The 66,510-nt window shown below is 54.8% G+C and overlaps 5 protein-coding genes across 29 annotated transcripts; 3 read left to right on the top strand and 2 right to left on the bottom strand.

Moving 5' to 3' along the window:
- Window positions 1-12,203: 12,203 nt before the first annotated feature.
- On the top strand, window positions 12,204-27,114 carry SLC12A9 (solute carrier family 12 member 9). 8 transcript variants are annotated; one of them, XM_003895807.5, is made up of 14 exons: window positions 12,214-12,335; window positions 13,654-13,876; window positions 14,118-14,252; window positions 15,498-15,629; window positions 16,671-16,979; window positions 18,653-18,760; window positions 18,869-18,980; window positions 19,719-19,876; window positions 19,984-20,066; window positions 20,917-21,041; window positions 21,191-21,383; window positions 21,540-21,714; window positions 22,805-22,951; window positions 25,817-27,114. In XM_003895807.5, the coding sequence occupies exons 2-14, from the start codon at window positions 13,696-13,698 to the stop codon at window positions 26,701-26,703; spliced, it is 2,745 nt and encodes a 914-aa protein (XP_003895856.2). In that variant the 5' UTR covers window positions 12,214-12,335; window positions 13,654-13,695; the 3' UTR covers window positions 26,704-27,114. The 8 variants fall into 8 exon arrangements, with proteins under 8 accessions (XP_009200982.2, XP_031521400.1, XP_009200985.2 ...); XM_009202722.3 differs by having other exon boundaries at window positions 12,214-12,339; XM_031665539.1 differs by having other exon boundaries at window positions 12,215-12,335; window positions 13,694-13,876.
- Window positions 27,115-27,212: 98 nt separating this feature from the next.
- TRIP6 (thyroid hormone receptor interactor 6) lies at window positions 27,213-33,445 on the top strand. Of its 2 annotated transcripts, XM_003919581.4 has the most exons (9): window positions 27,213-27,715; window positions 27,965-28,092; window positions 28,212-28,337; window positions 28,595-28,966; window positions 30,369-30,462; window positions 30,573-30,742; window positions 31,538-31,716; window positions 32,611-32,731; window positions 33,163-33,445. In XM_003919581.4, the coding sequence occupies exons 1-9, from the start codon at window positions 27,607-27,609 to the stop codon at window positions 33,292-33,294; spliced, it is 1,431 nt and encodes a 476-aa protein (XP_003919630.2). In that variant the 5' UTR covers window positions 27,213-27,606; the 3' UTR covers window positions 33,295-33,445. The 2 variants fall into 2 exon arrangements, with proteins under 2 accessions (XP_003919630.2, XP_021791392.1); XM_021935700.2 differs by lacking the exon at window positions 32,611-32,731.
- Window positions 33,446-35,258: 1,813 nt separating this feature from the next.
- On the top strand, window positions 35,259-49,728 carry SRRT (serrate, RNA effector molecule). Of its 10 annotated transcripts, none has more exons than XM_009202730.4 (20): window positions 35,259-35,616; window positions 35,861-36,000; window positions 42,328-42,456; window positions 42,701-42,847; window positions 43,099-43,287; window positions 45,117-45,286; window positions 45,405-45,589; window positions 45,765-45,863; window positions 45,948-46,065; window positions 46,239-46,393; window positions 46,724-46,785; window positions 46,886-46,964; window positions 47,273-47,461; window positions 47,823-47,996; window positions 48,075-48,228; window positions 48,347-48,540; window positions 48,738-48,894; window positions 49,085-49,174; window positions 49,288-49,414; window positions 49,540-49,728. In XM_009202730.4, the coding sequence occupies exons 2-20, from the start codon at window positions 35,879-35,881 to the stop codon at window positions 49,613-49,615; spliced, it is 2,616 nt and encodes an 871-aa protein (XP_009200994.1). In that variant the 5' UTR covers window positions 35,259-35,616; window positions 35,861-35,878; the 3' UTR covers window positions 49,616-49,728. The 10 variants fall into 10 exon arrangements, with proteins under 10 accessions (XP_009200994.1, XP_003895857.1, XP_009200991.1 ...); XM_003895808.5 differs by having other exon boundaries at window positions 46,236-46,393; XM_009202727.4 differs by having other exon boundaries at window positions 46,236-46,393; window positions 49,073-49,174.
- A 58-nt stretch (window positions 49,729-49,786) lies between these two features.
- Window positions 49,787-50,793, bottom strand: UFSP1 (UFM1 specific peptidase 1 (inactive)). Its single transcript, XM_009202732.3, has one exon. It carries the CDS (start codon window positions 50,333-50,335, stop codon window positions 49,907-49,909), a length of 429 nt encoding a protein of 142 aa, XP_009200996.1. The 5' UTR covers window positions 50,336-50,793; the 3' UTR covers window positions 49,787-49,906.
- Window positions 50,794-51,050: 257 nt separating this feature from the next.
- ACHE (acetylcholinesterase (Cartwright blood group)) lies at window positions 51,051-58,078 on the bottom strand. 8 transcript variants are annotated; one of them, XM_031665536.1, is made up of 5 exons: window positions 57,641-58,078; window positions 54,247-55,337; window positions 53,423-53,907; window positions 52,226-52,395; window positions 51,051-51,393 (listed from the first exon to the last, which is right to left on the bottom strand). In XM_031665536.1, the coding sequence occupies exons 1-5, from the start codon at window positions 57,816-57,818 to the stop codon at window positions 51,272-51,274; spliced, it is 2,046 nt and encodes a 681-aa protein (XP_031521396.1). In that variant the 5' UTR covers window positions 57,819-58,078; the 3' UTR covers window positions 51,051-51,271. The 8 variants fall into 8 exon arrangements, with proteins under 8 accessions (XP_031521396.1, XP_031521397.1, XP_009201001.1 ...); XM_031665537.1 differs by having other exon boundaries at window positions 54,247-55,334; XM_009202737.2 differs by lacking the exon at window positions 57,641-58,078 and adding an exon at window positions 56,876-57,050 and having other exon boundaries at window positions 51,051-52,145.
- Between the last annotated feature and the right edge of the window lie 8,432 nt (window positions 58,079-66,510).

Here is a 66,510-nt window from a genome sequence, read left to right as displayed (position 1 = left end):
CCAGCCTGGGCAACATGATGAATCCTCATCTCTACAAAAATTAGCTGGGTGTGGTGGAGCGTGCTATTCGGGAGGCTGAGAAGAGAGGATCACCTGAGCTCAGGAGGCAGAGGTTGTAGTGAGATTACACCACTGCACTCCAGCCTGGGCAACAAAGCAAAACCCTGTCTCAAAAATAAAAATAATAGGCTGGGCATGGTGGCTCACACCTGTAATCCCAATTCTACAGGAGGCTGAGACAGGAGGATTGCTTGAGCCCAGGAGGTGGAGGCTGCAGTGAGCTGCCATGATTGCACCACTGCACTCCAGCCTGGGCAACAGAGTGAGACCCTGTTTCAAAACAAACAAAAAAAATTAAACAAAAGAGTGTGATTGGCCGGGCACGGTGGCTCACGCCTGTAATCCCAGCACTTTGGGAGGCCAAGGCAAGTGGATCACCTGAGGTCAGGAGTTTGAGACCAGACTGGCCAATATGGTGAAACCCCAGTCTCTACTAAAAATACAAAAATTAGTTGAGCATCGCCAGGCGTGGTGGCTCACGCTTGTAATCCCAGCACTTTGGGAGGCCGAGGTGGGTGGATCACCTGAGGTCAGAAGTTCAAGACCAGCCTGGTCAACATGGTGAAACCCCGTCTCTACTAAATATACAAAAATTAGCCGGGCATGGTGGCGGGCGACTGTAATCCCAGCTACTCAGGAGGCTGAGGCAGGAGAATCACTTGAACCTGGGAGGCAGAGGTTGCAGTGAGCCGAGATCGCGCCATTGCGCTCCAGCCTGGGCAACAAGAGCAAAACTTCGTTCCCCCCAGAAAAAAAAAAAAAATTAGCTGGGCATGGTGGCAGGTGCCTGTAATCCCAGCTACTTGGGAGGCTGAGGCAGGAGAATCGCTTGAACTCGGGAAGCAGAGGTTGCAGTGAGCTGAGATGGTTCCACTGCACTCCAGCCCGGGCAACAGAGCGAGGCTCCAAAAAAAAAAAAAAAAAAAAAAGGCGGGGGACACGGTGGCTCACCCCTGTGATCCCAGCACTTTGGTAGGCCAAGGCAGGCAGATCCCGAGGTCAAGAGATCGAGACCATTCTTGCCAACATAGCAAAACCCTGTCTGTACTAAAAATACAAAAATTAGTTGAGTGTAGTGGTGCACACCTGTAGTTCCAGCTACTTGGGAGACTGAGGCAGGAGAATTGCTTGAACCAGGGAGGCAGAGGTTGCAGTGAGCCGAGATTGCACCACTGCACTCCAGCCTGGGTGACAGAGCGACATTCTGTCTCAAACACACACACACACACACACACACACACACACACACACAAAAGGGTGTGATTGACCCTTTAACATTTCATGCAGACTTTCCCATCCTGCTCCCCGCCTCAGTGCTGGGGATAGAGGAAGGGCTCTTGAGTGCTGTTGGAATAGCAAGAGGCTGAGAGAAATAGCTAGAAATGGCAGTGAGCATCAGTGAGCTGATAGGAATGAGAGGAGAAGGGCAGAGCTTCAGCAGAGGCCAGGGATGCCAGAGGGCATGGAGGTGGAGGAGAGAGAGGCTAAGGGGCTAGGGCCAGAGCTAAGAACGGCTGTTCAGGGAGGGGAGTGGAAAGGTAGGCGGGAGTGGGAGGGTTAGGGAGAGGTAGTGGGAGGCTCATTGTCCCAGTAGGGGGAAGTCTTTTGTTTCCTCTCTTCCCCTGACAGCCTGGCAGGATATGAGGCCAAGCCCCCCCATGCCAGCATCCCTGCACCCACTAGACTACACTGTGGCCCTTCCCTGACTATTGTGTCCTGGCTGGGAATGGGGGCAGGGGGAGGCAGGAGGCTGGCTCTAGGAGGGAAAGTAAGAAGGACTATTTGTGGCTGGAGGCTAGGATACCGGGGTCCGGAAGGGACAAGAAGCTCTTGGGCTGGTTAGGGGAGCTTGGCACAGAAAGGTCTGTGTGGGGAGGAGCAGGAAGCCAGGCCGGGTGGGGCCAGCACCGAGGGTAGCAGGTCGGGCCAGGGGAAGGTAGGCCGAGCCCCAGAGGAGATGACGCAGGGCCTCAGGCCTCTCCCAGCCCCCACTCTTCCAGCCTGGGGACTAGAGAGCTCACCTGAACCTCAGAGAACCCACCCCCCCTCCATTCCCTAAGGCTGACATCACCCCATGCGCCACAGCCCGCCACAGCCCGGCAACCTGTTTGGCCAGAGCCTTCCACATCCAGCTGCTGCCCGGATACCCTCCCTCCCCAGGATCCAGGGGTCCGGCCTCGCACTGCTGCCCTCTAGGAACCCTGGAATTTCATCCCTCCCCTCGGCTCACTCCTGGGCCGTTTTGCCCCATCAGCTGTTCTTGCAGGAAGGGCGCCCAGCTCAGCTCGCCTCTCTTCCCGAGAGTCTTTTGTTTGCTGGGTCTGCAGGAAATTGGAGGGGCGGTGGCCAAGGGCTCATCTGCCCCTGGGACCTGGGGGAGGGGGGCCCAGATTCACCAGACTTAATCCTGGGGAGTTTACAGCAGGAATGGGGTGGGGGAGGGTGGGGGTGAAGTGGGCGGATCTCCAGGAAATTAGCATTTAAGGCCTAACTCTGAGAGTGCCATTGGATCTCCTTGTCCCCTCAGAGCAGATGGGGCATGTGTGTGTTCCACGATCGGGGATCCCTATAAGTGAGGGCTGGGGGGCCACTCTGAGGTCACCTAATAGGTTGACAGGGGCGTTGACACCAAGGGAGAGAATCTCTGATACTGAATCCCACAATCTCCTCTATTTCTATACACGATTTTTAAAAATAGAGATACGGGCTCGCTATGTTGCCCAGGCTGGTCTCGAACCTCTGGGCTCAAGCGATACTCTCGCCGTGGCCCCGCAAAGCGCTGGGATTACAGGCATGAGTCACTGCGCCCAGTCCCACAATCCGTCTTTTACACGCCTGGGATCCTGGGGATGAAAAGAGGTGGGGAGGCAGGTCGGACCAAACCGTCTTTGAGAATTATTATTTTTTCCATTAAAAAACGGTGGAGAGGACGACCCGCACGCAGCCCCACAATTCGCGCCTTCCCAGGACGCAACCGTAGAAAAGGCGGCGGCGTGGACGCTCTGGCGGGCCGGCGTCCTCTCGTTGGTTGCCCTCTCTCTGAAGCCATCTTGGGCGCCGCCATCCTTCCTTCCCGGCCGTCAGTCACGAGAGCAGCACGCCCCAGGCCTCCGACTGCTGGCGTGCAGTGGGGCGGATTCTGGAGAGTTGCAGCAGCCACCGTGAATGTTTGGTTTTTCCAGGCGCAGGGCAGTAGCGAAGAAAACTGAAGCTCCTGTTTCGTAGAGCTTAACTTCCTTTCGTTTTTGAGACAGGATCTCTCTCTGTTACCTACGCTGAGTGCATGGGCACGATCATAGCTCATTGCAGCCTCGAACTCCTGACCTCAAGTGATTCTCCATCCTTGGCCTCCCAAAGTGTTGGGATTATAGGCCTGAGCCACCGAGCTCGTCCTGAGCTTAACTTTCTATTGGGAGTAGGCAATCAATGAACAAGATACATAAACAATATATATCAGTTAGATGGTGTTAAGTGCTATGGAGGAAAAAAATAGGAAAAAGGGAGGTACGATGGTTTAATTTTATTTTTATGTATTTATTTTTGAGACGGAGTCTCACTTTGTTACCCAGGCTGGAGTGCAGTGGTGCAATCGCGGCTCACTGCAACGTCCACCTCCCAAGTTCAATCAATTCTCCTGCCTCAGCCTCAAGAGTAACTGGGATTACAGGTGTGTGCCACCACGCCCGCCCAGCTAATTTTTGTTTTTAGTAGAGACGGGTTTCACCATGTTGGGCAGGCTGGTCTTGAATTCTCAACCTCAGGTGATCAAGCCTGCCCTGCATTGATCCCAAGTGCTGGGATTGGTAGGGACCCCTACATGTAATTTTATTTCATCTATTAATTTTTTTTTTTTTTTTGAAGCGGAGTCACGCTCTGTAAACCAGGCTGGCAGATTACCCCATCTCCAGCTCACTGCAAGCTCCTCGGGTTGCAGCCATTCTGCTCCAGCAACTCAGAGACCCAGCGGCATCTCCACCCTCGCCAGTAAGTTTTCATATTTTTTAATGAGGCGAGGGGGGTTTCACGTGTCCTTCAGATGGTCTCGATCCCTGACCTCGTCGTCGCCGACAACCTCCCAAAGTCTGGGATTGCTGAGCCACCGGCCGACATCCAATTTTTTAAAGATTTGTTAGGCCGGTAGCGGTGGCTCAAGCCTGTAATCCCAGCACTGGGAGGCAGGCGGGTGGATGCAGGGTCAGGAGATCGAGACCGTACCTGTGAACCCAGTGAAACCCCGTCTCTACTGAAATACAAAAACTAGCGAGGCAGTCCCAGCTCCTCGGGAGGCTGAGGCAAGAGAATGGCGTAAACCCGGGAGGCGGAGCTTGCAGTGAGCTGAGATCCGGCCACTGCACTCCAGCCTGGGCGACAGAGCGAGACTCCACCTCAAAAAAAAATAAAAATAAAAATAATAAAAAAAATTTATTTCAATTTTTAAATTTTTTTGTGGAGACAGTCTTGTTATGTTGCCCAGGCTGGTCTCACACTCCTGGGCTCAAGTGATCCTCTTGCTTCCACCTCCCAAAGCTTTGGGATTGTAGCGCCCAGCCATGTGGTTCAATTTTTTTTATTTATTTATTTATTTATTTGAGACGGAGTCTCACTCTGTTGCCCAGGCTGGAGTGCAGTGGCTGGATCTCAGCTCACTGCAAGCTCCGCCTCCAGGGTTTACGCCATTCTCCTGCCTCAGCCTCCTGAGTAGCTGGGACTACAGGCGCCTGCCACCTCGCCCAGCTAGTTTTTTGTATTTTTAGTAGAGACGGGGTTTCACTGTGTTAGCCAGGATGGTCTCGATCTCCTGACCTCATGATCCGCCTGTCTCAGCCTCCCAAAGTGCTGGGATTACAGGCTTGAGCCACCGCGCCCGGCCTGTGGTTCAATTTTAAATGGGATTGGCAGGGAAGATTTCACTAGGAAGATAATATTTGAGTCCAGAAGATCTAAAAGAGGTTCCGGGGTTGTCTGAGGAACAGCCCAGAGGCCCTAGTGGGGCACGCGCAGGAGGTGAGAAGAGAGATGTGGGAATGGAGGGGCCGCATTACAGGCATGGACCACCATGCCTAGCATTCTGGAACACTTCTGAGCAAAGGAGATACTATTATTTATTTATTTATTTATTTACGTATGTATGTATGTATTTTGAGATGGAGTCTCACTCTGTCACCAAGGCTGGAGTACAGGGACGCGATCTCTGTTCACTGCGACCTGGCCTCCCAGGCTCAAGCGATCCTCCCACCTCACCATCCCCAGTACCTAGGATTACAGGCGTGCGGCACCATGCCAGCTAATTTTTTTGCATTTTTAGTAGAAATACAATGTTGGCCAGGCTGGTCTTAAACGCCTGACCTCAAGTGATCCGTCCGCCGTGGCCTCCCAAAATGGGGGAATTACAGGTGTGAGCCACTGCACCCAGCCGAGAGATGCTGTTAATATTGAAGTCAAGGCATCAGGCATACAGCAGGACTGTAGTTGGTAAGTCAGGCCATCCTCCTTACAGATGCAGCCTTTGGCTTTAACTTTGAGGAGAAAGGCATGTCATTGGAGAATTATGAAAGGTGGCAACCATCAGGAATGGATAGTTACTTAAACAGCATCCCTCTAGCTGCTCAGTTGAGAATAGACTTTGGGACAAGTGCAGAAGTGGGAAAACCAGTTAGGAGGCTATTGTGAAAACGCGGAAGAAGTGATGGTGGCTTGGACTGGGTGGTAAAATGTGGTTGCAGACTGGTTATAACTTGAAAGTGGAGGCCAGAGGAATTGTCTATGGTGTGGATGTTGGGTGTGAGAGTATTCCGGTGTAACCTCAGGTTTCCGGCCTGAGTGGCGGGAGAGATGAGAGGACCACAGGAGGAGTAGGTGGTGGGAGTTTGAATATTTGGTATTGGACATACCAAGTTTGAGTTGTCCATTTGATGTCCAAGCAGAGATGGTGGTAGAGCTGGGTGCCATGGCTCACGCCTGTAATCCCAACACTTTGGGAGGCCGAGGTGGGTGGATCACGTGAGGTCAGAAGTTTGAGACCAGCCTGGCCAACTCGGTGAAACCCCATCTCTACTAAAAATACAAAAATTAGCCAGGCGTGGTGGCATGCACCTGTAATCCCAGCTACTCGGGAGGCTGAGGCAGGAGAATCACTTGAACCCGGGAGGAGGAGGTTGCAGTGAGCAGAGGTCTCACCACTGCACTCCAGCCTGGGTGACAGAGTGACTCCATCCCCAAAAAATAAAATAAAAAAATAAATAAATAAAAAAAAAAAGATGGTAGTAGATTGTTAGTTATACAGTCTGAAGTTCAGAGTAGAGGTCTGGGCTAAAGGTACACCCTTGGAGGCACTATTATATAGAAGGAATTAAAACAGATTGGGCCGGATGCGGTGGCTTTCCAGCATTTTGGGAGGCTGAGGTGGGAGGATTACTTGAGCCCATCAGTTCAAGACCAGCCTGGGCAACATAGTGAGAACCTGTCTCTACAAAAAATAAAAAATAGCTCAGCATGGGTGCATGTGCCTGTCAGGAGGCTGAGGCAGGAAGATTGCTTGAGCCTGGGAGATAGAGGTTGCTGCGAGCTATGATGGTGCCAGTGTACTCCAGCCTAGGCGACAGAGTGAGACCAAGTCTCAAAAATAAATAAATAATAAATAAATACAGAAAAAAATAGAACTATGAGACTGGATGAGATTGTGAAGGGAGTGGGTATAAATGTTGAAAAGAGGTCGGGCGCAGTGGCTCACACCTGTAATCTCGGCACTTTGTGAGGCCGAGGCGGGTGGATCACGAGGTCAGGTGTTCGAGACCAACCTGGCCAATATGGTGAAACCCACCTCTACTAAAAATACAAAAATTAGCCAGGCATGGTGGCAGGCACCTTAGTCCCAGCTACCTGGGAGGCTGAGGCAGGAGAATCGCTTGAACCCGGGAGGCAGAGGTTGCAGTGAGCTGAGATCGTGCCACTGCACTCCAGCCTGGGCAACAGAGCGAGACTCCGCTAAAAAAAAAAAAAAAAAAAATTGTTGAAAAGAGTCTGAAGACTGAGCTTCAGTCCTTAGTGGAGCTGCTGTTCCACCATGGTCCCCCGGCTGTTCCTACAACACCTAAGGGTGCTCCAAGGTTAAGATGTGAGATGAGGAAGAACCAGCAGAGCCGACGGAGAGAAAGGAATTTGGGATCCCAGAGGCCAAGTGAGCAAAGTGTTCTAAGGAGAGGGTAATGAGCACGCCTGTCAAATAATGCTGGTTGTTTAGTAAAATGAGGACTGAACAGAGGTCATTGCCTCGACCAAGTGGAAAGCATGGGTGACTTGCTGAGCACTTTCCATTTTGCAGAAGGGCAAAAGCCCAAAGTGTAGTGGGTTTAAGAAAAAGTGAGAGTTATCAATTTTGGAGGCCAGTTAATTGAAAAAGAAAGAAAGGGCTGGGCGTGCTGGCTCACGCCTGTAATCCTAGCACTTTGGGAGGCCGAGGCGGGTGGATCACCTGAGGTCAGGAGTTCGAGAACAGCCTGACCAATATGATGAAACCCTGTCTCTACTAAAAATACAAAAATTAGCCGGGTGTGGTGGTGGGCACCTGTAATCCCAGCTACTTGGGAGGCTGAGACAGAAGAATTGCTTGAACCTGGAAGGGGGAGGTTGCAGTGAGCTGAGATTGTGCCACTGCACTCCAGCCTAGGTGACAGAGCAATACTCTGCCTCAAAAAAAAAAAAAAAAAAAAAAAAAAAAAAAAAGGTAAAAGAAAGAAGTGAGAGGAAGGGATTAAAAAGAGCCAGGATAGGCTGGGGGTGGTGGCACATGCCTGTAATCCCAGCACTTTGGGAGCCCAAGGTGGGCAGATGACGAGGTCAAGAGATTGAGACCATCCTGGCCAACATGGTGAAACCCTGTCTCTATTAAAAATACAAAAATTAGCCGGGCGTGGTGGTGTGTGCCTGTAGTCTCAGCTACTTGGGAGGCTGAGGCAGAAGAATTGCTTGAATCCAGGAGGCAGAGGTTGTAGTGAGCCGAGATTGTGCCACTGCACTCCAGCCCTGGGTGACAGTGAGACTCCGTTTAAATAAAATAAAAAAAAAAAGGCCGGTGCAGTGGCTCATGCCTATAATCCCAGCACTTTGGGAGGCCAAGGCGGGTAGATCACGAGGTCAGGAGATTGAGACCATCCTGGCTAACACGGTAAAACCCCGTCTCTACTAAAAATACAAAAAATTAGCTGGGCGTGGTGGCGGGTGCCTGTAGTCCCAGCTACTTGGGAGGCTGAGGCAGGAGAATCACTTGAACCCGGGAGGCAGAGCCTGCAGTGAGCCGAGATCGTGCCACTGCACTCCAGCCTGGGCAACAGAGCGCGACTCCATCAAGAAAGAAAGAAAGAAGGAAAGAAAGAGAAAGAAAGGAAGGAAGGAGAAAAAAGAGAGTGAGCTAGGATAGACAACTAATATAAGGAGAGTGTTTGGTTAGTTTTTTTTTTTTTTTTTTTTTGAGATGGACCCTTGCTCTGTCGCCTTGGTGGGAGTGCCTCAACTTCCCGAGTAGCTGGGATTACAGGCGTGCACCACCAGGCCCAGCTAATTTTTGTAGTTGTAGTAGAGACGGGATTTCACCATGATGGCCAGGCTGGTCTTGAACTCCTGACTTCAAGTGATCCTCCTGCTTCGGCCTCCCAAAGTGCTGGGATTACAGGCGTGAGCCACCGGGCCCGGCCTTCACTTCCCTTCTTACCTAGCTTAAATGTCTTTTAAATTTTTTTTAGTGGGGTCTTGCTCTGTCATCCAGGTTGGAGTGCAGTGGTGTGATCACAGCTCACTGCAGCCTCAACCTCCCAGATTCACTCTAAACTGGGCTAGGCAGACCTGGCAAGGCAGTATGTGGAGGGAGTGGAGGGATGTGGAGGGAGTGGAACACAACATTGAGAGACCCAGTCAAGAGGACCCAGGCCCGGCTCAGTGGCTCACGCCTGTAATCCCAGCACTTTGGGAGGCCGAGGTGGGTGGATCAACTGAGGTCAGGAGTTTGAGACCAGCCTGGAGAACATGGTGAAATGCCATCTCTGCTAAAAATACAAAAACTAACCAGGCATGGTGGCAGACACCTGTAGTCCCAGCTACTCCAAGGCTGAGGCAGGAGAAACAATTGAACCTGGGATGGGGAGGTTGCAGTGAGCCAAGATCACGCCACCACACTACAGCCTTGGGCAACAGAGGGAGACTCTGTCTCAAAAAAAAAAAAAAAAAAAAAAAGATGACCTAGAGGAGACTGACTAAAATTTTCATCCATCTTACCCTCTTTCTACTGTGTCCCTTCTCTCCCTCCCCAACATCTTCCCTTCCCTTTTTTTTTTTTTTGCAACAGAGTCTTGCTTTGTCACCCAGGCTGGAGTGCAATAGTGTGATCTCAGCTCACTGCAACCTCTGCACCCCAGGTTCAAGTGATTCTCCCATGTCAGCCTCCCGAGTAGCTGGGACTACAGAAGCCTGCCACCATGCTGGCTAATTTTTGTATTTTTAGTAGAGACAGGGTTTCCCCATGTTGGTCAGGCTGGTCTTGAACTCCTGACCTTAAGTGATCCGCCTGCCTTGGCCTCCCAAAGTGCTGGGATTACAGGCATGAACCACAACTCCCAGCCTCCTTATTTTCCCTCCCTCCCTCCCTCCTTCTTTCCCTCCCTCCCTCCCTTCTTTCCTTCCTTCATTCCTTCCTTCCTTTTCTTTCTTTTTATTGAGGTAAGGTCTTGCTGTATCGCCCAGATGGGTGTGCAGTCATAGGATCATAGCTCATCGCAGCCTCCATCCTCCTACCTCAGCCTCCCGAGTAGCTGGGACTACAGGTGTGTGCCACCACGCCCAGCTGATTAAAAAAAAAAATTAGAGATAGTGTCTTCTGTGTTGCCCACACTGGTCTCGAACTCCTGGCCTCAAATGACCCTTCTGCCTCAGCCTCCCAAAGTGCTGGGATTACAGGTGCAAGCCACTACACCTTGCCACAGTCTTTTTTGTTTGTTTGAGACAGGGTCTCACTCTGTCACCCAGACTCGAGTGCAGTGGCACTATCATAGCTCACTCAACCTCCTGGGCTCAAGGGATCTTCCAGTTTCAGCCTCCTGAGGAGCTGGGACAACAGGCGTGCACCACCACGCCTGGCTAATTGTTTTCTTTTCTTCTTTTTTTTTTTTTTTTAATTTTTTTGAGATGGAGTTTTGCTCTTGTTGCCCAGGCTGGAGTGCAGTGGTGCGATCTCAGCTCACCACAACCTCTGCCTCCTGTGTTAAAGCGATTCTCCTGCCTCAGCCTCCCCAGTAGCTGGGATTACAGGTGCGTGCCACCATGCCCAGCTAATTTTTGTATTTTTAGTAGAGACGGGGTTTCACCATGTTGGCCAGGATGGTCACAATCTCCTGACCTCGTGATCCGCCCACCTCGGCCTCTGAAAGTGCTGGGATTACAGGTGTGAGCCACCGCACCTGGCCCAATTTTTTAAAAAAAATTTTGTAGAGATGAGGTCCCACTATATTGCCCAGGCTGGTCTGGAGCTCTTGGGCTCAAGTGATCCTCCTGCCTCAGTCTTCCAAAGTGCTGAGATTACAGGCGTGAGCCACCACACCCAGCTCCTTGCCACCATCTTGGTGCCAATCAAAATAGTCCTGAATAAATCTGACTTACTGTTTTAACAAGAGTCAGATTTTTTTCTTTAATAAGCGCAGTAGAAGAGGTGAACTGAAGAGGAGGGGCTGCAGTCATTGATGAAGACAAGGTCCAAGGCAAAACCACAGAGTAACAGGGTAAGGTGGAGGTTGAGATTTACAGAAACAGAGTTCAGTGACGGACAGGCCAGGGTATGCAAGGGAGTGCTTATAACTGACCCTGAAAACGTTTTTTTTTTTTTTTTTTGAGACAGAGTCTCTTTCTGTCGCCCTGGCTGGAGTGCAGTGGTGCAATCTCAGCTCACTGCAACCTCTGCCTCCCAGGTTCAAGCGAACCTCCTGCCTCAGCCTCCTGAGTAGCTGGGACTGCAGGCGCACGCTTCAGTTCAGAAGTTCCAGAGAAGCCTGGGCAACATGGCAAAACCCGGTCTCTACAAAGTATTTAAAAATTAGCCAGGCGTGGTGGTGTGTGTCTGTGTAGCTCCAAGCACTCAGGAGGCTGAGGCAGGATGCTTGAGCCGGAAAGGCTGAGGTTGCAGTGAGCCGAGATCGCGCCACTGCACTCCTGCCTGTGCAATAATCCCTGGATTCAAAAAAAAAAAAAAAAAAAAAAAAAAAAGAAATGAAATGTATCTGAAACTCTCCAAGCTTCAATTTGCTAATCTGAAAAATTGAAATAGCGGTACCAACCTCACAGAGTGGCTAATTTAATACAGTGCTATTTGCAAGGGATAATTTATCGAACTTTTAGGCGTTGTTCTAGAGTACCTATTAGGTCACTGAACTCACAACCTTAGGAGGGAGTTTCGAGTTTATGCCCATTTTACACAAGGACGCGTTGGCAGGCGATACTGCTGTTCATGGGATCTGTAAAGAGTGAAAAAGGAGTCTCAGCTCTCAGTAGAGTTCACAGGCTCTAGGGTTTCTGCTGGAGGTGAGAACACTATGCAGGGAGGCACGAAAGCGGGCATCAGATGGTGCAAAGCGACGCTGGGCCCAGCTCGGCGGCCAATGGCTCCCTCCGGTGGCCGAAGCGAAGAGCGCCGCTGGATCGGGCGCGAAGAGAGGATCCCCGCAGCCTGTCAGGGGCAAGGCTGGAACCCGGTGGAGGTTCTAGGGCTTTGAAAGGTTGGAGGACTAGGACTCCAGAAGTCCCCGAACGAAGCGGGCCGGAGTTCCAGGTGACGCACCTGGCTCAGGTGTCGCAGCCCCGCCCACCTCCCTGCCGCCTTCCGCCGTCCTCACACGCCCCCTTTTGGAGGGTGGCTGCTCCCAACGCCTCGGAGCTCGGACTGGGGTCCGGTCCCCGCGGCCACGATTGTTTGCACCTAAGTGATGGAGGCTCCGAGACCCGCGGCCCACGCCCTGCCGGGGACGCTTGTCTGCAGGGCTGCGTTGCAACCCCGGGCGCACGTGGAGCTGGAGCCGCGCAGGCTAGGGGAGCGCACAGAGGGTCGGGCTTCCCCGGGCGCGCCCACGGGGCGGGGCCGAGGACGGGGACCAATGGCGCGCGCGTGCTGGTGGGGGTGGGGACAGGCTCCGGGCCTGGCATCCCGGTAGCCGCAGCTGTCTTTTCCGGGCCCCGTGCGCTCTCCGCCCGAGGTGGAGCCCCCCGGCTCGCGGGGATCCCCCAAGCGCTGCGTCCTGCGGGTGGGTGAGTGAGTGCCCCGCGGTCCCCGAGATGTGGGGTGCATCTGGCCGGGGAGAAGGAGATCTTGGCTCCTTTGCACCCCAGCGGGCGCAAAGGGGCAGGAGCCCGGGTTGGGGGAGGAGGAGGAGGACCCGGGGACCTTGTGTCGCTCGGTGGGAGCCTGTCTGTGTTTCTGTTTTGCTAGTCGAGGGGTGTGTTTGGGTTGGTAGAGTTTGTAGCGGGGGTGCCTCGTGTGGATGGGAGGAATCTGGGGAGGCTAAGGCGAGGGGAGGGGATTGAGATGGGTTGAGGGAGAGGATTGACGGAGGGTGGGGTTTTGAAAGAGTTGGAAGTTTCTTGGGTGCGGTGATTGCATGGGGGGTCTCGGTAGGGGCAGCTCAGGACACCGAAGGAGAGGATGGCGAAGGCTCTCCTGCCCACAACTTACTTCCCTTTTGGGAGATTTGCTTCCTCTTGCATTGCTAGTTAAGGAAGGAGAGGCTGGAGAAGCCTGTGCCGTCAGAGAACCTTTGCCCCTTTGCAGAACCGGTGCCATCCCTAGTCTCAGGAACATAGGGGAAGGGGTGGCCCCCAGGAGCCGGGAGTGGCCCTGAAACCCTTGCTGACAGGTTTGGGGTACCACTTTTTTTGTGGAGCAGTGGCTGGTACCATTTGCAGCCCCATGGGCTCTTTTTAGTTGCTGGTAAGCAGGGTGTGGGTGCGTTCCTGTTTCCTTGTGGTTGTGTCTTTTTTTGTTTTTTTCTTGAGACAGGGTCTCACTCTGTCACCCAGGCTGGAGTGCAGTGGCGCGATCTCGGCTCGCTACAGCCCTAAGCCTCCAAGACTCAGGCGATTCTTGTGCCTCAGCCTCCCAAGTAGCTGTGATTACAGGCATGCACCTGCATGCCTGGCTAATTTTTTTTGTTTGTTTGAGACAGTCTCACTCTGTCGCCCAGGCTGGACTGCAGCGGCGCGATGTTGGCTCACTGCAACCTCTGCCTCCTGGGTTCAAGCAATTCTCCTGCCTCAGCCTCCCAAGTAGCTGGGACTATAGGCATGAGCCACCACGCCTGGCTAATTTTTGTATTTTTAGTAGAGACGGGGTTTCACCATGTTGACCAGGGTGGTCTCGAACTCCTGACCTCAGGTGATCCGCCCACCTCGGCCTCCCAAAGTGCTGGGATTACAGGCGTGAACCACTGAGCACGGCCAATTTTTGTATTTTTAGTAGAGAGCAGCTCTCTCTTTTGGGGAGGCTTCGGGATATTTGATTAGTGGTCTTTGGGGGGGGGTGGGCTCTGTGGGGCTGCTTTTGATGCAACATAATCTCCTTTGCAGGTCACCTAACCCATTTGTGTCTTCCTCTACCTGTGCTCAGCCATGGCCAGTGAGAGCTCACCTCTGCTGGCCTACCGACTCCTGGGGGAGGAGGGGACTGCCCTCCCTCTCAATGGGGCCGGGGCTCCTGGAGGGGCATCTCCCCGGAAGCTGTCCACCTTCCTGGGTGTGGTGGTGCCCACTGTCCTGTCCATGTTCAGCATAGTTGTTTTTCTGAGGATTGGTGAGTGGGTTCTGGGGCGGGTGTGGACTGACTGTAGTATAGGAGGACATGATGGGGAGAGGTGGAGATGGGACTGGGATGAGAGTAGGAAGGGGGACCCAAGAGAAGTGGTTGGCTAAAGGGTTTGGGGAGGGGCTCCCTGTGGGCTTGCATTTAGCTCCACCCTGGAGCTCTGCAGACCCAGGGGGTGGGGGATATAGGGTGTGAGCCCCTGTGACCTGACTCGCTGCTCCTGCCTCAGGGTTCGTGGTGGGCCATGCTGGGCTGCTGCAGGCCCTGGCCATGCTGCTGGTTGCCTACTTCATCCTGGCGCTCACCGTCCTTTCTGTCTGTGCCATCGCCACCAATGGAGCCGTGCAGGGGGGCGGAGCCTACTGTATCCTCCAACATCAATGGACTGGGGTCTGGGCTGTTCTGCCTGCTCGGGAGGGTGTGGAAGGGGCTATTACCTTTGTTGGCTCAGGGGCGAGACAAGTGTTTTTCTTCATTCTTAAAATTTTTTGCCGGGCGTAGTGGCTCATGCCTGTAATCCCAGCACTTTGGGAGGCCGAGGCGGGCGGATCCGCAGTCAGGAGATCCCAGAGACCATCCTGGCTAATGGGTGGCTCCCTGTCTCTAGTACAAAAAAAAAAAAATTAGCCAGGTGTGGTGGCCGGATGCCTGTAGTCCCAGCTAGCAGGAGGCTGAGGCGGGAGGCGGTGCAGGCCTGGGAGGCAGAGCTTGCAGTGAGCCAGATGGTGCCATGCACTCCCAGCCTGAAGACAGAGTGAGACTCCATCTCAAAAAAAAAAAAAAACTTATGTTTGAATTGGGTGGCTCATGCCTTAATCCCAGCACTTTGGGAGGCTTGCTGAGGTAGGCGGATCACTTGAGGCCAGGAGTTCAAGACCAGCCTGGCCAACATGGTGAAAACCCGTCTCCACTAAAAATACAAAAATTAGTTGGGCATGCTGGCACTTGCCTGTGATTCCAGCTACTCGGGAGGCTGAGGCACGAGAATCGCTTGAACCTGGGAGGTGGAGGTTGCAGTGAGCCAAGATTGCATCACTGCACTCCAACCTGGGCAGCAGAGCAAGACACTGACTCCCAGACTGCAGTGCAGTGGCGCCATCATAGCTCACTGCGGTCTTGACTTCCTGGGCTCAAGTGATCCTCCTGCCTCAGCCTCCTGAGTAGCTGGCACTATAGGCATGAACCACCACCCCTGTTTAATTTTTAAATTTTTTGTAGAGATGGAATCTTGCTATGTTTCCCAGGCTGGTCTTGAATTCCTGGCCTCAGGTGATCCTCTTGTCTCAGCCTCCCAAAACACTGGGATTACAGGCGTCAGTCACTATGCCTGGCCTGGCAGGGCAAGTTTTAATAAATGTGCAGCAGGCAGGCTCGTATAATGAAGGAGATCAACATTGCCCTACATGTTAATGCCAATTTCTAGTCTAACAATCTCATCTGTTAGGCAGTGATTGTTTTACAGATGCAGAAACTGGCACTCAGAGGGTATGAGTGACTTGTGCAAAGCCACATGGCTGGGGCCTGGCTGCACTCAGGTTAAGTGCTTGGAGCTATGGCAACTTCCTCACGTCCATTTCAGTCTCTTTTCCCTTAATGCTTCCACTTTCAGTCATGATCAGCCGTACACTGGGGCCCGAGGTCGGGGGCAGCATTGGGCTCATGTTCTACCTGGCTAACGTCTGTGGCTGTGCCGTCTCCCTGCTGGGACTGGTGGAGTCTGTGCTTGACGTCTTCGGGGCCGGTCTGTGCTCTGTCCGATCTGGGCAGTGCTGCGGGTTTGCAGGGTCTGGGAGTGTGGGATCATGAGGGAGAAGGTCCTCTACAGGAGAGGGGCAGACTGAGCCATTACCTTGGCTTTCTGGAGCTTCTGCTGTGTGGCCAGCATCATGCAGGAGATGTGGACATCTCTGAGATTGTCCTTGCCTGCAGGGAGCTTGGATCTAATCGGAGAGACCAGGCTAAGATTCTTAAAATTGACAGAGACCACCAGGGAGAGCTAAGATGCTGGGATGGAGCTAAGAGGGAAGTGGGGAAGGTGGTCTCTCTGACAGCAGGTGGGTAGAGGGGGCTTGTCTTGCTTTGGGTCATGGTTGGGGCTGGGTACCTTCTTTTTTTTTATTTTTTATTTTTTTATTTTTGAGATGGAGTCTTGCTTTGTCACCCAGGCTGGAGTGCAGTGGTGCGATCTCCCCTCACTGCAACCTTTGCCTCCTGCGTTCAAGCGATTCTCCTGCCTCAGCCTCCTGAGTAGTTGGGATTACAGGCACTCACCCCCACGCCTGGCTAAAGATTGTATTTTCAGTAGCGACGGGATTTCACCGTGTTGGCCAGGCTAGTCTCGAACTCCTGACCTCAAGTGATCTACCTGCCTCAGCCCTCCCAAAGTGTTGGGATTACAGGTGTGAGCCCTGGCGCCCTGCCCCCCCCTTTTTTTTCTTTTTTCTTGAGGCAAGGTCTTACTCTGTCACCCAGGCTAGAGTGCAGTGGTACCATCTTGGCTCAATGTAACTTCTGCCTCCCGGGCTCAAGTGATTCTCCCACCTCAGCCTCCCAGTAGCTGGGACTACAGGCATGCCTCCCCACGCCTGGCGAATTTTTGCAGTTTTTGTGGAGTTGGGGTTTCACAATGTTGCCAAGGCTAGTTTTAAACTCCTGGACTCAAGTGATCCTCCCACCTCAGCCTCCCAAAGTGCTGGAATTATAGGCGTGAGCTGCCCACCATGCCCGGCTGGTGGGGTGCCTTAGGATCGGGCCTTCTAACTCTGTCCCTACCTTTTTCCAGATGCCACAGGGCCCAGTGGGCTCCGGGTCCTGCCCCAGGGCTACGGCTGGAACCTGCTGTATGGCTCCCTGCTGCTGGGCCTTGTGGGTGGGGTCTGCACCCTGGGAGCTGGCCTCTACGCCAGGGCCTCATTCCTCACATTCCTGCTGGTCTCCGGCTCCCTGGCCTCTGTGCTTATCAGCTTTGTGGCTGTGGGGCCAAGGGACATCCCCTTGACCCCTCGGCCTGGCCCCAATGGCTCCTCCCTGCCACCCCGGTTTGGCCACTTCACCGGCTTCAACAGCAGTACCCTGAAGGACAACTTGGCTGGTGAGCTGGGCACTGCCATGGCAGGAATCTCGGGGCGAGGGGTGGGCAAGCATCAGGGCTGGGCCCTTAAAAATCTCTGGATGAGCACAGGTGTCAGAGGGAATGGTGGGCAGGAGGTCTGGACTGCAGAGCAGTGCAGTTTAATTCAGGCCTGTCTAGCATGTGTTTGGCCAGCGGGGCAGGAGGAAGCCCACAAAACAGTCCCTGCTTTAGAGGAACTTGTGTTCTAGCTGAGGAGAGACGTGCATTTAGGAATCAGTTAAATAGCACAGTAAGGCCCAGCATGACTTTAACAGATCAGGATCTCCCAGGAGTGGAGAGAGGGAGGCCTGACTATGGGCTGGGGAGGGCAGGAGCCAGGGAGCTGGAGGTAGCCTGAGATAGATGGGTGGGGGATTCAGTCAGGAGCCGGGAACAGAGAGGGAAAGCATCTCAGGGAAGAGCTGGAGACTGGGTGTGGGGGCTCACATCTGTAATCCCAGCATTCTGGGAGGCTGAGGCAGGAAGATCACCTGAGGTCAGGAGTTTGAGACCAGTCTGACCAACATGGTGAGACCCTCTCCCCGTCTCTACTAAAAATACAAAAATTAGCTGGGCACACTGGCTTGCACCTGTAGTCCCAGATACTCAGGAAGCTGAGGGAGAATTGCTTGAACCTGGGAGGTGGAGGTTGCAGTGAACCGAGATTGCGCCATTGCACTCCAGCCTGGGTGACAGAGCGAGGTTCCATCTCCAAAAAAAAAAAAAAAACCAAAAACCATAAAATAAAAATACAAAAATTAGCCAGAGGCAGTGGTGCACTCCTGTAGTCCCAGCTACTCAGGAGGCTAAGGCATGAGAATCGCTTGAACCCGGGAGGCAGAGGCTGCAGTGAGCTAAGATCGCCACCCCTGCACTCCAGCCTTGGCTTCAGAATGAGATTCCATCTCAAAAAAAAAAAAAAAAAAAAAAAAAAAGAGGCTGTGTGCGGTGGCTCACGCCTGTAATCCCAGAACATTGGGAGGTTGAGCTGGGTGGATCACCTGAGGCCAGGAGTTCGAGATCAGCCTGGCCAACATGGTGAAACCCCATCTCTACTAAAGTTACAAAAATTAGCCAGGCGTGGTGGCGGGCACCAGTAACCTCAGCTACCTGAGAGGCTGAGGCAGGAGAATCGCTTGAACCAGGGAGGCAGAGGTTGCAGTGAGCCGAGATCACACCACTGCACTCTGGCCTGGGTAACAGAGCGAGACTCCGTCTCAAAATAAATAAATAAATAAATAAATAAATAAAAATTAAAAAGTTAGATGGGCATGGTGGTGCACACCTGTAGTCCTAGCTACTTGGAAGACTGAGGCAGGAGGATCGCTGTAGCTCAGGAGGGAGAGGTTGCAGTGAGCCACTGCACTCCAGCCTGGGTGACAGAGCGAGATCCTGTCTCTAAATAAATAAATAAATTTATAAATAAATAAATAAATAAAAGAGTATGGATTAGGGTCTGGAGGGAGGAATGTCAGAGCATTAGGGGGACGTGGCAATGTGTCTGGCTGACCCAGGGCCAGTGCAGGGGCAGGCTGGTGTCTTAGTGAGTACAGTGCAAGGGGACTGTGGGAATGTGTGGAGAGGGTGGCTAAGAGGCCTGGATCCCCGAGAGGGATGCTGATGCCCTCTCCTGCCTGGGACGATCCTCCTAGCTGGCTACGCTGAGGACTACACCACAGGAGCCATGATGAATTTTGCCAGCGTCTTTGCTGTCCTCTTTAACGGCTGTACAGGCATCATGGCTGGGGCCAACATGTCAGGTGAGAGTCCCTGCCTGCTGCCTCCTGGGGGTTTGGGGCTGCCACCGTGAGGGACCCAGGGGGACGGTGGGAGGGCTGACCTCACTCCCTCTGCTCCCCCCTCTCCAGGGGAGCTGAAGGACCCCAGCCGGGCGATCCCTCTGGGCACGATCGTCGCTGTCGCCTACACCTTCTTCGTCTATGTCCTGCTTTTCTTCCTCTCCAGCTTCACCTGTGACAGGTGTCTGGGGAGGGACAGGGGTGGAGTGTCGAACAAGATTGGTGCATCTGGGTCACCAAGGGAAGCACAGGCTGGGGGACTGGGGAGCAGAAACCCAGCTTGTTGGAGTGGAGGGAAAATAGGGGGAGGGTAGCTACCAGCGATTGACAACCTGTAGCCAGCAGCTGCCATGGACCCAGTGCTTTGTAGGCACTTAGCTTGCAAGTGAGAGTGGCTAGTGACTTTCTACCCAGTTTGCATTTCCACAAATATTTGGCCTTTTGTGCATATACCGTTAGGTATGACAGCTGGGTGCGGTGGCTCACACCTGTAATCCCAGCACTTTGGGAGGCTCAGGCAGGAGGATTGCTGGAGCCCAGGGGTTCCAGACCAGCCTGAGCAACATAGCAAGACCCTCCCCCCAAATACAAAAATTAGCCAGGCGTGATGGCAAATGCTTGTAGTCCTGGCTACTTGGGAGGCTGAGGTGGGAGGATTGCTTGAGTCCAAGAGGTCGAGGCTGCAGTGAGCTATGAGTATAGCACTGCACTTTAGCCTGGGGGTTGGAGTGAGACCTTGTCTCTTAAAAAAAAGAGAAAGGAATGACCACTGAGTGATTAAATCCAAGGCCGCCCAATGAATACCAGGCATATCCCTTTAGCACATTTGATATCTGAGTCTGATCCTTAAGATCAGGGCTGGAGATTTTCCTACCCCATGACACATGATCATCTGTGTCCAACTTTCCCTCCTTCCTAGGACCCTGCTGCAGGAAGACTATGGGTTCTTCCGTGCCATCAGCCTGTGGCCCCCACTGGTGTTGATTGGAATCTATGCCACCGCGCTCTCAGCATCCATGAGCTCGCTCATCGGCGCCTCCCGCATCCTCCATGCCCTGGCCCGGGATGACCTCTTTGGTGGGTTCTCTGCCTCCTTGCTGGCTCGGAGCACGCCCTCCCTTGTCTGTTTGTCCATCACCGTTAGGCCCTGGCCGATGTGTCTGCTATGGATTCTGTTTTTCTAGGAGTGATCTTGGCGCCGGCCAAGGTTGTGTCCCGGGGCGGAAACCCCTGGGCGGCTGTACTGTATTCTTGGGGCCTGGTGCAGGTGAGCCTTCTTCTTCAAGGGGCCCTTTCCCTCACCCCACCAGCTGGCAGGATGGGGGTGCAGTTAGATGCAGGCTGGAAGACAAATGCAAAGGCAGATGTGTATGCACTTGGCGGTGCACTGGCACTCTGCAGCGTTCACTGGCACTTTGTGGGGTTCACCAGCACTTTGCAGGTTGCCCCAGTGCTTTGCAGGGTTCATTGGCACCCTGGGGGGGTTCACTGACACTTTTGGGGGTACATGGGCATTTTGCAGGGTTCACTGACACTTTGTGGGGTATATTAGTATTTTTCAGGGTTCACTGGCACTTTGTGGGGTGCCCCAGCACTTTGGGGGATTCACTGGCACTCTGTGGGATGTACCAACACTTTGTGGGGTTCACTGACACTTTGGAGGTTTGGTGGCACTCTGTGGGGGTGCACTGGCCCTTTCTGGGGTTCATTGACACTGGGGGTACACCGGCACTTTGCAGGGCTCATGGGCACTTTTCAGGGTTCATCGACACTTTGGGGTGCACTGGCCCTTTCTGGGGTTAATTGACATTTTGGGGTGTGCTGGCACTTTGCATGGTTCACTGGTACTTTCCAGGGGTTCACTGACACTTTGGGGGTACACTGGCACTTTCCGGGGTTCATTGACACGGGGGTCACTGGCACTTTTAGGGTTTAATAGCATTTTGGGGGTTGGGTTCATTGACACTTTGGGGGTGCACTGGCGCTTTGCAGGGTTCACTGGCACTTTCTGGGGCTCATTGACACTTTGGGGGTACACTGGCACTCTGGTGTTCACTGGCATTTTGGGGGTACACCGGCACTTTGGATCAATGGCACGCCTCTTGGCCTCTGCCCAGCTGGTGCTCCTGGCCGGGAAGCTGAACACGCTGGCTGCCGTGGTCACTGTCTTCTACCTGGTGGCCTATGCCGCTGTGGACCTGTCCTGCCTGAGCCTGGAATGGGCCTCAGCCCCCAACTTCCGGTGAGAGACTCAGAGGCCTTTGTCCCCAGAGAGAAGAAGGAAGGAATGGGAAAACGGGGAGGACTGAGGCTCAGGTGTGGGGTTGGGGACAGCAGCCTCGGGTGCGGCCAGCCCTGAGTTTCTGTCTCTCCTCCCCTCCATGCCCTCAGCCCCACCTTCAGCCTGTTCTCCTGGCACACCTGCCTGCTGGGGGTGGCCTCCTGCCTGCTCATGATGTTCCTCATCAGCCCTGGTGCGGCCGGTGGCTCCCTGCTCCTCATGGGTCTCCTGGCTGCCCTGCTCACCGCACGAGGAGGTCCCAGCAGCTGGGGCTATGTCAGCCAGGCCTTGCTTTTCCACCAGGTATCCCCGCGGAGCTGGCGGGGTGGTGGGGAGACGGGAGGTGGTCAAATAACCCCCTCTCTCTTTGGCTGGAGTTGGTGTTCCCGTCCAGGAGGCGCTGAACAGGGCTGTGTATTTGATCCTGCCACTTCCCCATCACCTCACCCATGTACCCAGGTGCGTAAGTATCTGCTCCGGCTGGACGTCCGGAAGGATCACGTGAAGTTCTGGCGGCCCCAGCTGCTGCTCCTGGTGGGGAACCCCCGGGGCGCCCTGCCTCTGCTGCGGTTGGCCAACCAGCTTAAGAAGGGGGGGCTCTACGTGCTGGGCCACGTCACCCTGGGAGACCTTGGTGAGCTGCCCTCCCACTCATTCACTCACTCCCATCCTTCTTTCCCCCTACCTTTTTTTTTTTTTTTGAGATGGAGCTTCGTTCTGTTGCCCAGGCTGGAGTGCAGTGGGATGATCTTGGCTCACTGCAACCTCCACCTCCCAGGTTCAAGTGATTCTCCTGCCTTAGTCTCCTGAGCTGGGATTACAGGCACACACCACCATGCCCAGCTAGTTTTTGTATTTTTAGTAGAGAAGGGGTTTCACCCTGTTGGCCAAGCTGGTCTCGAACTCCTGACCTCAAATGCTCCACCCACCTCGGCCTCCCAAAGTGCTGGGATTGTAGGCATGAGACACCATGACCAGTCCCCCTCCCCCTGTTTTTTTTGAGACAAGGTCTTGCTCTGTCACCCAGATTGGAGGGCAGTGGGGCCATCATAGTTCACTGCAGCCTCAACCTCTTGGGCTCAAGCAATCCTCCTGCCTTGGCCTCCTGAGTAGCTGGGACTACAGGTGTGAGCCCCTAGGCCTGGCTAATTTGTAGAGATGAGGTCTTTTTATGTTTCCCAGGCTGGTCTGGAACTCCTGGCTCAAGCAACCCTCCCACTTTGGCCTCCCAAAGTGCAGGGATTATAGGCATGAGCCATGACACCAGCCCCTCTTCCCATTTTAATTTTAATTTTTTAATTTTTGAGACAGAGTCTCGCTCTGCCGCCTGGGCTGGAGTGCAGTGGCTGGATCTCAGCTCACTGCAACCTCCGCCTCCCAGGTTTATGCCATTCTCCTGCCTCAGCCTCCCGAGTAGCTGGGACTACAGGTGCCTGCCACCTCGCCCGGCTATTTTTTTGTATTTTTTAGTAGAGATGGGGTTTCACCGTGTTAGCCAGGATGGTCTTGATCTCCGGACCTCGTGATCCGCCCGTCTCGGCCTCCCAAAGTGCTGGGATTACAGGCTTGAGCCACCACGCCCGGCCCCTCTTCCCATTTTATTTCCTTCCCCATGACCCCTCCAAGCAGCCACAGCCCTGCCTTGGCGCATCTGTGATTTGGACTCTAGGAGACATTGAGTTTGGCCAACACTGGCTACCTTCCTTTCCTTATCTTCTCTGTAGACTCCCTCCCCTCGGACCCTGTACAGCCGCAGTATGGGGCATGGCTCAGCCTGGTGGACCGGGCCCAGGTGAAGGCTTTTGTGGATCTAACTCTCTCACCCTCCGTGCGCCAGGGGGCTCAGCATCTGCTGCGAATCTCCGGCCTTGGTGAGCTGCTCCTCCCTGGATGCCCTTGGCCCTCCTCTGTGGCCACTTCACATCTCCGCTCTCCGCCCCTAGAGAGTCAGCCGCAGATTGCAAACTGCAAAAGGACCTTATAGTTGAGAGCAGATAAGACGGTGCTCAAAGATAATAGCCTCAGACAGTGTGTGATAAAGTCTAATAGGAGATGCTAGGGACTGGCAATGCTGTTGCGGTTTTTTTTTTTCCTTTTTTTTTTTTGAGACGGAGTCTCGCTCTGTCTTGCCCAGGCTGGAGTGCAGTGGTACAATCTTGGCTCACTGCAGCCTCCGCCTTCCAGGTTCAAGTGATTCTCCTGTCTCAGCCTTCCGAGTAGCTGGCTGGGATTACAGGCGTGTGCTACCACGCCTGGCTAATTTTCGTATTTTTAGTAGAGATGGGGGTTTCACCATGTTGCCCAGGCTGGTCTTGAGCTCCTGACCTCAGGTGACCCACCCGCTTTGACCTCCCAAAGTGCTGGGATTACAGGCACCTGGCCTTTCTTTCTTTTTTTTTCTGACCCAAAAATTGGGGCATGGGCACTGAAGAGTGTATTTTTGGGGACAATGGAGCATTATTTGAATCTCCAGCTGCCTCATCAAATCAGGTGGTTTTTAACCACCAGCGTTCAGAGGAAGGCATGCCAGCCACTATGCACTGATATGGCCGGCAAAGGTTTTGCGGAGAGATGGTAATTCAGCCAGGCTTTGAAAGGGGTTGGGATGTAGGAGAAGTAACGTGTCTCCCCCGCCCCGCCCTGACCCGAAGCCACAAAGGATGCCAGAGGCTGTGTGGGGCAGACGCTTGTGGATGGAGCAGTGAATTCTCAGCTTTTAGCGCTGAGGCCACCGGGGTTATCTATGCTCAGTCACTGCCTTCTCCCTTAATCCTGGACCAGTACCTGTCACCAAAGTGCATGCTTCCTTCTCTATTCAGAGTCTGGCTGAAGTTCAACAGTGTTGCACATTGCCCAGTTCAGTGTAAATCAGAACCCTGGGAAATACTCAGGAGGGGGCATGACTAGTTTATTTTGCAAGATCAGCTGGAGTTCACACCTGCTGAGATGTGCTGGGGTGTCGCCAAGCATCATTGACCCACAGAGTGAGAGCCTGGTCTTCACTTTTTGTGCAGAGACCACAATGCTCATGAAAGTTTTCCTGTGGAAGATACCAGGTCGGTGCAAAAGCAATTGCGGTTTTCTTTTTTTTTTGGACAGGGTCTCACTCTGTTGCCCAGGCTGGAGTGCAGTGGCACGATGTTGGCTCACTGCAACCTCTGCCTTCCGGGTTCAAGTGCTTCTCCCATCTCAGCCTCCCAAGTAGCTGAGACTGCAGATACACGCCAGCATGTCTGGCTAATTTTTGTATATTTTTAGTAGAGATGGGGTTTCACCACATTGCCCAGGCTAATGTTAAACGTCCGACCTCAGGTCCGCCTCCGTCTCCCAAAGTGCTGGGGTGCCATTTTAATGGGAAAAAAAAAACCGCAATTACTTTTGCACCAACCTATTCCAATAAAAGGAAAAGTATTTCCTTTAAATGGTGGATTCTCCTATCATAGAAAATTTGACTTATGGGTTGAGCAATGTTTGCTTCATGAGAAGGGGTCTTGGAAGACGTCTCTGCGTCTCCCTGTAAACTCAACCTGGTTCAAGGGGGCAATTATCCGATTCCACATGGGTTGTTCAAACATTAAGAACCAAGAGCTTGTCAGCAGGGACTTGGAGCATTGTGGTTGGCACATGCCCAGCTCGGTGGCTCAGAGTGTGGCCTCTCATGCTGGGTGGAGGCGGATTGCGTTGACCTACCTGCCCCAGTACCTACCAGCCGTGAGCCTGTGGGCAAGTGACTTCATTGCTTGGTGCTTTGGGTTCCTTATCAGTAAAAAGAGGAGACTAAATAGTACCTACCTCATAGCATTACTTCAAGGTTCAAATAAGTTAAAATACAAAGTGCTTTCTATAGGACACAGCCCCTGGTAAGCGGATACCATGCAATGAACCACCACGATTAGGGTTTTACGGTAAACACTACTAGGGTTAGGGTTTACTGCAGTAAACATACTGGGTAGCCCTGGTTCTTTTTTTTTTTTTTTCTTGAGATGGAGTCTTGCTGGAGTCTTACTCTGTTGCCCAGACTGGAGTACAGTGGTGTGATCTCAGCTGACTGCAACCTCCACCTTCCGGTTTCATGCAATTCTCATGTCTCAGCCTCCTGAGTAGCTGAGATTATAGGCACCCACCACAATGCCTGGCTAATTTTTGTATTTTTAGTAGAGACAGCATTTCACCGTATTGGCCAGGCTGGTCTCAAACTCCTGACCTCAGGTGATCTATGTGCCTCAGCTTCCCAAGCTGCTGGGATTACAGGTGTGAGCCACTGCGCCCTGCCTGGTCCATTTTCTCATCTTTCCATAGCAGAGTCTGGGACGCTATTACCCTGGGGATTCAGGTCATCAGCTTGGCTGATCAGGGTGTCTGGTTTGCACAACTGAGTCAAACTCGCATCTCCTACCATGAAACAGATGCCCCGCTAGAAGCCGGGAGTGGACAGCGTCCTACTCTCTCCGCAGAATTGGAGTGCTCATTAGTGGCAAGAATCCTAATGCGAACTTTGCCTGTTTAAGTGGAGGAGATTAGTCACCGAGATAATAAAATAAATGCATGTGAAAGTGTTTAGGAAAAACGAAAAGTCATTATGCAAATGTGCAGAATGTTGCCGTGAGAGCCCGTACACAGTGGGAGTGTCATACCTATGGCTGACACTCATTGCTGTCAGCGTGTGGGAGCGTGGTGTAAACTTAGCCTGTGAGCCTGACTCCTGTCTGTTCCTGCCTTCCCCACTCTGCCCCCAGGTGGCATGAAGCCCAACACGTTGGTCCTGGGTTTCTACGATGACGCCCCACCGCAGGACCATTTCCTGACGGACCCGGCTTTCTCTGAGCCTGCAGACAGTACCAGGGAGGGCAGTTCCCCAGCTCTGAGTACCCTGTTCCCTCCTCCCCGGGCTCCTGGGAGCCCCCGGGCTCTCAGTCCCCAGGACTACGTGGCCACGGTGGCCGATGCCCTCAAGATGAACAAGAATGTGGTGCTGGCCCGGGCCAGTGGGGCCTTGCCCCCTGAGCGGCTGAGCCGGGGGTCTGGGGGCACCTCTCAGCTGCACCACGTGGACGTGTGGCCCCTCAACCTGCTGCGGCCCCGGGGTGGGCCTGGCTACGTGGACGTCTGCGGCCTCTTCCTACTGCAGATGGCAACCATCTTGGGCATGGTGCCCGCTTGGCATAGTGCCCGGCTCCGGATCTTCCTGTGCCTGGGGCCTAGGGAGGCGCCTGGGGCGGCCGAGGGGCGGCTGCGGGCGCTGCTGAGCCAACTGAGGATCCGGGCTGAGGTGCAGGAGGTGGTGTGGGGCGAGGGGGCTGGGGCTGGGGAACCCGAGGCGGAGGAGGAAGGGGACTTTGTGAACAGTGGGCGGGGAGATGTGGAGGCAGAGGCCCTGGCACGCAGCGCCAACGCCCTGGTTCGGGCCCAGCAGGGGCGTGGCACAGGAGGAGGGCCGGGTGGGCCGGAGGGTGGGGATACCGAGGGCCCCACCACAGCCCTCACCTTCCTGTACCTGCCTCGGCCGCCCGCCGATCCCGCCCGCTACCCCCGATATCTGGCGCTACTGGAGACTCTAACCCGAGACCTGGGCCCCACGCTGCTGGTTCATGGGGTCACCCCAGTCACCTGCACTGATCTCTGATGCCCCTGCCTCCAGGGCTGGGTAGAGAGGGCCCAGGCAGGTGGCCCATCCCGATCCTGAGGAAGAGGAGGAGGAAGAGGAGGAGGAGGAGGAGGAGGAGGAAAGCACTGTGTCCCGTGGCCCTGCCCTTGGGACGTGGAGCCCAGGGGAGGTTTGAAGGGGATCATGCCACCTCCTTTGGCAGAGGGACTCCAGCACACTAACTCTGGGCGCCTGTCCCCACCGTGCAGGGGAGGGAGTCCGCAGCCTCCCTTCACTGGTGCCTTGATGCTAGGGGCCAGGCCTCCGTGACTCTGGGCTACCTCAGTTTCCCCATTTTGGCCAGACTCACCGGCCCACTGGGGTGGTGATGTTTTCGTTCTGTTTTATTTTTCTAACTCTGCTGACCATGAATAAAAGACCAAAACACTACAGGCTGGCTGAGCAGTGCTGGTGGGTAGCTGAGAGGGAGCGGGTGGGAAGGGAGAGCTCTGCAGAGGGGTGGAGATCGATCGGAGCCTTCAGCCTCCCGTAGTGAGGCTGCCACGTGCAGGGCTGGGGCGCGGGGCCTGGACGCATCCGTGGACTTGGAGGCTGGCGCGGGCCTGCACCTCCCATCCCCAGCTGCCCGCAGCCCCCAGTGACTTGGGCTCCCCGGGAGAGCCCTCCCCTCTCGGCAGGAGGGGGCCGACTCGGGGAGAAATGGCAGTTTAGGGCCTAGGGGGCCACGTGACCCTCCCCCAGGAATGTGGTGACGTCATCGGGGGCGTGGTCGTCCCCAAAATTAGGGAGGAAGAGCTAAAAAAAAAGACAGAAAAAGTTTTCTTTTCTGGAGTCCCAAACGAGGTGCGGGACGGAAGAGCGGTTGAAGGCCAGAGGCCCGGGGCTTCAAGACCGCTGTCTGGAGTACCCCCGTTCCAGGCCATGTCGGGGCCCACCTGGCTGCCCCCGAAGCAGCCGGAGCCCGCCAGAGCCCCTCAGGGGAGGGCGATCCCACGAGGCACCCCGGGGCCTCCACCGGCCCATGGAGCAGGTAAGGCAGCCCTTGTGAGACAGAAGAGCTACCCGGCTGTGGCGCTCACCTCTGTCCTCCAGCTCCAGCCTCCCGCCCTGCCTGCTTCCTCTTACCCCTTCCCCAAGCCGGGGGGAACAGCCGCCTGCGCTCTCTTGGGACCCTAGATTTGGGGGAGGAGGTAAGGAGGAGCAAAGAGGGCAGCTCCCCAAATGCACACCCCTCCTGTCCTCCGCCACCCCACCTTTGATCTCTCTTCCCTCAACCCAGCACTCCAGCCCCACCCCAGGGTCAATTTTTGCCCCCTCCCATCTGAGCAGTGTTACCAGGCCCCAGGGGGACCGGAAGATCGGGGGCCGGCCTGGGTGGGGTCCCACGGAGTACTCCAGCGCACGCAGGTGAGAACTGGGATTGCGGGGTGGGATGTGCGGCGTCCCTAGAACCGAGTCTGGGGGACCCAGGACAGGAGAAGGCCTATGGTGATTTGCATTCTTCCCTGCTCTGGCTTCATCCTCAGGGGCTCCCTGCAGACAGGGGGGGCCTTCGCCCCGGAAGCCTGGATGCCGAGATAGACTTGTTGAGCAGCACCCTGGCCGAGCTGAATGGGGGTCGGGGTCATGTGCCACGGCGACCAGAGCGACAGGTGACTCTGCCCCTCCTCCCCATCGGCACCCTGCCCCCTTCTCTGGACTCTCAGACCCAGCCCGACCCCCCGATGTATGTGATGTGCACCTCAGCATGGAGGAAGCACGGCTGCAAGTACCAACATGTCAGCCACTTGAGGACGGGACCTTGCCAAATGCAAAAGCCTGTGCTTCCCCACACCCAGGGTCATTTCCACAAATGTGGGTCCTGGAGTGGGAGCCTTGCTTACTGCTTCTGGCCTGTGTTTCTCCTTAGGCATACGAGCCCCTGCCACCTCCTGTCTACCGCACGGGCTCCCTGAAGCCGAACCCAGCCTCGCCGCTCCCAGCGTCTCCCTATGGGGGCCCCACTCCAGCCTCCTATGCTACTGCCAGCACCCCAGCTGGTCCGGCCTTCCCCGTACAAGTGAAGGTGGCACAGCCAGTGAGGGGCTGTGGCCCACCCAGGCGGGGAGCCTCTCAGGCCTCTGGGCCCCTCCCGGGTCCCCACTTTCCTCTCCCAGGCCGAGGTGAAGTCTGGGGGCCTGGCTATAGAAGCCAGAGAGAGCCAGGGCCAGGGGCCAAAGAGGAAGCTGCTGGGGTCTCTGGCCCTGCAGGAGGAGGAAGAGGAGGCGAGCACGGGCCCCAGGTAAGCCCTGGGGAACTGGGATTTCAGGTCCTACAGGCAATGGGACACTGATTGGGTGGGATGGCTGGTGGTGTTTTAGGGGGCTGGTTTTTTTTTTGAGACAGAGTTTTGCTCTTGTTTGCCCAGGCTGGGGTGCAGTGGTGCCATCTTGGCTCACTGCAACCTCTGGCTCCCGGGTTCAAGTGATTCTCCTGCCTCAGCCTCCCGAGTAGCTGGGATTACAGGCATGCACTGCCACGCTCGGCTAATTTTTGTATTTTTAGTAGAGATGGGGTGAGCCACCACGCCTGGCTAAGGGGCTGGTTTTGGAGCAGAGTCAGAGGTCTGGGATGTGGAACAGGTAAGGGCAGGGCCGTGGTATGGGGGAGCAGGATAGAACTGCTCACTGGGGCCAGGTACAGTGGCTCACACCTGTAATCCCAGCACTTTGGGAGGCTGAGGCGGGTGGATCAGCTGAGGTCGCGAGTTTGAGACCAGCCTGACAAACATGGAGAAACCTCATCTCTACTAAAAATACAAAATTAGCCAGGCATGGTGGGGCGTGCCTGTAATCCCAGCTACTCGGGAGGTTGAGGCAGGAAGATCGCTTGAACCTGGGAGGTGGAGGTTGCGGTGAGCCGAGATCGCACCATTGCACTCCAGCCTGGGCAACAAGAGCAAAACTCCGTTTCAAAAAAAAAAAAAAAAGAACTGCCCACGGGCCCCTGGGCTGAGATGTTCTCAGATGAGCTTTCTAGCTGGAATTGCCTGGCCACCTTCAGGGACATTACAGCAGTCCCCAGTCTTTTTGGCACCAGGGACCAGTTTTGGGGAAGACAATTTTTCCATGGACTGGGGAGGGCGATGGGAGGGGGATAGTTTCGGGATGATTCAAGCACATTACATTCATTGTGCACTTTATTTCTGTTATAACAATAGAACATAAAATATATATAATTGTTTCGTTATATATTACAATGTAATATATAACAATGTAATATATAACAACGTAACATATAACAAAACAATTATACAACTCATCATCATGTAGGATCAGTGGGAGCCCTGAACTTGTTTTCCTGCAACTAGACGGTCCCATCTGGGGGTGATGGGAGACAGTGACAGATCATCAGGCATTAGATTCTCATAAGGAGCTCACAAGCTACATCCCTCGAACGCACAGTTCACAATAGCGTTCACACTCTTATGAGAGTCTAATGCCCTGCTGATCTGAGAGGAGGCGGAGCTGAGGTGATAATGCAAGTGATGGGGAGTGGCTGTAAATACAGATGAAGCTTTGCCCATTGCTCACCTCCTGCTGTGCAGCCCAGTTCCTAACAGGCCATGGCCTGGGGGTTGAGGACCCTGGTATTACAGCATCAGGAACTAGAGTAGGACCGAGCCCCTGATTCCCACCTTCCAGGTGCACCTGAGCCAGCCTCCAGAGGATGAGCTGGACAGGCTGACGAAGAAGCTGGTGCACGACATGAACCACCCGCCCAGCGGGGAGTACTTCGGTGAGCTGAGGCTGTGGAGCGGGTGGGGCGTGGGAAGGGAGGCTGGGAGACAGAGGCGACAGTGGCTTCCTGGGTCTGTGAAGACTGATGCTGTTCCTCCCTATCCTCAGGCCAGTGTGGTGGCTGCGGAGAAGATGTGGTCGGGGACGGGGCTGGGGTTGTGGCCCTCGATCGCGTCTTTCATGTGGGCTGCTTTGTGTGTTCTACATGCCGGGCCCAGCTTCGGGGCCAGCATTTCTATGCCGTGGAGAGGAGGGCGTATTGCGAGGGCTGCTACGTGGTGAGTGGCTGGGGCTGTGGGGAGGGAGTCAGCGACTGGATGCAGGGAGCTTCCATCCAAGGTGGGAACTAGAGCATCCAAGCCCAAAGGAGGAACGGTGCTAAAAGCCAGGTGACTGAAAGTGATGTACAAACAGAGAGGAATTCTGCAAGTATCAAGCAAGTAGCTTAACACTGGTGGCTGGAGGGAAGGATGCAGCTCTTACAAGTGTGGAGCGTCTTACAGTTAAAGAGAATGTGTTAGATTCCCACGACACCCCTGTGAGGCAGGTATTACTACTGATTCCTGTTCCTCTTTTTCTTTCTTTCTTTTTTTAATTTGAGACAGAGTCTCGCTCTGTTGCCCAGGCTGGCGCAGCAGCACGATCTCTGCTCACTGCAACCTCAGCCTCCCCTGGTTCAAGCGATTCTCATGCCTCAGCCTCCCGAGTAGTTGGGATTACAGGTGCCCACCACCACATCCAGCTAATTTTTGTATTTTTAGTAGAGACAGGGTTTTACCATGTTGGCCAGGCTGTTCTTAAACTCCTGGCCTCAAGCAGTTCGCCCACTCTGTCCTCCCAAAGTGCTAGCATTACAGGCGTGAGCCACTGCACCCAGCCTGATGCCTGTTTTTCTCATAGTGGTTAAATACTGTGTGTAGTGCTGGGACCTGAACTCAGATCTGGTCAAGTCTGCCTTTCACCGAATTACATGCAGGGGGCTGCAGAAATTAGATGGCTGGGTTGCTGGGGTGCCTGCTGTGCTGCCATGGCTCCCGCCTGCTCCCAGACCTTCCTGCCTTCCTTCCCAACAGGCCACCCTGGAGAAATGTGCCACATGCTCCCAGCCCATCCTGGACCGGATCCTGCGGGCTATGGGGAAAGCCTACCACCCTGGCTGCTTCACCTGCGTGGTGTGTCACCGTGGCCTCGACGGCATCCCCTTCACGGTGGATGCTACGAGCCAGATCCACTGCATTGAGGACTTTCACAGGTCAGGCCCAGGCTCCACCTCGTCTCACAATGTCTGACCTTTCCTGTCTCTTTCATCTCTTCATGCCCCAGGACTGTCTCTTCCTGTTTCCCACCCCTGGCCCTCCTTCATTCTTTGTTATTGTTATTTTTTAGAGACAAGAGTTTCACTCTGTTGCCCAGGCTGGAGTGCAATGGCAAATGATCATAGCTCACTGCAGCCTCCACCTCCTGGGCTCAAGTGATCCTCCCACCTCAGCCTCCTGAGTATCTGGGACTACAGGTGCACACGCCACCATGCCTGGCTAGTTTTCTTCGTTTTTTGTTAGTTTTTTTTTTTTGAGATGAATTCTCACTCTGTCACCCAAGCTGGAATGCAGTGGCAGGATCTCAGCTCACTGCAACCTCTACCTCCTGGGTTCAAGTGATTCACCTGCCTCAGCCTCCTGAGTAGCTGGGATTACAGGCGTGTGCCACCACGCCTTGCTAATTTTTTTTTTTTTTTTTTGTATTTTTTGTAGAGACAGGGTTTCATCATGTTGGCCAAGCTGGTCTCAAACTCCTGAGCTCAAGCGATCCACCTGCCTCGGCCACCCACAGTGCAGGGATTGCAGGCGTGAGCCAGTCATCTTCTGTTTTTTATTAAAGACATGGTCTTGCTGTGTTGCCTAGGCTGGTCTTGAACGCCTGGCATCAAGTAATCCTCCTGCCTTGGCCTCCCAAAGTGGGGGCATTACAGGCTAGAGCCACTGCACCTAGCCTCTCTCATTCTCTTTGACATCATCCCTTCCCCAAGACTTAAGGTCATACCTCTGGCCTCCCTGAATCCCTCCTATGCCCCACCTTCTCTGGGTTCCATTGTTGGTGCCCTGCAACCCCAAGGCTTGATGGCCTTCTTGGTTCTCTTCCCCCGCAGGAAGTTTGCCCCAAGATGCTCAGTGTGCGGTGGGGCCATAATGCCTGAGCCAGGTCAGGAGGAGACTGTGAGAATTGTTGCTCTGGATCGAAGTTTTCACATTGGCTGTTACAAGTGTGAGGTCAGGGGCCCCCAGCACGTGCAAGGGGCTGGCAGTGTCTGCGGTGCTGGGTAGAGCACAAGACGGGGAACACAGAGATCTGGGGCTGATGGAAATCTGTTGCTTCTTTCTTTCTTTCTTTTTTTTTTTTTGAGATGGAGTCTCGATCTGTGGCCCAGGCTGGAGTGCAGTGACACGATCTTGGCTCACTGCAACCTCCACCTCCCGGGTTCAGGCGAGTCTCCTGCCTCAGCCTCCTGAGTAGCTGGGATGACAGGTGCTGGCCACCACGCCTGGCTGATTTTTGTATTAGTAGAGACAGGGTTTCACCATATTGGCCAGGCTGGTCTCGAACTCCTGACCTTGTGATCCGCCCGCCTCGGCTTCTCAAAGTGCTGGGATTACAGGCGTGAGCCACCGCACCCGGCCAATTGTTGCTTCTTTTTCAACAGGAGTGTGGGCTGCTGCTCTCCTCTGAGGGCGAGTGTCAGGGCTGCTACCCGCTGGATGGGCACATCTTATGCAAGGCCTGCAGCGCCTGGCGCATCCAGGAGCTCTCAGCCACCGTCACCACTGACTGCTGAGTCTTCCTAGAAGTACCTGCTGGGTTCTCAGTTCCAGTTCCCATCCTTCGATTGATCACCCTCCCTGACATCCACCTGTATGACTTCATCACCAAATGCTGTCTCCTCTTTCTCCAATCAAGAAATAATAATCCCTCGAGTTTACAAAACACTTCCAAGTCTGCTGTCTTATCTGATTCTCCCAGTAGCCCATTACAAGCCCAGTTGTTGTTACTACCTGCATTTTTTTTCTTTTTTTTTTGAGACGGAGTCTGGCTCTGTCACCTAGGCTGGAGTGCAGTGATGCCATCTCGGCTCACTTCAACCTCCGCCTCCCGGGTTCAAGTGATTCTCTTGCCTCAGCTTCTCGAGTAGCGGGGTTTACAGGCGCCTGCCACCATGCCTGGCTAATTATTTGTTTATTTTTTTGAGATGGAGTCTTGCTCTGTCACCCAGGCTGGAGTACAGTGGTGCAATCTCGGCTCACTGGAAGCTCCGCCTCCTGAGTTCACACCATTCTCCTGCCTCAGCCTCCCGGGTAGCTGGGACTATAGGCACCCACCACCATGCCCAGCTAATTTTTTGTATTTTTAGTAGAGACAGGATTTCACTGTGTTAGCTAGGATGGTCTTGATCTCCTGACCTCGTGATCCACCCACCTCGGCCTCCCAAAGTGCTGGGATTACAGGTGTGAGCCACCGCGCCCAGCCAATTTTTGTATTTTTGGTAGAGATGGAGTTTCACCACGTTGGTCAGGCTGGTCTCAAACTCCTGACCTCAAGTGATCTGCCCGCTTCAGCCTCCCAAAGTGTTGGGATTACAGGCGTGAGCCACCACGCCCGGCCACTGTCTGCATTTTTACATGTGAGGATGCCAGAGGAGAGTGACTCCCCCAGATTGCATGGTTCTTAAATGGTGGAACCTGGGTCTTTTTGGCTCAGGTCCAGTTTTTTTTGACAACTCTTGTAATCTGTCACTACCCACCTCTCAGTGCTGGGAGCAAGCATGCCTTAGGGAGGAGGCAAGATTTCCTATATGTATCTATTTTGAGACAGGGTCTCACTCTGTTCCCCAGGCTAGAGTGCAGTGGTGAAATTCAAGGCAGCCCTGAACTCCTAGGCTCAAACAGTCCTCCTAGCTTAGCCTCCCCAGTAGCTAGGACCACAGGGGCATCCTACCAAGCCCAGTTATTATTTTTTTGTGCGTAGATGGGATCTTGCTATGTTGCCCAGGCTAGTCCTGAACTCTTGGGCTCAAGTCCTCCCTCCTCAACCTTCCCAAGTGCTGGGATCACAGGTGTGAGCCACTGTGCCTGGCCCTAAATATTCTGTAAAGGGGTCTTGCTACGTTGCCCACGCAGGTCTTCAACTCCTGGGCTCAAGTGATCCTCCCACCTCGGCCTCCCAAAGCGCTGGGACTGCAGGCGTGAGTCACCTCAGCTGGCCTTCCTATTAGGTCTCACACTCAATTCTGAGAGGGGCCTTGGTGTTACTCCCGGGCGTGGCAGTCCACCGAATGTGGGCGGTCCATACTCTGTTTCGGGCCTTAACTTACAGCCTATATCATCCAAGTACTGAGTGGGGTTAAAACTGAGATCTACCAATTTTCCTTAAAGATGGGGCGTTTTTGTCGAGGAAGATCAGGAATGGCGGACTTTGCATTTAGTGCGCACTGTGGCACCCACTTTTGGCTGGATATTTGGAGCAGAAAATGGTGGGAGACGATGCTTTAAAATGGTTGCTTCCATCTTCCATCCCCTAAACGCGCTTCCCAAGTCCACGTCCTGCCCGAGGAGAGGACGAAACCCCCCCGGTGAGGTCAGGAGGCCCGTAGGGGGAACACGGCTGGATGAGAACTGGCTCAGACCCCCCTACACATCCGGGGACGCGCGATCCTCGACTTCGGCCCTCGGAAGCTCTCCCTTCGCGCCCAGAGAGCGCCTTCGCCCCCCGAGGCCGCGCTTGGCCCAGCCGAGTTCCCGTAGTTCCTAAAACTCTAGCCATTCTCGTCTCGAAAAACCGCGCGAGACTTGCGAGAACCCCGCCCCTTTCCCGTCACGCCCTGCTTTCCCCGCCCATCGCGCTCGGTTCGTTAGTTCCAGTTCGGGCCGCGAGAGGGGAGCTTTGTGCCTCGGAGGCGTGGGTGACGCAGGCGCAACGCGGGCCGCGCTCGCTACCGCCCATCCTTGGTTGTCCCACTTTTGTTCCCCTCTCTTTGGCCCTGTAACCAAGAGCTCCGTCTTCGTCTCGCCCTCCTCGTCGTCCTCGTCGCGCGCCCGCGGCCCAGGTCGCCCTGAAATCCAGCCCGTCCGAGCGCGAGTCCAACGGCCGCGGCCGCTCCCAGGTGGGGGAGGGGAGGAGCCTGGGGGGCCCCGCTGGGGCGGGAGAGGAACCGGGGGCCACGGGGGCGTGCTGGGAGACCCTCGGGGAGAGTGGAAGCGTTGGAGGCGCGTCCTGAGGCCCAGGATGGTGGGGGCCGCGGAGGGCTGGCCTTGGCGGGAGGGAAGCGGGCGAGGTGCCCGCGAGGGACGATCTCTTCCTCCGCTTGTCCTTTTGCACCACCCTGACCGCCCCTCCCCGATCCCCAGGCCCCCTCAGACCGCGCCATGGGTGACAGTGATGACGAGTACGATCGAAGGCGCAGAGACAAGTTCAGAAGAGAGCGCAGCGACTACGACCGTTCCCGCGAGAGAGATGAAAGACGTCGAGGGGACGATTGGAATGACAGGTGAGCCGTTTTTAACTTCTTCTTGTCCCCATTTAATGCTGTTTCACGCCACCCGCGTCGCTTTTCTTTTTCCCCCTTGTAATTTTTATGAGGGCGAACCCTATGAAATGGCTCATTGGATCGTTTGCTGTTGTTCAGCCTATTTGTTGTTGGCCAAGTAACTAGCTGTGTGGCTTGGTTTTTGAAATTCTCTGCAGATCAGAGCAATAGAGCTAAGAGTTTGAGAATGAAGAAGCACTGTTTATACATGCACGAAAAACGTGCTTTTTTGCTTTCTTTTTGTTTTGTTATGGAGATGGGGTCTCGTTCTGCCCTGGCTGGAGTGCATTGGTGCAGTCATAGCAGCTTCCACCTCCTGGACTCAACCGATCCTCCTGCCTCAGCCTCCTGAGAATTTGGGAGTACAGGGGGCGGCCATCACGCCTGGCTAACTTTTAAAAATTATTATTATTATTTCGAGACAGAGTCTCGCTCTGTCGGCTAGCCTGGAGTGCCGTGGCGCAGTCTTGGTTCACTGCAGCCTCCGCCTCTGGGGTTCAAGTAATTCTCCTGCCTCAGCCTCCTGAGTAGCTGGGATTGCAGGCACCCGCCACTACACCTGGCTAATTTTTGTATTTTTAGTAGAGACAGGGTTTCACCATGTTGGCCAGGCTGGTTTGGAACTCCTGACTTCAGGTGATTCACCCAGCTTAGCCTCCCAAAGTGCTGGGATTACAGGCATGAGCCACAGTACCTGGTCTAAAATTATTTTTTGTAGAGACAAAGAGTCTTGCTCTGTTGCCCAGGTTGTAAATTTTATTTTAGGAAGATTGCTTCAGAAAAATAATAATATAGAGTTGATCTGACTGGAGAGGTTGTCAGACTATTTCCCTGACAATATATGTTTAGGTTTTTTGTCACTGTTTTGCCTAAAATCTCGGAGTTTATTGGGTGGTGCTGATTGGATTGATTGATTATAAGATGTGGTTATTGACCTTAGGATGTTACAGTGTGGGCTTGGCCTGGGGGTTCAGAATGGCCGTGGATGTATTCTGTAAATGAGTATACATAGCGGAAGTCATAAAGAGGATAAGCATTAAGGGAACGGATGTCTAAAGGAGGGGAGCGGTGCTGGAGGTGGTGTGTCAGGGACCCACTGGAAAGTGACACTTAGCTAGACTTAGAAAGATAAGTGGGAATTCCCCAGACACGAGTGACACGAACAGCTTGGAGTTGTGGACATAATGCGTGCTTTTAGCATATTCTAGTTTGGTTAGAGTCCTGTTTCTCAGGATGTCCGCAGACCATAGGGAGTCTCCGAGGCTAAAATTATTTTTTGTGGTAATGTTTACATATTATTGCCATTTCCACTGATGGTGCCATAGCAGTGGTGGGTAAAACTGCTGATGCTTTAGCAAACATCAAGGCAGTGACAGCAAAGAGTTTAAAAAAAAAAAAAAGAAAAAGCCAGCTGGGCGCGGTGGCTTATACCTGTAATCCCAGTACTTTGGGAGGCCAAGACGGGCAGATCATGAGGTCAAGAGATCGAGACCATCCTGGCCAACATTGTGAAACCCCATCTCTACTAAAAATAGAAAAAGTTAGCCAGGTGCCGTGGTATGCGCATGTAGTCCCAGCTACTCGGGAGGCTGAGGCAGGAGAATCACTTGAACCTGGGAGGCAGAGGTTGCAGTGAGCCGAGATCGTACCACTGCACTCCAGCCTGGCGACAGAGCAAGACTACGTCTCAAAAAAAAAAAAAAAAAAATGCCAGTTCTATCAATGGTTCTTGATGAAAGAGTAAAACATTTAATTTGATTAAATTGGACTCTTGACTGTACGTCTTTGTTTTTGACATAAAATCTCTCTCTGTTGCCCAGGCTGGAGTGCAGTGGTGCAATCTCAGCTCACTGCAGCCTCCACCTCCCGGGTTCAGGCGCTTCTCCTGCCTCAGCCTCTCGAGTAGCTGGGACTCCTGACCTCAAGTGCTTCGGCCTCTCAAAGTGCTAGGATTACAGGCCTGCATTAGTTTTCTTGAGCAAGAGTATGCATGTGATTGAGTGAGCTGAACTAACAGCTTTTTTCCATGGGACATTATTTTTACTTGAATGAATGACAAACAGTGATTGTTCATACTTGGGTATTTGGCAGACATCTTGAAAATGAACTGAGAACCTGTTACTTCAGTGTAAGCTGTCAGTATTTGTTGCCAGTGATGAAGTAGCACTTTCCAGTGAAAATTAAAATTTTGGGCCGACGCAGTGGCTCATGCCTGTAATACCAACACTTTGGGAGGAGAAGGTGGGTGGATTGCTTGAGCCCAGGAATTTGAGAACAACCTGGGCAATGTGGTGAAATCTGTCGGTACAAAAAAATACAAAAATTAGCTGGGGGTGGTGGCAAATGCCTGTAGTCCCAGCTACTCAGGAGGCTGAGGCGGGAGGATGGCTTGAGCCTGGGAGGTCGAGGTGGGAGTGAGCCTTGATTGCACCACTGCACTCCAGCTTGGGCAATGGAGAAATACCTTGTCTTAAAAAAAAAAGGAAATTGGCCGGGCGCGGTGGCTCAAGCCTGTAATCCCAGCACTTTGGGAGGCCGAGACGGGCAGATCACAAGGTCAGGAGATCGAGACCATCACAAGCTGCTGCAGTGAAACCCGTCTCTACTAAAAAAATACAAAAAGCAGCAGAGGCGCAGTGGGCTGGCGCCTGTAGTCCCAGCTACTCGGGGAGGAGGCTGAAAGAGGCAGGAGGCCGTGAACCCGGGAGGCCCAGGCTTGCAGTGAGCTGAGATCCGGCCACTGCCTCCAGCCTGGGGCGGCTTGGTGAGACTCGTCTCAAAAAAAAAAAAAAAAAAAAAAGGAGAATTAAAATTTTGGAAAACTTCTATCTACTAATGTAGGCTTGTGGCTTCCCATTAAGTAGGAACTTTTAGTGAGATAGGCAGTGATGCTGATGCATACATTTTGATATTGTGTGAGACATATCAAAGTCCATTCAAAGGGCAAGATAGAAGAGCGCATTTTAATGTAGCAGAGAAAGAAATATTCACTGACACTATTTCAGATTGAAGGTTCTAACTAGCCTGTGAGAAACTACTTCCGTCTTGGACAAGGTAGCATAAAGAAAAGATAAAAAAGAACCTATTTCGGCCGGGCGCGGTGGCTCAAGCCTGTAATCCCAGCACTTTGGGAGGCCGAGACGGGCGGATCACGAGGTCAGGAGATCGAGACCATCCTGGCTAACAGGGTGAAACCCCGTCTCTATTAAGAAATACAAAAAACTAGCCGGGCGAGGTGGCGGGCGCCTGTAGTCCCAGCTACTCGGGAGGCTGAGGCCGGAGAATGGCGTGAACCCGGGAGGCGGAGCTTGCAGTGAGCTGAGATCCGGCCACTGCACTCCAGCCTGGGCGACAGAGCGAGACTCCATCTCAAAAAAAAAAAAAAAAAAAAAAAAGAACCTATTTCTTGTTGAATTTTGCGTAGTATCCAAAATGAATGTCTACAGTTAATCTGAAAAGGCTTTTTCAACTCCTTATTAGTGTGAGGCCTGATTATCTGTTGTTTTTTTTTTTTTTTAAATGGGGTGTTACTCTGTTGCCCAGGTTGGAGTGCAGTGGCACAATCATGGCCATGGGTCGCTGCAGCCTTGACTTCCCCAGGCTTAGGTGATCCTCCCATCTCAGCCTCCTGATTAGTTGGGACTACAAATGTATGCCACCACACCCAGCTAATTTTTTTTCTTTCTTTTTTTTTTTTTTTGAGATGGAGTCTCACTCTGTTGCCCAGGCTGGAGTATAGTGGCATGATCTGGGCTCACTGCAACCTCTGCCTCCTGGGTTCAAGCGATTCTCCCGCCTCAGCCTCCCAAGTAGTTGGGATTACAGGTGTCTGCCACCACCCCTGGCTAATTTTTGTGTATTTAGCAGAGACAGTGTTTTTCCATGTTGGCCAGACTGGTCTCAAACTTCTGACCTCAAGTGATCTGCCCGCCTTGGCCTCCCAGAGTGCTGGGATTACAGGCGTGAGCCACCACTTCTAGCCAGCCAGCTAATTTCTGTATTTTTACTAGAAAGGTGGTTTCACCATGTTGCCCCAGCCTGGTCTTGAACTCCTGGGCTCAGGCAATCCACCTGCTTTGGCCTTCCAAAGTGCTAGCATTCATTGCAGATGTGAGCCATCATGCCCGGCCTGCCTCATTTTTCAAATAGAACAGAATATCTCAACAGATTTCAGTGTAGAAGCTATCCTCTACAAAGCCAGAACTTGGAGAGATTGGTGACAATGTAAAAACAACGCCACTTTTTTTCACCAGAATTTTTCTGGAAAAATAATCACTTTTCATAAAAACATGTGATCTATTTCATCTTACTGTGTAATTTAAAAATGAAGGTTTTGGAATGTTTTGTTTTAATTTTGAATATAGTAAGTATTGATAGATGTAACCCACATAAGCAGAAACTCTGATGTCCTCAGTCATTTTTAAGAGTATGAAGGGGCTGAGGCAGGAGAATTGCTTGAGCCCAGGAGGCGGAGGCTGTAGTGAGCCGAGAGTGAGGTTGCGCTACTGCACTCCAGCCTGAGCAACAGAGTGAGACTGTCTCCAAAAAAAAAAAAAAAAAAGAAGAAGAAGATGAGGATGGGGGAGGCTGGGTGACTGGTTGGGAGGTTGGTGACTGGTGGGGAGGCTGGTCGAGAGGCTGGAGTGACAGCCAGGAGCCCAAGTTAAAACAACAGTGTTGCTTACTGGCATTGAAGTAAGGGTGTGATGTGATGAGACTTGTGTTTGAGGAAGGTCCGCCTGCCAGTGGGGAGACAGAAGCGAGAGACCAGAAGCAGGTGGGCAGCCAGGGCTGCAGGAGCCACACTGGACAAGGACAAGGACTAGGACAGGTTGTGTGGGGATGGCAGAGTGTGGGACAGCTTTGTTAGGCTTTGAGGCAGAGGATTAGCAGGAGCAGTAATTAGCGGTGAGGGTAGTGAATGACAGCTGGGGAAAGATGCTGTTCCGTTACAGCAGAGTGGGGAGTAAGGGGAGGAAAAGACATTTGGGCCCATAATGGTGGGATGAATAGGATTGATTGTGGTTTTTTTTGTTTTTTGGGACGGAAGTCTTGCCCTGTTGCTCAGGCTGGAGTGCAGTGGTGCGATCTCGGCTCACTGCAAGCTCCGCCTCCCAGGTTCACGCCATTCTCCTGCCTCAGCCTCCTGAATAGATGGGACTAAGGGTGCCTGCCACCACAACCGGCTAATTTTTTTTGTATTTTTAGTAGAGACGGGGTTTCACCGTGTTAGCCAGGATGGTCTCAATCTCCTGACCTCGTGATCCACCCGTCTCAGCCTCCCAAAGTGCTGGGATTACAGGCGTGAGCCACCGTCCCCAGCCAAATAGGCTTGATTCTGACAGGTTGAATTTGAGGGGGTGATGGACTTCTAGTGGGGGATGATTTTAAGAAAGTTCTTTTTATTTTTAGAGACAGGGTCTCCCTCTGTCACCCGGGCTGAATGCACTGGTGCAATCGAAGCCTGCCGCAGCCCCGACCTGCTGCCCGTGAGCGGGCCTGTAGCAGGGGTGATTCATGTGGGTCTGGAGCTCAGGCGGAAGGCCAGGCTGAGAGAGCAGTTGGAGAACCATCAGTTCTTGGGTATTGGCTGAACTCACGGAGTTAGACAAGAATCTTTGTTTTGTTTTGTTTTGAGACAGGGTCTCTATTGCCAAGGCTGGAGTGCAGTGGCTTGCCCCGACTAGAGAAAAATCTTTTTCTGTTAGGAGTGAAGTTTTATAATTGTAGGCTTTTTAGTCTGGTATCTCAGGGTGTAAGAAGGGCCTGTTTAAAGAGCGTGGCTGTGGCATATCCAGCTGCATCTTTAATTATTGTTACCTTTTTAAAAAATAAAAATTTTTTTTTTTTTTTTTTTAGACTTGCTCTGTCGCCCAGGCTGGAGTGCAGTGGCCAGATCTCAGCTCACTGCAAGCTCCGCCTCCCGGGTTTAGCCATTCTCCTGCCTCAGCCTCCCAAGTAGCTGGGACTACAGGTGCCCACCACCTTGCCCGGCTAGTTTTTTGTATTTTTTAGTAGAGACGGGGTTTCACCGTGTTAGCCAGGATGGTCTCGATCTCCTGACCTCGTGATCCGCCCGTCTCGGCCTCCCAGAGTGCTGGGATTACAGGCTTGCGCCACCGCGCCCGGCCTAAAAAATGTTTTATAGGGATGGGGTCTCACTATTGCCCAGGTTGGTCTTGAACTGGCCTCAAGTGATCTTCTGCCTCGGCCTCTCAAAGTGCTTGGATTACAGGCATGAGCCACCATGCCCGACCTTTAATCTTTGTTACTTGTTCGTACCTCCAGAGAGTGGGACCGTGGCCGTGAGCGCCGTAGTCGGGGTGAATATCGGGACTATGACCGGAATCGGCGAGAGCGCTTCTCGCCACCTCGCCATGAACTCAGCCCGCCACAGAAGCGCATGAGGCGAGACTGGTGAGATGGAGCGGTTTCCCTCTTCTCCCCTTCGCCTCAGTTCCACTTGGGCCTCCCCTTTCTCCCCTCACCTGTGCCTAAATCTTTGTCATTTCCTTTTCTCAACTTCCCATCACCCATTGTTTCTTTGTCCCTTGAAACCCTTGTCTGGGAGACCATGCTGTGTGTACCCCTGTCTGTCTGTCCTCCTTCATGCTCTGGGGAGGTGACTCCCTTCTCTGCCTTTTGTGTCCCCCACCCTCAGGGATGAGCACAGCTCTGACCCATACCACAGTGGCTATGAGATGCCCTATGCTGGGGGGGGTGGGGGCCCAACTTATGGCCCCCCTCAGCCCTGGGGCCACCCCGACGTCCACATCATGCAGCACCATGTCCTGCCTATCCAGGCCAGGTAAGGGCCAGGCTTTTCGGGAGAAGGGGGTTGGTAGGCCTGGGGGATGGATGGGGTTGCTGAAGGCCATGGCTGAAGCCAGGGAGTGGGTCAGGCCCACAGAGACATGTCCCTGGGATGGGGGTAGTAGCTGTTGGGGTTTGGGGTGATGTCCATGGTGGGCAAAGAAGGGGGGCACCTGGCTACTTTGGCCCCTGTAGCCTCCAACCCTTCCCCAACAACCAAGCCTTTCTGACTGGGGTCCCCTCCAGGCTGGGCAGCATCGCAGAGATCGACCTGGGTGTGCCGCCGCCTGTGATGAAGACCTTCAAGGAGTTTCTCCTCTCCCTGGATGACTCGGTGGATGAGACGGAGGCCGTCAAGCGCTATAATGACTATAAGCTGGATTTCCGGAGGCAGCAGATGCAGGATTTCTTCCTGGCGCACAAAGATGAGGAGTGGTGAGTGCCCCTGCTTCCCTGGATCTCTGCCCTGGCATGTCCCCCTGGCCCCGCCGGTGGAGCCGCGGCCCTGTCCTCTTCCCAGTTTCCCCTGTCCGGAACTTTCTGGGGGTGGGGGTCGGGAAGTATGACAGCATTGGCTGATGGGGTCTCCCCCTGACTTCAGCGACTGCCACGGCCCCCGCCCTGCCCTATCTCCTGTCCTGCTGTCCTCAGAGAGTGGGACACCTCCAGGCAGCAGGCCAGAGCCACCTGGCCCCTTGGGGCAGCAAACAGGCCGCTTCCCATTTGCTGGTGTTGGGTCATTGTCATCCCTGATCACCAGGACCCCGTGTGACTGTGGCATCCTCCTAAAGCGACGAGTGAATCCAGACAGGAAAAGCAAAGATCTCAGGGTCATTTGACAGAAAAAGAATTTTAATTTTTTTTTCCTTTTGTGGATGTTTTAATTTTAATCAACCATCTTTTCCCCCCTTCCTGCTCCTCCTCCTCCTCATCCTCTTTCTGCTCCTCCTCCTTGAAAAGAGCCAGAACTGGGAACTACACCCGCTCATCGACGGAGCTCGGAGCAAACCCACCTCCACCCCCACCATACCCAGCCCATACATGAGCCCCTGGGCTGAGCTGCGCGGCCCGGCCAGGCAGACAGGCAGGGCACTGCTGTGCACAATGCAGCGGTTTAGCTGAATGTGATTGCTCAGGCAGCTAGCCAGTCAGGCCCCACTGCGGAGTCCCGCGGGGCAGGGCATCTCGGCCGGGCGCCCAGCCAGGAGCCAGCCGGTGGCCCACCAGCCAGCATGGGCCCTGGGCGCCGCTAGTTAAATCTTGAGCTCTGTTTGACCAAGCGGCCAAGGTAAAGATCCTGGAGGTGATGCCTGCGGCTTTCCTTTCCTCCTCCGCCCCACTCGTGGTTCTGTTCTGTCTTCGCTGTCCCCTCTCAAATTGCTCTGTGTCTTTGTCCTAATCTCTCACGCACTTTCATTCTTCTCTGTCCCTGTTCTTGCTCCCTGCCTAACACTGCCTTCTGCCCTGTTGGTTTTTTCAGTTTCTCTCTCTTTAGTTTTTCCCTTTGTTTTGGTTTCTGGGACTTTCTCACACTTTCCCCTTTCCTCCCTTTCCCCTTTTCCTCATACTCCTCATTTCTTCTGTTTTCCCCCTGAGGTCCTATTTGAAATGTTTTATTTTTCTTTTCCTCCCTAACCTTCCAGCCCTCTCCTCTCTCTCCCCTGTGGGCAGGACCTGAGGCTCTAAAGGGCACTCCAGTCTCTCCCTTCGGTCTTTCCTGTCCCTTCACCGTCTTGCTTATCTTCCCACGGGTGGAGAAAGGTGCCCTGCCTCTGGGCTTTTGCTATCTGGCCCCCTCTGTCTTCCACCTTGGGGTGGAGGGAGTTGGCGGGAGCAGTTTTTGAATGACTGCAGTTTGGGGTTGGTGAGGAGAGGGAGGTTCTTCAGGGCCTGCTATTTCCTGAGCCTTCCTCTCTGAAGCTTTGGGAAATGACACCTTTTGACTAGTTAGTGTTTCCCAGAGACTTAAAGTGGTAAATCTGCCTCTCCAACCCTGGCGTCCCCCTGTAGTCATTGGTCTTCCCAAATCCAGAGCTCTTAGTTCCTGGTTTTCCCCCAGATCTTCTCAGAGCACAACTTCTGGTTCCTTTTTGGGGTGTTGGGTGGTTCTAGTGCAACCCTATCCCCTAATCTCTCTGTTTTGATGACCTTTTGTGGGTGTGAGAGGATGGGGGCTATGCCCTGTCTTTCCTGGGCCCCTTCCCACATCCTGGCTTTGGCTTCCAGTAATTGTTTTGTCTTTCCCTCCCCCGCTTCGTTCCCAGGTTTCGGTCTAAGTACCACCCAGATGAGGTGGGGAAGCGTCGGCAGGAGGCCCGGGGGGGCCTGCAAAACCGTCTGAGGGTCTTCCTGTCCCTCATGGAGACTGGCTGGTTTGATAATCTTCTCCTGGACATAGACAAAGCTGATGCCATCGTCAAGATGCTGGATGCAGGTGTGTGGATTTGGAGGGGTGGCAGGCATTTGGGGTGGGTGTATTTGGGGACCAGGCAGACACGGGTTGACAGGAGCCAGGGCCCTGGGGTTGTGAACTCTGTTCCCTTTGTTGGTAGCTGTGATTAAGATGGAAGGAGGCACGGAGAATGATCTCCGCATCCTGGAGCAGGAGGAGGAGGAGGAACAGGCAGGAAAGCCTGGGGAGCCTGGCAAGAAAGAGGAAGGACGGGCTGGAGCAGGCCTTGGGGACGGGGAGCGTAAAACAAACGACAAGGACGAGAAGAAGGAAGACGGCAAGCAGGTCCGAGCGCCGGGCCTCTAGTGCTGCCTCGGGGTCCAAAGGAGCTACAAGTGCGGGGCTGTGTTCTGGGAGGGGTGGGGAAAATGAACCTGTGGCCTCAGCTGTCGGGGTGGTGGCCCTCTGATAAAGGTGGAAGGGGAGGTTTGACATCCCCAGTGGTTGTCTCTTCCCATAGTCCGAGAATGACAGTTCTAATGATGACAAAACGAAGAAGTCGGAGGGTGACGGGGACAAGGAAGAGAAGAAAGAAGACTCTGAGAAAGAAGCCAAAAAGGTGAGGTGTCTATGACCTGGGGTCAGAGTGTCGTTGCTGGGGTCCTGGCACACTGACTTGTCCCTTCCGCTGTGGCTTGCTCAGAGTAGCAAGAAGCGGAACCGGAAGCACAGCGGGGATGACAGCTTTGATGAGGGCAGTGTGTCGGAGTCCGAGTCGGAGTCAGAGAGCGGCCAGGCTGAGGAGGAGAAGGAGGAGGCCGGTAGGGTTTCTTTTCTGCTTCTAAAGTGCATTCTAATGCGGGTAGGGAGGTGAGCGGTTGGTGACATTGATGTGGGAGGGAGGGTGGCTTTTAGGGGAAAGCTTCTCTATCCTCCCCATCAAAATCAGTAATAAAAATGCACCAACTCCTTCCTACCCCTTCCTGCCCAGAAGAAGCGCTCAAGGAGAAGGAGAAGCCCAAGGAAGAAGAATGGGAGAAGCCCAAGGATGCCGCCGGGCTGGAGTGCAAGCCGCGGCCGCTGCATAAGACCTGCTCCCTCTTCATGCGCAACATTGCGCCCAACATCTCCCGGGCTGAGATCATCTCCGTGAGTGGGGACCCATGGAGTCGGGGCAGGGCCGATGGAGAAGTGGAGGGCAGAGGGAAGGCAGTGGGGCCCTGCCTGTGACAGATGCCCCCATTTCACCTGTTAGGGAGGCCCCTTCCCCAGGGCCCATGGCCTCTGAGGACTAGTCCTGATCACGCCATTGGCTTTCAGGTGCTGGTGTTTGAAGCCCTTTAGTGGTTTTTCCCTGCCCAAGGATGGGAAGAGTGACAAAGCAGTTAGTCCTAGGGTTCTGAGGACAGTGGGGGATTGGAGGAAGAAGCGAGTGAATCCTTGAGTCACTACATGGGGCTGGTTTTCTGCTTCTTGCAGCTTTGTAAAAGGTACCCAGGCTTTATGCGGGTGGCGCTCTCAGAGCCCCAGCCAGAGAGGAGGTGAGTAACTCGTTGTGTTGGAGGGAAAAGTGCAGGGGAATGTTAATGGCCAACACCAACTCCCTTGCTTGACTATGCTAACATTTTCTTTCTTGTGTAGGTTTTTCCGTCGTGGCTGGGTGACCTTCGACCGCAGTGTTAACATTAAAGAGATCTGTTGGAACCTGCAGAACATCCGTGTGAGTGCTGCGGGTGGGACTGTGGGGAAGAGGAAGGGAGGCTCTCTATGCCCCACGGGACCTCTGCATGACTTTGTTCGTCTGATAGGCCAGTTGTTCTGCATCCTCTTTGACCGTTTCGTCTGCCTACATTGTCTCTGGGCAAGGCTCTAGGGCTGTTACCATGGACAGGACCTATGTGGTCCCCGTCCCCAGGGAGCTTGCAGTCTGATCAATCGCTGGTGCTCAAGAGGGGAGGGTCTTAGAGCTGCTGCTTCTCCGGCAAGTGGGGTAAGTGGGATAAGCTTCCAATGATGTCTGCCCTCCAGCTCCGGGAGTGCGAGCTGAGCCCTGGTGTGAACAGGGACCTGACCCGGCGCGTTCGCAATATCAATGGCATCACCCAGCACAAGCAGATTGTGCGCAACGACATCAAGCTGGCGGCCAAGCTGATCCACACGCTGGACGACAGGACCCAGCTTTGGGCCTCGGAACCAGGGACGCCTCCCCTGCCAACGGTCAGTGACTCCCCAAAGGACTTTGTCAGAAGCAGCTGATGGTGCCTGTGCTGTGGGCACCTCTGACCTCACCTATCTGTAGCCTTAACCCCCTTGCACCCACTTGCCTGCTCACTCATTTGTCCCTCCCTGTGTGGGTAGCACCTTCTCCAGCTTCCAGCAGAACGGGGGGGATGCTAGTGATCACTTGTGGCTGGGGTGGAACAAAAGCTAAAATGAAGACAAATCTCAAGGGGGCAAAAGGCGCCAGTTATGTCCGGTGAACTCTTGTTCTCTCGCTGCTCTTTCACTTGTAGAAGGTCTCAGGTTACCTCCCCTGAAGGTCTTTCTCTGCCTTACTTGCCTGTCTTCCTCCCACCAGAGCCTGCCCTCACAAAACCCGATCTTGAAGAATATCACCGACTATCTGATCGAGGAAGTGAGCGCTGAGGAGGAGGAGCTGCTGGGGAGCAGCGGGGGCGCCCCTCCTGAGGAGCCTCCTAAGGAAGGGAACCCGGCAGAGATCAACGTGGAGCGGGATGAGAAGTTGATCAAGGTGCCAGTGGCAGCACGGGGCACGTGGGGGCTCAGGTGGTGAGGGCAGGAGCTGAGCACTCGCACTCACTTCCCTTAGGTCTTGGACAAGCTCCTCCTTTACCTGCGCATCGTGCATTCCTTGGATTATTACAACACCTGTGAGTACCCCAATGAGGACGAGATGCCCAATCGCTGTGGCATCATCCACGTTCGGGGGCCCATGCCACCCAACCGCATCAGTCATGGGGAAGGTGAGCTCCAGGTTCCCCTTTGTCGCCGGCTGCCCCTGGCCTCGGTCCTCCAGCCCCTTGCCATCGTCCGTCCTTCCGGCTTCCTTCCCAACCTTCTTCCTCTGTTCCCAAACCACAGTGCTGGAGTGGCAAAAGACGTTTGAGGAGAAGCTCACGCCATTGCTGAGTGTGCGGGAGTCGCTTTCAGAGGAAGAGGCCCAGAAGATGGGGCGCAAAGACCCGGAGCAGGAAGTGGAGAAGTTTGTCACCTCCAACACGCAGGAACTGGGCAAGGATAAGTGGCTGTGTCCTCTCAGTGGCAAGAAATTCAAGGTCTGGGATGTTGGAGAATGGCCGTGCTACAGTGGTGGGAGGTGGGGTTGAGACAGGAAGCCCCCTAAAGGCCTGGGCAGGGGTGGAGGAACTGCTCACTGGACTGGCAGGTGGGAGCTGGAAATCCTTCCAGGTCGGGCCTGGGAGCGAGGCAACCATTACCTGGGTGTCCTGACCCCGCTCCTCTCTCCACCCAGGGTCCTGAGTTTGTGCGCAAACATATCTTCAACAAGCACGCAGAGAAAATTGAGGAGGTGAAAAAGGAGGTGGCGTTTTTTAACAACTTCCTCACTGATGCCAAGCGCCCAGCTCTGCCTGAGATCAAGCCAGCCCAACCACCTGGCCCTGCCCAGAGTAAGATACGATCCATGAAGGTCGCATGTCCCCTCTCCCTTGATTACCCAGGGACTCCCATTTCTCTTTAACAGTCACCCCGAAAAGTTTCTGCCCCATCCTCAGGCCATAGCCCTAGAAGTCAATTGTACCCATCCCCCTCCCGCCCCCGCAGTAATTCATGTCCCTGTCCGTGTTGTACTCCCCCCAGGTTTGACCCCGGGACTCCCCTACCCACACCAGACTCCCCAGGGCCTGATGCCCTACGGTCAGCCCCGGCCCCCGATCTTGGGCTACGGAGGTAAGTACAGGAGGGAGATGAAGGGGCTTGGTGAGTGTGTGGCGTTGGGAGAAGGAAACAGAGGATGGAGTTGAGGACATAGTTTTGCAACTCAACACTAATCTCTGTCATAGCTGGTGCTGTCCGCCCTGCAGTCCCCACAGGAGGCCCTCCATACCCCCACGCCCCATATGGTGCTGGTCGAGGGAACTACGATGCCTTCCGAGGCCAGGGAGGTTATCCTGGGAAACCTCGCAACAGGTAAGGAGAAGGGCAGATGTGAAACCTCGCAACAGGTAAGGAGGGCAGACACCCAAGCTTTGTTGCTGCCTGCAAACTCCCTTTTGGGAGCCCCCAGCTCTCATCCTTTACCTCTCATTTCACAGGATGGTTCGTGGAGACCCAAGGGCCATTGTGGAATATCGGGACCTGGATGCCCCAGACGATGTTGATTTCTTTTGAGCCATCCACCGTTCCTCACTCCTGTATCCATACTCATGACTACCTTGTCCCATCCAGCTCTGAGAATTTTTTGTACGATCAGCCTTACTGCCAATAAAAGCACTTCCACAGGGCTCCTGACTCTCGTGTGTTACATACCTCCCTCATCCTTCCACAGTAACTCCTGAGGTGTTGCTCAGCCGTGCCACTTTTATTATTGATGTCAAAAGCGCCAGGCTCTGCAGGGACACCAGTGGGAGGTACAAAGGTGCATGTCTGGGACCCGAGAATCTCAGTTCTGTAACTTTGCCCTCAGTCCAAGGTGTGCTGCTGCTGTTGGGAGCTAAGGCTGGTCAAGCACAGGTTGTAGAAGGAGTTGGGGTCAAAGGCTGCACTCACCTCTTGCCAGCCCACCCACCCAGCAGCTTGTAGTTCACTGGGGCTTTTTGGAGCGCCCCAGTAGTGAGGGTCCAATACCAGGACATAGTCTTCCGTGCCTGACCCGATGCAGATTCCCAGCAAGGCCTTAGACCTGGCATCCGCGTCCCCTCCAACCATGACTGGGCCCCCGCCCCCGGCGAAGTGGGAGTAAAGCTTCTGCAGCTCCCCATGCAGCCCCGCTCCCCGGGGTACGTGGCAGAGGCGCCCCTGGGGCCCTCCGAAGTGAGCGAGGCAGAGGCTGGCCTCCACGCAGCCGATCCAGTCCCGGGAGCCCCGGAAGCCGGGGGGCTTGTCACCCATGTCCTCCAGGGCCGCCTGCACGGCGGCCAGTCCGGGTACGCCTGCGGGCTGGCCCTCCGGCCACGAGCACAGCGTCTGCAGAGTGCGGTAGCCGCAGCCCCAACCGCGATCGTCTAGGCCGTCGCAGCCGTAGTGGTAGTAGAGGTAGTGGCCCGAGAGCAGCGCCAGGCGGGCAGGGCCGCGGCTCGGCGGAGGCAGGCCCACGTGGACGTCCCTCAGCAGCTCCAGGGCGGTGGGCGGGAGCGGAGGTCCCAGGCCAGGCACAGCGTCCTCCTAGCGGCGCAGAGCGACCTCAGGCCCCAACACTTCCTTTCGGCTCCGGGTCTTTGGTCGGCTGCCGCAGGACTGGCGCGCAGGCTGGGGACGCGCTCCCCCGGCCTCGTTGATCACTGCAGGCAGCAAGCGGCAACCACCTAGCGGCATCGACCCAGGGGCTCCCCCCATCCGCCCCTCCGCCCCTCCGCCCCTCCGCCCCTCCGCCCCTCCGCCCCTTCGGCGTGCCAGCCTGCCGACCCGCGGGCCTCATTGCGCAGGCGCGAGCTCCGCCCGGCGGGGCAGGGCGGGGGATTGGCGTTCGCTGGAATGAGCAGGCGCCTTGGGGCCGCCTCGGAGCTCGCCTGTTTCTTGACCTGCAGCCCCGCTCCTGCATAGACTCGGCCCTCGTGATTCCGGCGTTCTGCCCCTACCCCTAGCCCCCTAGTTGCGCACACTCCCGTGGCTGTAACAGTTTATTGGCAGCCCAGAGGGGCGAAGGCACCGCGGGGGAGGGAGCTCAGTCCGAGACATGCAGAGGACCGGGAGCCCCGGGGGACGTCTGGGGTGGGGTGGGGATGGGCAGGGTCTGGGGCTCCTCTGTGTTATAGCCCAGCCCTGAAATAAATAGTATATACAGCTAGGAGGCCGGGCGGAGCGGGGGACTTGGGGGTCCCGCCGGGGTCACAGGTCTGAGCAGCGATCCTGCTTGCTGTAGTGGTCGAACTGGTTCTTCCAGTGCACCATGTAGGAGCTCCAGCGGTGGAACTCGGCCTTCCACTGGCGCTCCGCCTCGTCGAGCGTGTCTGCGGCCAGGGCGCCCGGCGAGGCGGTGGGGAGGACGGTACGAAGAAGGTCGGGGATCGGACATTTGGGCGGGTGGGTGGGGGCATGAGTGCAGGGAGGACGCACGGAGAAATGCAGGCGACCACGTGGGACGGTGGCAAGAGGATCAGGAGAATGTGCGAAAGACGAGAGGGAGGATGAGGGCAGAGGCGGGGCCAGAGAAGGACAGCAGGAAGGAGAGAGGAGGAGAAAAGAATGACCGGAAGACAGGGGAACAGAGGGGACAGGAGGGGGAGGTTGGGGGAAAAAGAAGAGACAGAAATGGTTGACCGTTATAGCCCCAATGGGGGGTGCTACCCAGCCCAGGGCCTCCCTCTCCCCCCCAGTGTCAGGCTCAGGTTCCAAAAGATAATTTTATAGAAGAATACTGGCTTTTCCATTTCCATTCAAACAACAAAAGCGTGGGGGTCCCTGAGAAGGGTGGGAGGCACGGTCCCCTCCTCCTGCCCTGTCCAGTGTGAGTCTCTTGGTTTGAGGAGGGAGGGGGCACTGGGTCTGAGATCCCTGAGTGGGGCCCTTCCCCACTGTCCGACCACTCATTAGAGGAGGGGCCCCTGTGGCCGTAGGGGAAGAGGCCGTGGTGACAGCCGCATGAGGTGGGAGAGGAGGAGGAGGAGAAGCTGGTGGAGGAGGAGAAGGGGCAGGGGGAGGCCGGGCCTCGGAGCAGCCTCCCCATGGGTGAAGCCTGGGCAGGTGCTGGGAGCCTCCGAGGCTAGGGGGAGAAGAGAGGGGTTACACCTGGCCAGCTCCCACTCCCCTCCTCCCAGCCGCTGCCCGCTGGCCCCTGCGTACCGGTGGCGCTGAGCAATTTGGGGAGGAAACGGTTCCAGAAGGCGCAGGCCTGGGCGCGCAGCCCCCGCCGCACCTCCAGCGGCCGCAGGTCCAGACTCACGTACTGCTGAGCCCCCGCCGTGTACGGGGGCCATTGCGGGCCCTTGGGGTCTCGGGGCTCATTGGGGTCCCTGCGGAAGGAAGGGAAGGCTCAGTCCAGACGGGCAGTGGGAGGAGGCGGCCCCCAACCCCACGGGACCCGGACTTTTCAGTTCTGCGGAGAGCCCCAGAGATCCCATCCCCTCCCTCCCACCACCAAGTCACTTCTTTCCCTTCTCCAGTGCGCCCGGTCATGGGGTCTTCCCTTCCGCCTATGCTCCCTGTCTCCTCTCCGTTTCCCTCAGCTTTTCTGTTCCATCTTTGTTTCTCCCACTAAAAAAATGGCTAGGATGTCTTAAGCTCTTCCTAAATAACCAGGACGGGTCCTATGTCTACAAACATCACATTTTTTTTTAACAACAACCATCCGATGCTAGATTTCATTGTCCTCTTCTTGATCCAGGTAAACAGGTGTGTGTGTGAGAGAATGTGTCACTGCTAGTGAATCATCACTGGTTTGGTTTAATCCAGCTCCAACTGCTTTGTCTTGGTCTGCCGTCTTTTTTTTTTTTTTTTTTTCCTAGAGATAGGGTCGCTCAGGCTGGAGTGCAGTGGCACCGTCATAGCTCACTGCAGCCTCAACCTTCCAGGCTCAAGCAATCCTCCTGCCTGAGCTTCCCAAGTAGCTGGGACTACAGGCACGAGCCACCATACCTGGCTAAGTTTTGTATTTTTTTTTTTTCTTTTTAAGAGTCGGGGTCTTGTTATGTTGTCCAGTCTGGTCTCAAACTCCTGGCCTCAAGGGATCCTCCCACCTTGGCCTCCCAAAGGGCTGAGATTACAGGGGTGAGCCACTGTGCCCACCCCCTCCGTGTCTATCTCGTCTCTTCCTCACTTTTCTTTGCCTCTGTCTGTCTCTGCAAGACCCCCTCTGCCTACTCTGTCTCCTTTCTTTTGCTCTCCCCTTTTATCTCCCTTGTGAGCATGTCCCTCTCTGGCTGTCCTATCCTGCCCCTGTCCCACCTGTCCTTTCTGTCTCTGTGTGTCTGCCTCTTTGTGTGTGTCTCCCCACCCCCGTCTCCTGTCCTCTCCAGCCTCCTCTCCCTCTGCACTGCTGACCCTGTGCGGGCGAAGTTGGCCCAGTATCGCATGAGTCGCTGGGCGAAGATTTTCTCCTCCGCGGTGTAGTTTCGAGAGGGGTCCAGGGGGATCCCAAAGATGAACTCGATCTCGTAGCCGTGGGGCACCCCCATCCACAGGGGCCAGGAGAGCGTGGAGGCACGGTGTTCGAAGACGTAGGCGTAGACCCGGGCACCCTGGGCAGCCAGTCGCCCAGCCAGCTGGGCCACGGGGCACACGACATTGTGGTCGCCCACCACATCGCTCAGGGCCTCCCTCAGGCGTGCCGGGTCCTCGGGATGCAGCCAGTCTGTGTAATGCAGGACCACAGCCTCGGCTGCCAGGTCACTTACCTGGGGGACCCCGACCCGCACCCCGGCCAGGAACTCGGCCCGGCTGATGAGAGACTCGTTGTCTTTGCTGAAGCCTGGGGCCCCGTAAACCAGAAAATATGAGCCCTCATCCTTCACCACACCCACCAGCACCTGGGGGTGAGGGAGAGCGGGGTGGGATGGAGGGACAGGCACAGACAGACAAGTAGACAGAAACAGATGGACAGACAAAGAGCCAGAGAGATGAACAGTTACAGACCTGGAACCATGGACAGAGAGAGGATGAGATCGGGGGAGGGACTCAGAGAAACAGAAAATAGACCCATGGAGGCTTTCCTGTCTGCCCTGCCGACCACCCTGGGATCTGAGCCCTCAGGGAGGACTTCTGGGACTTCTTGGAATGGGTCTAGAGAAGCCCTCATGCTTGGGTCCCTGTGGGGAAGGGAGGGACTGTTGGGACCCGGAGGAGCCAGCTTCACCCCCACTAGTTACCTGCAGGCCATGGAAGTCTCCCGCGTTGATAAGGGCCTCTGGGGTGTCACTGAGGAAGTCTCCATCTACCACAGGTACGAAGGAGAACCGGAAGACGCTTTCTTGAGGCAGCACATGCCATTCGTTGTTCACCAGGACCTGCGCTGGTCGTGTCCGAAGGCAGGCTACTAGCTCTGTGTCATTCCCACCAGTGCCGCCTGGGGGACAGCCCACAAGGTGGGCCAGCTGTGTGGCCCTGCGGCGGGCCTCTCCCATGCCCACCGTGGCCCAGGGTCCATTGGGGGCACCGCTTTGCAGCACGGCCCTGTGGAACAGACCCCGGCTGGGCGGGGACAGCAGATGCATGCCCACTGAGGCAGCACCCGCACTCTCCCCAAACAGCGTCACTGATGTCGGGTCCCCCCCGAAGGCTGCCACGTTCTCCTGCACCCACTGCAGGGCCAGCCTCTGATCCAGGAGACCCACATTCCCTGGGGCCTCTCGGCTCCCGGGCAGGGCCAGGAAGCCAAAGGCTCCCACCCGGTAGTTCATGGACACCAGCACAGTCCTCTCGGCCTGTACCAAGAAGCGGCCATCATAGACGTCTAAGGAGGAGGCCCCACTGTAGAAGCCACCCCCATAGATCCAGACGAGAACAGGGGTGGGGGATGTAGGCCGGGGGTATGGTGTCCACACGTTGAGGTAGAGGCAGTCCTCGCTCAGCTCACGGTTGGGGTTCCACATCTCGGTGCCCTCAAAACCTGGGTATAAGGTGTCCACATACTGGTAGCAGACACTCTGGAAGGTTGTAGCATCTACCACCCCTGACCAAGGCTGCTTGGGCTCCGGTGGCAGAAAGCGACGAGGTCCCGTGGGTGGCTCCGCAAAGGGGATGCCCAGGAAAGCAGAGACGGGGCCCCCGGGGGTCTTCAGACGAATGCCCCGCAGCCGGCCCCCACGCACAGTCACCAGCAGCTCTGCATCCTCCCGGCCCTCAGCCCCCACTCCTCCTCCCAGGAGCCAGAGAAGGAGGAGAAGGAGTGGGGAAGCCAGGGAAGGCGTGTGCAGGGGACACTGCGGGGGCCTCATGGCTGCAGGGCAGGCGGTGTCTGCTGGGAGAAAGAAAGGGAAAGGGTGAAAGGTCGGTCGAGAAGCCAGGAGGGAGGAGATTAGGACATGGTCGGCCCAAGGGTTATCGCTCAGCTGCAGAGGAGGTGGGGCAGGTTGGCAAAGATGAGGGGAGACAGGGAGGGAGGGAAGGAGACAGGCAGAGACAAGGACACAGGCCATTGGGCAGGAGGGGACGGAGATCAGGCAGACACCCACATCCAGACAAATGAACAGAGAGGAGCACCCTCTCTACCCCCCAGGGGTCCACCGCCCTCACCTCTTCCCCGAACTGGGCCGAGCCCAGCTCGTGCAGTGCGGGCACCAGAGGCCTCAGTCCACGCACAGGCCACCCGACAGGGGCGCGGCCTCACGGACGGGCGGCGCCGCTGGGGGAGCTTGCTGCGGCCTGAAGGCGCAGCCCCGCTCTCCTGCGTTGGCCAGGCCCGGGGCCCTGGGGGACGGTGGGCTGGGCATTCAGGGTGTGGAAGCCTTAGGTCCCGGGGTCCCCCAAATCCTGCCTAGTCCACTCCCCCCCCAACCCCGCCCCATCTCATCCAATGTCTGGCACCGAGCACTGATGCCCGCGGGTTCCCATCAGCTGCGCACGCTCCCAGCCCAGCCCCAGCAAACAGGCTAGCCAGCCCGTGTCCCCCAGGACTCGAGAGCCCCCATCCGTCTGAAGCTGCCGTGCACGCCGCCGCCGGCGGAGGGCAGTAGAGACCGAGAAAAGGTCGGCGCTCCCCGCCCCGAGCCGGGAACCGGGAGCCGGGAACTTGGGGTGGGGGACTGGGGGCTCAAGGGCCTTGCAGAGCCGCCTGAAGGGCGAGCCGGGACGCTTGTGTTCCCGGGGCTCCGGAGATCCCCGGCTGCAGGGGCGGGGGCGCTATTTTGGGGGCAGCAGCTGTTACGGTTCCGGCATCTCCAGCCAAAGGATCAAAATTCCCCGGGTGGGAACTCCCCCCTCTCCCGCCGGTCACCCCTCGCCCAGCCCCCACTGTCCTGAGCTGGGGGTGGTGATGCTGCTGGAGATTAACTAGGAAACCCAAGTGGCGCTAATTATAACTCGGGGCTTCCGCTGAGCCTCCCCTTCCCAAAAAATAGAGATGGAGTCTCCGCAGGAGGGGGCGTCCTGGGCCTGGGAGGGGGCCTCTGCGGGGCGCTGCGCAGGGGCGCTGGGCTTGCGGCCCTGTGGATGGGGGTGCCCAGCCCCGCGCCGGGAACCTGCGCAGCTCGGGTACCGCCCCAATCAGGGGGTGTCTTCCAGTGGCTCCGGACTAGGGAGCGATCGGGGAAAGGGCGCTCGGGGGTCCCCGCAGGAATCGGAGCGCAGAGGCGGCGGGCTTGGGCTCCTGAGTGGGCGTCGGTGAGTGTGAAGCGGCCGGGGAAGAGTTCCGGACCAGTGCTGGGCAGCGGAGGGCGGCGCTGGGCAGGCCCGGCGACGCGGGAGCCGTCCCGTTAGGGGGGCCTGGACCCCTCGGGGAGCGCACGGTGTCCCGGACGCGGGCCGGAAGGAGTGTCCCGGGCGGGGAGGGAGACTCACCTGAGGCGGCCGAGCCGGGCCGGGCCGCGCCGGGCCGCGCCGGGAGCTGGAGGCGGCCGATGTTCCCCCGCGCAGGCTGAGCCGACTCTGACAGCCGCCGCCTCCGGCCCCCCGCACACACCCCCTGCGGGCTGCACAGCGCCCCCGCCCGCCCCCGCCCACTGTCTCCGCCCCCGCCCCTCCCCGCTTCCCCGGGCGGCCACCTCCCCTCTCTCTCCCTCCCTCGGAGCCGAGACCCGGAGACCCCGGGGCCCAGACGCACTCCAGTGCCAGACGCCGACCGACGACAGACGCGCAGTGACAGACGCGACCCAAAGACCTGCAGCGGCGGAGCAGACACCCACGTGACAGACAGACGGACAGAAGCCCGTGGAGACAGACACGCGCAGACGGACGACCTCATGCAGCGACAGGCACAGACAAACGCAGGGACCGACTTTCACAGACGGACGGACACACTTGGACACCCTGATGGTCTCGCTCGAGGCTGGGGAAGTTAGCGCAAGGCCAAGGGGCCATGCATCCACGGCCACGACAGAGACAGGGGTGGCATGGTTGGAGAGGCATGTGGGAGTGTGGCCGAGGACCGTCCCGTTAGGGGTCCAGGTGGCACTGGTGCAGAAATGGTGACGTGGGACACTCCTGGGGATGAAGGGACACCTGTGGGAATGGAGGTGTAAACATGGGATCGCGAGTGGAAATGAGGTGGGGGGGGGCATGGAGACAGGAGACTCCCGGGGGGAGGAAAGGGTGACTCGGGGACACCTGAGAAGGCAGGCCAGCGTGGTAGCACGCGCAAGGCTGCGGGTCGAGGCCGCACTCCGCGGTGGCAGTGGAAACTTCTGGAATCCCCGCGGGTGGGTCTGCGCTGGTTCCCTGACGGGTGACCTCGGACTTTCGTCACCAGGGTCCGGTCGGGGCATGACATCACCAGGCCTAGCATTCATTGGCCGCACTGCTGGCAGGTGGGAGCGGCCTGGCCCGGGCGCCCCTAGCCTGCTCCAAGGGGCCTGACCCGCGCAGATTGCCCCCCGCCCCGCCCTCCAGGACGTCACCCGTGTGGACAGGGCTGCTGCAGCAGGGTCCCCACGCCCGAGGTGCAGGCGGCAATACCGCGCGGCCCCCGCTTTCCGGAGGCTGCGGGCTCGGGAACCCCCAGGTCCCCGCGTGGGAGAGCGGCCGGCGCAGGCCAGCGTCGGGGCGTGCGTGCGCGCGCGCGGCGGTGCGGGGCGCGGCGTGGGATGGGCGCGTACGCGCACGCTCGCTCTGGCTGCCCCGCGCCCCGCAGCGCCCCGGGAACGCGTCCGCCGCCACTTGGGACCGCGAGCGCTGCGTCTCGGGGCCTCGCAGGGGTTGAATCCGGAGTCTTGCCTGTCCCTGGGCCGCGCGGTTCCCGGCTTTCCAAGCTGGGCGCGCCCCACGCCCGCTAGCCCCACGGGAACCGGGTCCCGCAGGCACGGACACTCGCACTCTGCTCGCTGGAGACGGCCGCCAGGTGGCGCAAAAAGCAGCCGCTTGGGCCTTGGAGACTGAGCTGGGTTGGGGGTGTTGGGGAGATGAACCCCTCGGCATCTGTGCCCACTGTCTCTGGCTCTCCCAGCCCCAAGCTCAGGCAACCCCAGATCTCCTGCCTGTACACCGAGGCTCCCTGCATCCGGCCTTCAGCGTCCTAGCCGCACTAGTTGAAGGCTCCCCACTGGCCAGACCGTGTGCCCTAGTTGAGATCCCTAAAGATCAGGTGTAAGGGCTGTGCATGGGTGCAGGGGACAGGAGAATGGATGGTGGGTGTTGCTGCGGGGGGAATGGATCTGAGGCAGGTTTCTAAGCGTGGTAATTATGAATCATTAAAATGATGGGGCCGGGTGCGGCCCCTAGTGCAGTGCCTGTAATCCCAGCACTCTGGGAGGCTGAGGCGGGAGGATCGCCTCAGTCCAGGAGTTGGAGACCAGCCTGGACAACATAGCGAGACTCCCTTCTCAGCAAAAAAATAAAATAGTGGAAACAAACTATGAACGAGTGTGCTGAGGCCTGCCCAAGTCCTGAGGCTTTAGGGAATTTTGACCCTGCTAGTGATAAAGGCTTGCCCTATCACCCTGCAGACAAACTGTGCCACGCAGGTGTCACCTAACCTCTGTCGTCACAAGTTTCTAGGCCTGTACAATGAAGATAGGGAGGGCAGGGACAGTTTATCACCAGGGTTATCATTTCCTGGAACTATCCCTCTTTTCGCCTTGAGCTCTCAGCAACCTTTGTCAACACAGGCACCTAACCTGTCAAGCCAGGAGGCCTTTCCCTACATAGTCTAGCATAGTAAACTCCCCAGCATCCTCTAGGACCCCACCCTCAATAGCTGTCACTGCAGGGATGTCCTTGATTTTTCCCATTTCTTCTCTCACCATTTCTTTTTATCCAGGAATCAGCCTTGCTTCTACTACCAGTTCCGCCAATTCAGAGAATTCCCCTACCCCTCTTTTATCTCTGTCTCCCACCTTGGCAGGAAGCCCCAATTTTTTTTTTGTTTGTTTTTTGAGACGGAGTCTCGCTCTGTCGCCCAGGCTGGAGTGCAGTGGCCAGATCTCAGCTCACTGCAAGCTCCGCCTCCCGGGTTTACGCCATTCTCCTGCCTCAGCCTCCCGAGTAGCTGGGACTACAGGCGCCCGCCACCGTGCCCGGCTAGTTTTTTTTTGTATTTTTTAGTAGAAACGGGGTTTCACCGCGTTAGCCAGGATGGTCTCGATCTCCTGACGTCGTGATCTGCCCGTTTCGGCCTCCCAAAGTGCTGGGATTACAGGCTTGAGCCACAGCGCCCGGCCCCAATTTAAAAAAAAAATTTTTTTTTATTAGACGGAGTCTCGCTCTGTCGCCCAGGCTAGAGTGTAATGGCGGCATCTCAGCTCGCTGCAACCTCTGCCTCCTGGGCTCAAGGATTCTCCTGTCCCAACCTCCTAAGTAGTTGGGACTAGAGGCACCTGCCACCACGCCTGGCTAATTTTTATATTTTTAGCAGGGTGGGGTTTCACCATGTTGGCCAGGCTGGTCTCAGTCTCCTGACCTCAGGTGATCCTCCTGCCTCAGCCTCCCAAAGTATTGGGATTACAGGCATGAGCCACCATGCCTGGCAGGGAACCCCACTTCTATTACAAACCTTGATCCACATTTTCTAACAAAAAAGATTCTTATTTCCTCTATTTATTGGTTAATATTCAGTTCAGCTGTATGAAACCAAAAACCAAATAATGGCTTTAACAAAATATAATAGAGGCTGAGTGCAGTGGCTTACCCCTATAATCCCAGCACTTTGGGAGGCTGAGGCGGAGTGGATCACCTGTAATCCCAGAGGCCGAGGTGGGTGGATCACCTGAGGTTGGGAGTTGGAGACCAACCTGACCAACATGGAGAAACCCCGTCTCTACTAAAAATACAAAAAAATTAACTGGACATGGTGGCCCATGCTTGTAATCTCAGCTACTCAGGAGGCTGAGGCAGGAGAATCGCTTGAACCCAGGAGGCGGAGGTTGCAGTGAGCAGAGATCACGCCATTGTACTCCAGCCTGGGCAGCAGGAGCAAAACTCCATCTCAAAAATAATAATAATAGGCCAGGCGTGGTGGCTCACACCTGTAATCCCAGCACTTTGGGAGGCCGAGGCGGGCGGATCACAAGGTCAGAAGATCGAGACCATCCTGGCTAACATGGTGAAGCCCCGTCTCTACTAAAAATACAAAAAATTGGCCGGGCGCGGTGGCTCAAGCCTGTAATCCCAGCACTTTGGGAGGCCGAGACGGGCGGATCACGAGGTCAGGAGATCGAGACCATCCTGGCTAACACGGTGAAACCCCGTCTCTACTAAAAAATACAAAAAACTAGCCGGGTGAGGTGGCTGGCGTCTGTAGTCCCAGCTACTTGGGAGGCTGAGGCAGGAGAATGGCTAAACCCGGGAGGCGGAGCTTGCAGTGAGCTGAGATCTGGCCACTGCACTCCAGCCTGGGCGACAGAGCGAGACTCTGTCTCAAAAAAAAAAAAAAAAAATAATAATAATAGAAATGTATTTCTTAGGCCAGGTGCAGTGACTGTCATCCCAGAACTTTGGGAGGACAAGGAGAGAGGATCACTTGAGGCCAGGAGTATGAGACCAGCATGGCCAATGTAGTGAGACCCTGTCTCCACAAAAAATAAAAATAAATAGTTGGGTGTGGTGGTGCATACTTATAGTTCTAGCTACTTGGGAGGCTGAAGTGAGGGGATCACTTGAGGCCAGGAGTTTAAGACCAGCCTGGGCAACATGGTAAAACTTTGTCTCTACTAAAAATACAAAAATTAGCTCAGTGAGGTGGCACGTGCCTGTACTTCTAGCTACTTGGGAGGCTGAGGCACGAGAATTGCTTGAACCTGGGAGGCAGAGATTGCAGTGGGCCAAGATCTCACCACTGCACTCCAGCTCAGGTAACAGAGGGAGACTCTGTCTCAAAAAAAAAAAAAAAAGAAAAAAAAGACCCAGAAATGGGTCATGCAGGGTTGGCATGGTGCCCTCAATGTTGCGGTTCAGGCTTCTTTACACAGAACCTTGTTGCTTCTTACACAGCATCTTGTTACTGCACCATCTTCAGCATGTGACTTCCACTGCATGGCGTAGACTGGCTGCTGGAACATCAGCAATCACATCTACATTCCAGCCAGCAGGAAGGAGGAAGGGCTGAAGAAGAGTATCTCCTATTTATTTATTTATATATTTATTTATTTATTTGATAGAGTCTCACTCTGTTGCCCCAGACTGGAGTGCAGTGGTGCGATCTTGGCTCACTGCAACCTCCACCTCCCAGGTTCAAGCGATTCTCCTGCCTCAGCCTCCTGAGTAGCTGGGATTACAGGTGCGCATCACCATGCCTGGTTAATTTTTTGTATTTTTAGTAGAGATGGAGTTTCACCATGTTGGCCAGGCTGGTCTCAAACTCCTGGCCTCAAGTGATCCACCTGCCTCGGCCTCCCAAAGTGCTGGGATTACAGGCCTGAGCCACCATACCCAGCTGAACTCTTCCTTTAATGATGAGCCTTTGCCTAATCCCCCATTAACTGAGATTGTAACCTGGCAGAATTGGGAGCCTGAGGCCACACAAAGGACTTTCCTCCCTCTGCCCACCCCTTCCTATGTCCCCTACTTAATGTTGGGCCAGTCTTCCTGCTGGATTCAAGTTACGTCATCCTACACAGGATGGGAAGATTTCTCTTTGCGGCTTATCCATCCTTTTTACCCTTTTCTCTCTTGCTAGCTATGAGCATTTCACACATTTTTTATAGCTTGTCTCTACAAAGTCTTACTTTGTTTTCACAATTTTGTTAAATATTTAATGAGTGTACAGTATTTCCCATGGAATTTGCCAAATAACCTTTTCTTAGTTGAGCCTCTTTTCTGGCGGGGGGTAGACTGGAGCGGGGGTGGCATACCCTTGTGCTCAGGTGTTTTTTGTGTGTGTTTTGTTTTTGTTTTTGTTTTTTTGGTCTCATTTTGTCACCTGCAGTTGGAGTGCAATGGTGTGATCATATCTCACTGCAGCCTTGAAGTCCTGGGCTCAAGCAGTAATCCTACTTCAGCCTTCTGAATAGCTGGGACCACAGGTGGCACCACCACGCCCAGCTAATTTTTAAATATTTTATTAATTTGTAGAGACGGGGTCTTGCTATGTTGCCCAGGCTGGTCTTGAACTCCTGGGCTCAAGTGATCCTCCTGCCTCTGCCTCCCAAAGTGCTGGGATTACAGGCGTGAGCCACTGTGCCTGGCCATCAGAACTGATCAGTACTTTTCTTGGCATTCCTTTCTGCCCATGAATGTGAGTGCTTCTGAAAGGAGTGAAATATGTAATTTAATTCACCAGTAGTACATTGAACTCCACGTTGCCACTCATCTTCCCTGGTATGACCCGACATCCATCTGACACGGTCCCTGGCATGCTGGGCTAACTGGCTGCTCAGATCCTGGTCTCACAGGTTCCAGCGAACCCTGACTCGGTTTTCAGTTTAAATGTTAGCAATGCATCTTGAATGGCTTCTTGGGAACAGCTGGTGAGGTGCTATAGATGTTTGACACCCAAAGAGCTCCTGGTCACTCCTGGCTGCCCTGCAGGTATCAAGTGGCCAAGTGAGAGCCATACCGGAAGCACAGGTTCCACAGATGACCTTGGCTGGGGTTCCAGGGACACTGAGTATTTAGCACAAGATTGGTGCAGAAGTGAGGAGGACCAGTTTGGAATTCTGCCACATAGCTTGGGGACAGTGCAGGCTGGCTGTGAGGTTGGCCCAGTGGCCAGCTGGATCCCTTAAACGTCTACAACATTGGGGACAACAGGGTGGAGTGGAAGAGAAGCCCAGATTCAATGTTGCTTTCACAGTAGCATGTACGGAGAAGAAGAGCTTGTTTGCCAGCTGCTTGCTGAATGCTTTGCTAAATATCATCTCATTTAATTCTCACTTGTAGCATTCAAATGGGGTAGGATATATTTTCTTTCTTTTTTTTTTTTTTGAGACAAAGTCTCACTTTTGTCCCCCAGGCTGGAGTGCAATGGCACGATCTTGGCTCACTGCAACCTCTGCCTCCCAGGTTCAAGTGATTCTCCTGCCTCAGCTTCCCGAGTAGCTGGGATTACAGGTGTGTACCACCATGCCCGGCTAATTTTTTGTAATTTTTTTTTTTTTTTTTTTGAGACGGAGTCTCGCTCTGTCGCCCAGGCTGGAGTGCAGTGGCCGGATCTCAGCTCACTGCAAGCTCCGCCTCCTGGGTTCACGCCATTCTCCGGCCTCAGCCTCCCGAGTAGCTGGGACTACAGGCGCCCGCCACCTCGCCCGGCTAGTTTTTTGTATTTCTTAGTAGAGACGGGGTTTCACCGTGTTAGCCAGGATGGTCTCGATCTCCTGACCTCGTGATCCACCCGTCTCGGCCTCCCAAAGTGCTGGGATTACAGGCTTGAGCCACCGCGCCCGGCCTAATTTTTTGTATTTTAAGTAGAGACGGAGTTTCACCAGGTTGGCCAGGCTGGTCTCAAACTCCTGACCTCAGGAGATCTGCCCACCTTGGCCTCCCAAAGTGTTGGGATTATGGGCATGAGCCACTGCGCCCAGCTCCAATGGGGTAGGCTGTATTTTCATTACAATTTTTTTTTTTTTTTTTTGAGACAGAATCTCAATCTGTCGCCCAGGCTGGAATACAATGGTGTGATCTTGGCTCACTACCTCCTGGGTTCAAGTGATTCTCCTGTCTCAGCCTCCTGAGTAGCTGGGATTACAGGTGCCTACCATCACGCCCAGCTGATTTGTCTATTTTTACTAGTAACGGGGTTTCACCTTGTTGGCCAGGCTGGTCTCCAACTCCTGACCTCAGCTCATCCACCTGCCTTGACCTCCCAAAGTCCTGGGATTATGGGCATGAGCCACCACACCCAGGCTATTCTTAGTACAATTTAACAGCTGGGAAACTGAAACTAATGCCCAGAGGTGTTATATATAGCTGATGATACAGAGTTTGTTTCGTTTCATTAGCTGGTAAATTGCAGACTTTGGACTTTGGGTGAGAACTCTGACCCGGATGGGCTGGGTTGTTTCATAGCGACTCACTCCTGTGACTTCCGGAAAATCAACTCCTAGAGTCTCTCGGGCTCTCCTGGCCCCTCCTTCCAAGGAGAGGGGTGTGGGGTGTGTGCATGGTTACAGGGTGGGGGTCCCTGCCCGAGTCTCTGTGCTTCCTGGGAGATGATTCTCTTCTGCCTCCCATTCTCCCCCAAGTTCTTCCTCCCTTTTTTTTTTTTTTTTTTTGAGACAGAGTCTCACTCTGTTGCCCAGGCTGGAGTTCAGTGGTGCGATTTCCCCTCATTGCAACCTCTGCCTCCCGGGTTCAAGCAATTCTCCTGCCTCAGCCTCCTGAGTAGCTGGAATTACAGGTACACACCACCACGCCTGGTTAATTTTTGTATTTTTTGTAGAGATGGGGTTTTGCCATGTTGGCCAGGCTGGTCTCAAACTCCTGACCTTGTGATCTGCCTGCCTCGGACTCCCGAAGTGTTGGGAGTACAGGCGTGAGCCACTGCGCCTGGCCTGGGTTTAAATCTTGAGATGACAATTACTTCCTAGTCCTTCACTGTGCCTGCCCCGTTTCCCTACCCTTCCTCTCTCTAACTTACTTAGAGACTGTGGCTCTGCCACAGTGGAGGGTGGGGAGCCCCGGGGTCCTGGAGTGGCGGCATGTGGGCAGGTGCTTCCTCCGCTCCTCACTAGAGAAGTGCCCAGCAGGGCCAGGGTGGGGGTGGGGGCTGGGGCTGGGGCTGTGCTGGGAAGCTTTGTGCCATTGACACATGGGAACTACAGCAGAAAATGGATCAGCTCAGAGCATCTGGGGCCTCTCTGCATCTAGGGCTGGACTCCTCCTCCTTTATTTTTTAATTTTTAATTTTGAAAAAAGAGATGGGGGTCTCACTCTGTTACCCAGGCTGGAGTGTGGTGGTGCGATTGTAGCTCACTGTAGCCTTGACCTCCTGAGCTCAAAGGATCCTCTGGCCTCAGCTTCCTGAGTAGCTGGGACTACAGACCCATGCCACCAAGCTTGGCTAATTTTTTTTTTTTTTGGATAGATGCAGGGTTTCGCTATGTTGCCCAGGCTGAACTTGAACTCCTGGGCTTGAGCGATCCTCCTGCCTTCAGCCTCCTGAGTAGCTGGAATCGATTACAGGTGTGAGCCACCGCGCCTGGCTTCCTTACTTTCATTCAGCTGTGACACCCTCCCATCCTCGTCCTGGGCACACTTACAAATGTCTGTGCTGCAGGCAACAGTGATGGCCGGAAATGAGAGTGGAAAGATCTTAGAAGAGTGGGGAGAAGTTATTTCCTGGCTGGGGAATATCTTTTTTAAGTTACATTTTGGGCCAGGCATGGTGGCTCATGCCTTTAATCCCTGCACTTTGGGAGGCCGAGGTGGGTGGATCGCTAGAGCCCAGGAGTTCGAGATCAGCCTGGGCAACGTAGGGAGACCCCCCTTCTCTACAAAAAATACAAAAATTAGCTGGGTGTGGTGGTGCGTGGCTGTGGTCCCGGCTACTCAGGAGGCTGAGGTGGGAGGATTGCTTGGGCCTAGGAAGTCAAGGCTGCAGTGAGCTGAGATTATACCACTGCACTCCAGCCTAGGGGATAGAGGGAAATCCTGTCCTAAAAAAAAAAAAAACAAAAAACAAAAAACAAAAAAACAAAACAAAAAAAACCCCCCACAAAAAACGCTGTATTTTGTTTATTTGGACAGTTAGTGAATTCATAAAATTGAAAAGGTGTAAAGTGAAAAGTTCTCTTCTTCCCTGCCTTCCTTGACCCAGTATTCATTCCTAAAGCAGTGTTAGCTGTGGTCCTGTATTGCATATATTACCCACTTTTTTCCTTCATTTTTTCTGTGGCCCAAACAGGTACATGCATATATCATCAATATATATTTTTCTGCCCCGAATCCATGTTTTTACATAATTGTAGCATCCTTTATACACTCTTCTGTACTTGACTTAGAAAAAAAAAAGAAACCTAGCTAACAGTATATTTTAAGGATAGTTCCAGACTGGTACATCATAGACTTTCTATTCTTTTTTTTTTTTTTAAGACAGAGTTTAGCTCTGT

The sequence above is a fragment of the Papio anubis genome, chromosome 4 (genome assembly GCF_008728515.1).
Source record: "Papio anubis isolate 15944 chromosome 4, Panubis1.0, whole genome shotgun sequence".
Classification (NCBI taxonomy): domain Eukaryota; kingdom Metazoa; phylum Chordata; class Mammalia; order Primates; family Cercopithecidae; genus Papio; species Papio anubis.
This window is presented reverse-complemented; position numbering and strand designations above follow the sequence as displayed.

What these genes read in the sequence shown, in the direction of transcription:
- SLC12A9 (XM_009202718.3), top strand. Translation starts at nt 13,696, where the DNA reads ATGGCCAGTGAGAGCTCACCTCTGCTGGCCTACCGACTCCTGGGGGAG. An exon ending in TCCAGCTTCACCTGTGACAG is followed by an intron (nt 18,981 to 19,718) that starts GTGTCTGGGGAG and finishes CCTCCTTCCTAG; the next exon opens with GACCCTGCTGCAGGAAGACT. An exon ending in GCTGCGAATCTCCGGCCTTG is followed by an intron (nt 22,952 to 25,816) that starts GTGAGCTGCTCC and finishes CTCTGCCCCCAG; the next exon opens with GTGGCATGAAGCCCAACACG.
- SRRT (XM_009202723.2), top strand. An exon ending in GGAACCTGCAGAACATCCGT is followed by an intron (nt 46,965 to 47,272) that starts GTGAGTGCTGCG and finishes TCTGCCCTCCAG; the next exon opens with CTCCGGGAGTGCGAGCTGAG. An exon ending in TCAGTGGCAAGAAATTCAAG is followed by an intron (nt 48,541 to 48,737) that starts GTCTGGGATGTT and finishes CTCTCCACCCAG; the next exon opens with GGTCCTGAGTTTGTGCGCAA.
- TRIP6 (XM_003919581.4), top strand. Translation starts at nt 27,607, where the DNA reads ATGTCGGGGCCCACCTGGCTGCCCCCGAAGCAGCCGGAGCCCGCCAGA. An exon ending in TCCACCGGCCCATGGAGCAG is followed by an intron (nt 27,716 to 27,964) that starts GTAAGGCAGCCC and finishes CCCTCAACCCAG; the next exon opens with CACTCCAGCCCCACCCCAGG. An exon ending in GCCCAGCGGGGAGTACTTCG is followed by an intron (nt 30,463 to 30,572) that starts GTGAGCTGAGGC and finishes CCCTATCCTCAG; the next exon opens with GCCAGTGTGGTGGCTGCGGA.
- UFSP1 (XM_009202732.3), bottom strand. Translation starts at nt 50,335, where the DNA reads ATGGGTGACAAGCCCCCCGGCTTCCGGGGCTCCCGGGACTGGATCGGC.
- ACHE (XM_009202735.4), bottom strand. Translation starts at nt 57,818, where the DNA reads ATGCTAGGCCTGGTGATGTCATGCCCCGACCGGACCCTGGTGACGAAA. An exon ending in GAGACTTCCATGGCCTGCAG is followed by an intron (nt 53,908 to 54,246) that starts GTAACTAGTGGG and finishes CCTCACCCCCAG; the next exon opens with GTGCTGGTGGGTGTGGTGAA. An exon ending in CAAATTGCTCAGCGCCACCG is followed by an intron (nt 52,146 to 52,225) that starts GTACGCAGGGGC and finishes TTCTCCCCCTAG; the next exon opens with CCTCGGAGGCTCCCAGCACC.